Source organism: Pipistrellus hanaki (assembly GCF_964339955.1).
Source record: "Pipistrellus hanaki genome assembly, chromosome: 7".
Lineage (NCBI taxonomy): Eukaryota > Metazoa > Chordata > Mammalia > Chiroptera > Vespertilionidae > Pipistrellus > Pipistrellus hanaki.
The window spans coordinates 9,475,048-9,535,941 of NC_140509.1; the positions used below are offsets into that span (position 1 = coordinate 9,475,048).

General features: G+C 54.6%; 1 protein-coding gene across 1 annotated transcript; it reads right to left on the reverse strand.

The window, feature by feature from the left end:
• Positions 1-21,253: 21,253 nt before the first annotated feature.
• On the reverse strand, positions 21,254-56,912 carry KCNK5 (potassium two pore domain channel subfamily K member 5). Its single transcript, XM_084890088.1, has 5 exons — positions 56,357-56,912; positions 27,334-27,445; positions 25,793-25,959; positions 25,313-25,481; positions 21,254-23,866 (listed from the first exon to the last, which is right to left on the reverse strand). The coding sequence occupies exons 1-5, from the start codon at positions 56,540-56,542 to the stop codon at positions 22,935-22,937; spliced, it is 1,566 nt and encodes a 521-aa protein (XP_084746214.1). The 5' UTR covers positions 56,543-56,912; the 3' UTR covers positions 21,254-22,934.
• Positions 56,913-60,894: the final 3,982 nt, after the last annotated feature.

The following is a 60,894-nucleotide window of genomic DNA, read 5'->3' on the forward strand; positions in this document are numbered from 1 at the left end:
CTGGGGAAGAGCTAGGTTTCCACTGCTCACACTACTTGTCATAGGTACTCCTTCTGCCCTCACACTGGTGGGAGAGGCCAGTCTGCGTGGGCAGTGGGCAGTGGGAAGCTGTGTTTTCATTACCTGCTCCTAAGCCAGGACCATGGGTGGTCCCACAGCCAGGTAAACAGCTGGCAGCAGCCGTTGGAATGACTGAGGAGTCCTTTCCCACCAGATTGTCTGACCCTGAGAAGGCCAAAACCAACACCAGCAAGACTCCGGAGGCTGCATCCCGCCCACTGTCTGGGCTCCTCACCCCAGCCAGCTGCTGGCAGTGGCTCCCTCTCTGGGCCTTTGCCTTCCACTCTTATTTTCTCAGACAGAGACTGGATGTGTGGAGTGGGGGTTGCAGGAGATCATGGTTTCTCAACCTTGGCACCATTGGCATTTGGGGTCAGATCGTGCATTGTAGGATGTTTAGCAGCATCTGTGGCCTCTACCCAATAGGTATCTGTAGCTCCAACCCCTTCCCCAGTTGCCAGATGTCAATCAACCCTGGTTGAAAACCACTGGTATAGATAGAAAATGTCCTGATTTACCAAAGGAGGAATGTAGGGATGGGTAGAGAGGGAGAGAGGAGAAAAGAGCAAGAGAGAATGGAGGGTGGAGGGGGAAGCAGAGAGAAACAGATGGAAAGAGAAAAGAAGGAAGGAGAGATAGTGAGAGAAAATGAGATAAAGGAGAAAAGAAATAAAGGGAGCGAAGGAGAGAAGCAGGCTCAGAGATGGAGTGAAGGCTGTCCCTGGGCGGCTAGCAGGTCATTAGGCCCCAATGGCTGCGCTGAGTCTGGAGACACAAGGGGACGCACAGGAGCTGGCATGGGGTAGGGTGACCGTCTCAGAACTCCGGCAGGTGGTCAAAATCGAGGTCCTGGCACCCCACACCCAAGAAGCCAGGCCACAGGCCAGAGTTTGCAGGGAGCACGCCCCTCCCAGATCTCTGGCCATGAGGCTCTTCGTGAGAAGGGAATTTGAATGGGGACCTCTCCAAGCTTTCTGTAAGCCTCCATTTTCATCTCCAGAGAATGGGACATTGATGAAGATAAGGCACGGAACACTGGCCATTTTTATCTTTTTTTTTTTTTTTCTCCTAAAACCCCACTGAGATGATCTTGATAAGGCAAAGCCCATAGGAAAGACAAGGTACATTGCCGAATAGTCAGCAAAATTCTGGAAGCTGTTAAGGAGTGGATGGTTATGTAGTTTGGCAGAAGCGGCGCCTTAACTGCTTAGAGAGGGTGGGGGAGGGGTGGGAGGCTGGGCAGACAGCAATAAGACAGCTTTGAGCTGTTGGTACATTTAGAAAGGACCAGTCCCTTTGAAAAGGGGGTGCGGAGTGGGGCTGAGGAGGACTGGTTGGAGGTGGGCAAAGGCAGCAATCGCCAAGGTCCTCCCGACTTCTTACAATCCATGATTCTCTGTCATCATTGATGTTTCTATCTCTCCCTCTCCCTTCTTCCCTGAAGTTAATAAAAAATACATATTTTTAAAACAGTCCTGCCCTAGCCAGTTTGCTTTCCCCACCTTAGCAGAAAATGGACTGGCTTAGCAGCGGAGGGGTTAACACAGCTGAGACAGGGAACCAAGGGCAAGTCACCAAATGATGTTTCCCTGGGCTCTTCCACACTCGGCATCAGAACATTAAAAACAGGTTTATATCCCCCAGCAAATTCTTAGGATTCTCTCTAGGAAAACCGGCCCAAAAGAACAGTCCTACAACCCAACTGGTGTGGCTCAGTGGTTGAGCATTGACCTATGAACCAGGAGGTCACGGTTCAATTCCAAGTCAGGGCACATACCTGGGTCACAAGTTTGATCCCCAGGATGGGGCATGCAGGAGGCAGCAATCAATGATTCTCTGTCATCATAGAAGTTTCTATTTCTCCCTCTCCCTTCTTTTCTGAAGTTAATTTAAACACACATATCTTTTAAAAAAAGAACAGTCCTATCCCAGCCGGTTTGGCTCAGTGGATAGAGCGTCTGCCTGCAGATTTTAGGGTTCTGGGTTCGATTCTGGTGAAGGGCACATAACTCAGTTGCAGGATTCTCCCCAGCCTGGGCCCTGGTCGGGGCTCCTGCAGGAGACAACCAGTCGATGTGTATCTCTCACATCGATATTTCTCTCTGCCTTTACCTCTCTCTTCCACTCTCCCTAAAAAATCAATGGAAAAATATCCTCAGATTAGGATTAGAAAAAGAATGGTCCTACAAAGACTGACATTTAGGGATTTCTCAAATTAAAAACTCGACTTGCCACCAAGTCCAGTAGGCACAAGCCCTGCTCATATAACCAGAGCCTCAGTCTTAAATATGATAGACAACTGAGCATCACTGGGCATTGGAAGAGAGGCATCCCTATGAAAAAGAGAAACCAAAATGAGCAAACAAAAACATAATTCGGAGATGATGCAGTAAGCAAAATTCTTTATGTTTCTTTCAAATAATTTCTGAAAAAATATTCTCAGAAAGAAAAACAAATACCACAGCCTTTGAAATAAGAATAGGATGCTATGAAAACTAATGTTTACAGAATAAAAAAAAATAGTTCTTGAAAATTAAAAATATAATAACCTATATAGTAATCTTCCAAAAAATATTTAACTGGAATATACCCAGGATCTAATTTCCAGTCTCCAGTAAATACAGGGAATAGAATGAATTAAATGACATCATGAGGAAGCAACTAGACAAATCCAGAATGTAGAATATTCTACAAGACAACTTATCTAGACCCATAAAGTATTAATGTTGTAGGAGAAATAAAAAGATTAAAATAAAAAAATGGAAAACCAAGATGGTGCCTTAGGTAAACACTGGTACTCACCTACAACCACATCAAAATTACAACTAAAATACAGAACAACCATCATTCAGAACCACCTGAAATATGGCTAAATGGAAGTCTTACAATTACAGAAGTAAAGAAGAAAGCTCACAGATACTTGTAAGAGGGGTGGAGGCATTGAACGGGCTAGGGTGGCACTTACGTGTGCTTTTTAATCATGAGGAATATCTCCAAAGCCTCCTGTGAGACAAAGGGGGTTCCAGCCCCACGCCAATCCTGGATTCCAGAACTGTGAAGAGAAGTCCCCATAACATTGGGCTTTAAAAATCAGTTGGGAGAGCTCAGCCAATTTGGCTCAGTGGTTGAACATAGTCCTATAACATAGTTCAATTCCCAGTCAGGGCACATGCTTGGGTTGTGGGCTCCATTCCCAATATGGGGGGGGGGAGGGGTGCAGGAGGCAGCCAATCAATGATTCTCTCTCATCATTGATGTTTCTATCTCTCCCTCTCCTTTCCTCTCTGAAATCAATTTAAAAATATACATATATTTTAAAGATCATGGATAACTGCCCAGCCAGCATGAATTAATGGTTGAGCATTGAACTATGAACCTATGTTTCAATCTCTTTCTCCCTCTTCCTCTCTGAAATAGCTATTGAAAAACAAACAAACAAACAACACACACACACACACACAAACACAATAGCTGGGAGAAAAAATTTGGAATTCCAAAATGGCGGCAGAGTAAATGGAAGCTCACAAACATGTTCTCAGGACCACACTGGAATTACAACTAAAATACAAAAAAACTATCTTGAATAACCAACTAGCTGGGGATAACTCTGATAACAAAGACGAAAAGTGGAGACTGGTAGGAAGTGGGGAGACTTGAAAAGGCTAGCTGGACTCCCACAGACATCAGCTGAAGTTCTGGAGAGATATCTCAGCTGCAGGGGGTTCCCACTGAGAACCCTGGGGTCTAATTCCAAAGCTGGGCCTCTCCAGCAAAGAGCACCTGAATTGAGAAAGGTGCCCATATAACATTTGGCTGTGAAAAGCAGCAGGGTTGCCGTCTGCTAGAGAGAGATGGCTGGAAATTCAGTCCTCTTAAAGGGGCAATGCACAATATTTCATGTACAGCCACTCACCTTGGGCTCTGGCAGAGGGGGGCGGGCGGAGTGGACTGGAGCTATGGGAGCAGAAGCCAGAGTTAGGAGTTCTGGTATTAGACCATGGAAGGCAGACTTCCTGGCTTTACTGTGCTGAGTCATTCACTCACACTGTAGAGGACATTTCTCTCAAGTGAACCTTTGATATCCAAGCAGTTTTTGCTTGGGGGGTAAGGCAGTTGCCCCACTCTATTGGAAAACCAATTGCCCCACTTGATAGCCTGAGGCTAATCAAGTCCAAATACAATTAGTCTACTGGTAGAGGCAGGTCTCTGGAGGACTTGAGTCTTTGCCTGATCTAATTCAGGACCTGGGCTAGGAAAAGCAGACCTTGGAGCACATTTTGCTCCTTTCCAAAGGCACCCAGCACCAGAAGAGGGAGTTATAAGCTCTGGATTTCTGATAGCTCCAAATAGGTTACTTATGGCTAGTCAAAAACAGTGTTTGACATTGTCTAGTACTAGAGATTGGGAGGTGTGGAAGACCTACCTAATACATGAACACAAGCAGGTAGCCAAAATGGGGAGATTAAAAAAAAAAAGTCCAAAACTAAGAACAAGAGAATTCTCCAGAAGTGCTAAGTGAAATGGAGATAAGAAATTTTTCAAATGTAGAATTCAGAATAATGATGGCAAAGATGCTCAACAGCATGAGAAAATATATAGTAACAATGAAGAATTACATAGCACTAATAAAGAATAATTTATAGCAATTCAACAGTAGAGTAGAGGATTCTGAGAATGAAATCAACAATTTGAAATATGAGGAAGAAAAATCACTCAATCAAAAGAGCAAAAAGAAAAAAGAATCCAAAAATATGAAGCTTGTGTAAGGAGCCTCTGGAACAATGTCAAGTGTACCAACTTTCACATCATGGGGGTGCCAGAAGAGAGAGAGCAAGATATTTAAAAAGTATTTGAAGAAATAATGACAGAAAACTTCCCTTACCTGGTGAAAGAAATAAACTTACAAGTCCAGGAAGTTCAGAGACTCCCAAATAAGAGGAACCCAAAGAGGCCCACATCAAGACACATCATTATTAAATTGCCAAAGGTTAAAGACAAAGAGAGAATCTTAAAAGCAACAAGAGAAATGCAGTTAGTTATCTACAAGGAAGTGCCCATATAATTGTCAGTTGATTTCTCAACAGAAACTTCTCAGACCAGAAGGGAGTGGCAAGAAATATTCAAAGTGATGAATAGCAAGGTCCTATACCCAAGATTACTCTACCCAGCAAAGCTGTCATTTAGAATTGAAGGTCGGATAAAAGCTTCAGACAAGAAAAATCAAAAGGAGTTCATCACCACCAAACCAGAATTACATGAAATGTTGAAGAGTATTCTTTAAGAAGAGCAAGAAGAAGGAGAAGGATAAAGAATATAAACAGTAAAATGGCAATAAAAACACAGCTATCAACAATTGAATCTAAAAATCAAAATAGAAGAACAAAGAATCTAATGAACAAAATAAACTGATGAATAAAATAGAACTAGAGGCATAGAAACATGAAATTGATTTCAAATAGGGAGAGAGAGAGAGAGAGAGAGAGAGAGAGAGAGAGAGAGAGAGAGATCAATGATAAGATAGAATCATTGACCGCCTTCCTGCCTTCCTGATTGCCCCTAACCGTTTCTGGCTGCCAGCCTGATCACCCCCTAACCACTCCCATGCCAGCCTGATTGATGTCTAACTACTCCCCTGCCAGCCTGTTTGCCCCCGATTTCCCTCCTCTGCTGGCCTAGTCACCCCTAACTGTCCTCCCCTGCAAGGTTGATCGCCTTCAACTGCCCTCCCTTGCAGGCCTGGTCCCTCACAACTGCCCTCCCCTGCTGGCCATCTTGTGGTGGCCATCTTGTGTCCACATGGGGGCAGGATCTTTTACCACATGGGGGCAGCCATCTTGATCTTGTGTGTTGGAGTGATGGTCAATCTGCATATTACTCTTTTATTAAATAAGATAGAGGCCTGGTACATGGGTGGGAGCCAGCTGGATTGCCCTGAAGGGTGTCCTGGATCAGGGTGGGGGTTCCTTGAGGTGTGGGGCGACCTGAGCGAGGGGCCTGTGGTGGTTTTCAGGCTTGCCACGCCCCCTGGCAATCCAAGCAGAGGCCCTGGTATCTGGAATTTATTTACCTTCTACAATTGAAACTTTGTAGCCTGGAGTGGAGCCAAGCCTCCTGTTTGCTCTGAGGCAAGAAGCCATTTCTGTTTAGATTTGTTTACCTTTTTTTTTTTTTTTTTTTTTAAATATATTTTATTGATTTTGTACAGAGAGGAAGGGAGAGAGATAGAGAGCCAGAAACATCGATGAGAGAAAGTCATCGATCAGTTGCCTCTTGTACACTCCCTACTGGGGATATGCCCACAACCAAGCTACATGCCCTTGACCGGAATCGAACCCGGGACCCTTCAGTCCCCAAGCCGACGCTCTATCCATTGAGCCAAACCGGTCCCGGCTAGATTTGTTTACCTTTTATAATTGAAACTTTGTAGCTTTGAGTGGAGGCCTAGGCCAGCAAGGGCAGGCGAAAAGCTTGGCTTCTGCCATTGCCTGGGAAACCCAAGCCTCCCTCCTGCTTTCTGTGGCCCGTAGCCATCTTGGTTGGGTTTATTTGCATACTCACTCTGATTGGCTGATGGGCATGGCTGGTGGCGTGGCTGGTGGGCATGGCTTGTGGGTGTAGTGGAGTGATAGTTAATTTGCATATTGCTCTTTTATTAGGTAGGAGTGTAAATTTTTTTAGGTGTGATAATGATGGTATGATTATGTAGCAGAGTATCCTTGATTTTAGGATCTGCAGGCTATCATATTCCAAAATAAAGTCAATGTAACCTATGGATTTCTTTCAAATGATTTTGCCAAAATATACAGGCAGTTAATAGTTAGATATATAATGACATTGTTCAATCTAGTTCTGCACAATCTCATACAGTGGCTACCAGTCACTTGTGGTTACTATTAACTTTAAACCACCTGAATTGAGACATGCTATGAATATAAAATACATGCTGGATTTCAATTATAGCAAAACAAAAGAAATATAAATATCTTATTAATTTTTATTTTGATTGAATATAGAAATTATATTTTGAAATAAATAAAATGTAAAAGTTAATTTCACCTGTTTCTTTTTACCTTTTTAATATGATTGCTAGAAAGCTTAAAATTACATTGTAGATTACATTCTATTTTTAGTGAACAGCATTGACTTAGATGGGGGAAAAGGATTTTAAGTATACTATTTTATTTTCAATTTTTCTGTATATTTGCTATTCTCTTAATAAAAAACTAGGAAGAAAAATAAACAAAATAAAGATAAAGTGGAAGAATTTTTTTGAACAATCGGAAGGTTGAAAGATAGTTTGGAAAATTCTCTTAAAAGTAGCATAAGAAGTAAAAATTTTAGAAAATAAGAGAATCAATCCAAGAGGTGCAGCTCAATAAGGTAGAACACAATAAGCACAAACAGGAAGCTAAAATTCATAAGCTTCTAGATTGGAGAGCTCTGAAAATTACACTAACCAATGCACTGGGAAAGAAAGAGATTGTAAAAACTTTCCAGAGAGAGGGAAAGAAAGGAAAAAGAGAGGAGCAGGTCACCTAGAAAGGCCCCAAAATCAGAATGTCACTGAACTTTTCCATAGCCACACAGGAAGCTGAAGGCAAGGGGGAAAAAATGCTCAAAATTCTGAAGTAAAAAATTTCCAACCTAGAATTAGATACCCAGCCAAACTATCAATCAAGCTTGAAGGTATTAAAAAAAAAAAAAAAGAAAGAAAGAAAGATTTTTTAGACATACAGGGTAGGGTCTCAAAAATTTATCAGAAAGATATTGGAGGAAGTGCTCCATCAAACAAAGAAGTAAATGAAGAAACACAGAAGGCATTGGACTGAAAAAACAGGTACTCCAATGTAGGAAAAAGGCAAAGGGAATTCCCAAGATGAATGGTGAAGGGACCCTGTAGGATGCTAGCTATGAGCAGACCTAGACAGTAGCCATCCAGCCATATGCAGCAAAATCAAATTCCCTAAGGAAAGATAAATGGGACTGATAGATTATTCCTCTAGAGGAGTTTTACAATCATAGTAGAGAGTTTGAGAATTAGTGGTAAAGACATACAAAACTAAGCAAATAAAAAACATGGAAAACAAAATGTCATGCCAGAAAGAAAGTGTAATCCAAGTACATCATGTGATATTTACTCAGACATAGTTAATATAAACACCAAATTGAAATCGGACCATAAATTGAGATCTAACTATATTGAGAGGATAGAAAAAGAAGTATGTGGGTTGGGGGTGGAATGGAGCCAGTCCTCATAGTTTGTAGGAAGAAGATAAATCTATACAAACTAAACTAAGATAAAAATAATAATGGGACACAAATAGATACGTTATTTAGAGAAGTGGAGGAAAAGGTAAGAAAATAGCTGGAAAGTCTAAAAGAAGTTGCCTCTGGGGGTTGATGATGGGAAGGCTGAGCCAGACAACTGCTGTTTTCCGTTACCGTATGTGTAGTATCATTTGACTTTTAAAAAGTATTTATGTATATCTACTGCTTTGCTAAAAATAAAAGTTGAATGAAAGATAAAAAGAAAACCCAGGTCATCCAGGTCAGGGCAAGTGATTGCCCAGAACTGAGAGTCATTTCAAGTGTCACTGCCTGTCAGCTGCCTACGTAAGCTCCTCCGGACAAGGCTAGAGGGAGTTTTTTTGGAGAAAGGTTATCCTGCCTACCCCATGACTCATAGGTTCCCATTGTTCCTGCACCTCTGCCATTCTTCCACGTGGGGATGTGTGAGCTGATGTGTGGGGCGGGACAGAGGAACTTTCTTGTGTTCTTTGTTTACTGTGCGCCCCACTCCCATCCCCAGGGGTACAGGCTTCCTTGCCAGGGACCAGGTGTCAAGCATGGGGCACTGAGCGCTGAGAAGGAGACAAAAGCAATCTTAAAATACCCCTCTGGCCCTAACCGGTTTGGCTCAGTGGATAGAATGTGGCCTACTGCCTGAAGGGTCCCAGGTTTGATTCCAGTCAAGGCCATGCTCCTTGGTTGCGTGCACATCCCTAGTAGTGGGTGTGCAGGAAGCAGCTGATGGATGTTTCTCTCTCATTGATGTTTCTAACTCTCTATCCCTCTCCCTTCCTCTCTGTAACAAATCAATAAAATGTATCTTAAAAATATACCTCTCTGCCTGCCCATTGTGGAAATTCAGAATCATGTGGTTGAGCAGGACCTATGAGATCAACTTGCCAACCTCTACAGGAAGTGGACAGCGACCCTTTGCCTGAGCACTTTGCATGACAGGAAATTCAGTTCTTCAGTGCAACACTGTTGGGGGTTAGAGGCAAAGTGAGTGAGGGACACATTAAGGTCTTTGGTGGCTATAGGCTTTTGCATGGGCAGTTCCCATGGCCAAGGCCTTTTGAGTGTCAAGGAGCCCACTAGTTCTAAAAAGTGAGGGTCAATGCATGGATACAGCTTCAGGGGCACCAAAGTCTGACTCGTCCCTTGTCACTGGATCTCTCACTATGTAGTATCTGCTTTATCCTCCTACTTCTCTCCACACACCTTCTTCCTCTCCCTACCCACTGCCTCACACATGATCCCTAATGCCAGCCACCATTTCCACACCTCCCTGCCCTCCAGGCTCAGCTCCCCACAGCTTACGGCCCACTCTCTCAATAGCTTAATTTAAATGCCTTTTAGTGTGTCATCTCATTGGCCCGTAATGGTTCAGGTTTCCTCTTCTGATCCAATCAGTTTTGCCAACGTGGGTCACATGGTTCAAAGACTACTTACCCTGGAAGGCTGTTCCATCTTTAGGAAGGACTGTGGATAGAGAAAGTATCTGAAACGCCTTTACTGTACCCCCACCTTGCCCTCGGCTCCCACTCCACATTCACCCATGGGTCCTTTCAGCAGATATTCAGCAAGTGACTTTGCACAAGGCACTGCCCCTCTACAGGCCTCAGCTTCTTCCTCGGTAACATGAAAGGAGCTATGTTTTCACTAGCTTGGAGGCTCTCAACCCTAACAGAACATTAAATCATCTAGGGAGTTTCTAACTGGCATTCTCATAACTGGCCTCCCTCCCCTCTCCCACCCCTTTCTGCTGAGATTCTGATTTCATTGGTTGCTTTAGGATCTGGGTGGCACACTCTGAAGATGCCCCAGGGAGTCTAACCTGCAGCCATCATTAGATTATCACTAATATTCAATGGCGAACCTGTAGTTGCTTCATGAAACGTGCTCAATAGATTCTCCTGGAAGGAATAAGGTCCCTGCTGTGGTAACAGTTGGCTCTGAGTTGGGAGGTAGATGTAGGGGTACTTGGGAGCTCAGAAAGACCTTGGAAAGAGGGTGTACTGCCCGTTAGGAGGGATCTTTGGAGATGAGCCAAGTTGGGTTTCCTGGAATGGCTGGCTCCCATGGGGCCCGGAAGTGGGATGAGATCTTGGGGGTCTGAAGTTGGCATGGAATCCTCCATGAACCTGGCAAGTCAGTCAGCCCTCCAGAATTTCACACGGAAACAGGAACCATATTTCTCCTTTCACTAGGTGTTTGGAGGATTAAGGGAGACAAAGGACTGGAAAGCACCAGTGGATGTAAAGAACTGGCCTAATCTCAGGTAAATCCCAGGTATATCGCTGCCTAATGTCTTCCCGAGGGGGCAGTAGAGGGAGGGCCCTACATTGTCAGTCTGACAGTTGTCATGGAAAATAACCGCCATCCAGTCACAGTTCACATCCCTGGAACGTCAGTGAGTCATGGCTCAGCATTTCCTAGCATGAAAGGAATGACAATAATGTGCCCGTTACTCCTAGGAATAGCTAGTTACATGGAGTAACGCCGTGCACCTGACATGCTAACCTTTCAGGTACGTATGGCCCTCACTTTTCTTATGAAGAGACAGGGCCAGACAGGCCAAGTGACGTGCCAAGGTTTTTAGCTGTGAGAGGGCTGAACCGGAATTTGAGGCAGCCCAAGCACAGTCGTACCCTACCTGCTCACTGGGGAGTCCGGGCAGACACTCATGAACCATCTGGAGAACAAGCCAGCAGCCACTAACGGGAAGTTGCATGACAGGTAGAAAAGAGAAGAGCAGAGCAAACCTTGAGGGGAGCTGGGGGGCAAATTCCAGCAGGTCATAATTATGCAAGAAGTTCATCAGAAGGCTGATGGACAGCTTCAGCAGGGTTGAAGATCTGCATATTATTACCTGTTGCCAAACAGCTGAGGGCAATTCCTCTAACCTGATAGTCCTTTATTGTTTACCAAACCTTACCTTTGATATATATATCTGCTTGGCTAAAGGGAAGAATGTGTGAATAAAATGCTGTGGGTCCGGACATTCAGGGAGCTTAGTCACAAGAGCTAAGTTTCCGCCTGGCTTTCCCCCATGCTTTCCAAATTTATATTTATTGTCTAGTCTCTGTTCATTTATGCACAGCCCTTCTCCAGATTCCTGAACCCTTGCTGCAAAAAGACTGCGGCAGATAGGGGGGTGGAGGGTGGTGAAGGCTGTTAAGGTCTTTCTAAGTCAGTGCAGCACCTGGTCACCCAGTCGAGGGCACAAAGAAATGGCTCCTCATGAACTAATGTCTTGGGGTTGATAATTGGGAATGCTACTGTGAGGGTTCTTTCCATGGTAAGAATTAGGGGCCACATTAGCTCAAGGAAAGCAGAGTTTGTGGCCAGGATTCAGCAGGTTACCTCGAGGAAGTCCAGAGGTAACTGGTGAGACCAGCATCTCCTTGCAGAGAGCGGCCTGGAGCCAGAAAGGTGTTTATTCATCTCTTTCTCTCAGACTGCCTCTTTCTGAGCCTCTGTTTCCCTCACTCCCTCTCTCCTCCTCTCTCTCTGGCCTAACGCTGCTCATATTCACACGCGCACACACCTACCTGCCCCATCACCCAGGATCGGACTTGCATTGCGGTCAGATGGCAGTCCCAGTCTCTCCCAGCTGATTCCCGTAATACAATCTTTTCTGGCTGAATCCGGCCATGGCACCTGCTTCTTGGAGAACCTGGCCTAACACTGCAGTTCTGTGCGGGTCGTTAAGGATCCCCAGGGCCAACCCTACTCGACCTCTCCTTCCACCTCCTGCTTCGAACACACACACACACAGAGGATGAGAGTGGGAGAAAATGAACAAAGAGAAACACTTTGCCCCGAGTCCCCTTGTAATGCACTCAGCACAGAGCCTGTCACAGGGAAGCGGTCAATAAAGCTGTGTTTGCTGGAGGTCAGCATGACCAGTGGCTCTTGAGCCCAGAGCATCCAGGAGGTCTGCAGGACAATGCCTGCCCTGGGGGGTGGGGAGCACCTACTGTGGCTGACTCACTGCAGACAGCTTCGGGGAGGATGTTGGGGTGGGGCTGAGGGCCGCTGGACCTCTCCAGCATCACTTCTGGCTCGGGCCATGGGCATTTCGTGTGGAGTCGCCTCCTCCCCTGCGCCGGGAGTGGGGAAATTCTGGAAGGCCTTAGCCTCCCTTCTGTGTTGGCTCATGACAGGCATAGGAGCCTGTGTGTCAGCAGGTATTTTGCTCAGAAATTTGATCCTTAGTCTGGATTCCCAACCCAACCAGTCACCCTACTCCAGTTACCAGACTGTGTTTGCCAAGAGGTCTCCCCTTTGGTTGTAAGAACACCCAGGGGGTGGGGGCCTAGCTGAAGCCACAGTGTTTGGGCAGAGTGGGCGAGGCTTTGGGCGGTCCGAGAACTCCAGCTGAAGGTAGAAATGCCTTTCCCACGAGCCTGAGGCCCCCTCTGCCTCCACTTTGGAGAATGACCCAAGAGCTTCCATGGACCCACGTAGGCAGGTACCTGTGTAACCGGCACACTTATTCCCCTCACAGTCAGCTCCCACAGTCCTTGAATCCTCACCCCAAGTCAACACTGGTCTGAGGGGCTCAAGAGAGTTTGCAAGTAAAAACTTCATGAATTTAGTTCCCCCTGAAACCCAGACACTGTCTCCTTTCCAAGGTGGGCACTCTCACTGCCCCCACCCACTCAGGCCCACGGTCAGTGCAGTGATGTTCTGGCCCATGGTTAGCATCTGGCTCTCTGAGGAGGAGAGAAGCCTAACTTGTGGTGGCTCACCATTGCTGTGGTGTAAATGCTGCCGTCATGGCTGATGTTAAGCTACCAGCATGATGTCCCCAAATGTGAAATTAGGGGGAGAAACACAGTAGCAGCATTCCATTGTGTAATATTTCTACCGTAAGCTTAGAGTAGGTACAATGACCTCAAGATCGTGGGAAATAGTATCAGACAGAGTAATTGGGAAATGATGCGTTTTGAGTATTTTCCACCTTTGTGCTTCATGCAATTTAATTGTATGGTTACACAATTTAATTTTTAAGGCAACCGGCTTGTACAATTTCTGAAACTTTAATCGCTGGCTCTCATGAGCTGGTCCAAACGGGCTCCAAACCACGGGTGAGAACCGTCCCACCGGAGTAAACTGCTGAGGGTGGGAACCCGGAGGGTGGAGAGACAGAGGTGAAGGCCTGACCACCTGCTTGGCAATTGTTCTTCATGCTTCTTCCTCCTCTGTCACCAGCATCAGGTGTTCTGGGCACCTAAGAGGCATTCCTCAAATACAGGCCACTTGCACTGAATAGGGTGTGACGTCAGCCCCACCCAGAGCAGCTCTGCAGGCCAGGGGTCAGCTGAAGGAATGAAGGAACGAGGAGGAAGTTTACCCTAACTAGAGGTGAATACGGGGAGGGGTTGGCAGGGGATGCCAGAAACACAGAGGCACCCGAGCTCCAAGATCCCCAGCCAGGTATTCCCGGGCCTGGGTGTTGCTGGGTTTTGCTCCAGACCTATTGAATCAGAATTTCGGAGGCGGAGCCAGGGAACCCCCTGCTGTTTCCTGGGTAGTCACTCAGGGCTGGGATCCTGCGAGGGAGTGGTTGGCCTCCCTGCTCTTCCAGGTGAGGAGTGGCTGGAACAGGCCCCAGATCACCCAGAAAGCTCAGGAGGTGTCTGCACCCTTGAGCAGGAGAGCCTCACCCCGGCAGGTGAAACCCGGGTCTTTATGACTTTGATTAAATTTAGCTTGAAATCCAAGCTCTAGAAAGCATCTGTCTCTACAAATACGTAAACATGTATAACCCTCAGAGACCTAGCCTTTCCCCAGGATAATTAGCAACCCCCCAGGCAGCCAGGACCTGACTAATGTCACAAGGTCAGGATCATGGTGACCCTGTACTAGCCTGTACTATGCACACACAAGCCTGTGCTATCGAACAGAAAGAGCTTGTGCACCCACAGGCTAAAGGGGAACATCTTTTTAAATATGTTTTTATTGATTTTTATTTTTTATTTTTTAAAAATATATATATTTTATTGATTTTTTACAGAGAGGAAGGGAGAGAGATAGAGAGCTAGAAACGTCGTTGAGAGAGAAACATTGACCAGCTGCCTCTTGCACACTCCCTACCAGGAATGTGCCAGCAACCAAGGTACATGCCCTTGACCAGAATCGAACCCGGGACTTTCAGTCCGCAGACCAACTCTCTACCACTGAGCCAAACTGGTTTCAGCTTTATCGATTTTTAGATAAAGAGAGAAGGAGAGAGAAACATCAGCTGCCTCCTGCACGCCCCCCTATTGGTGATCGAGCCTGCAACCAGAGCATGTGCCCAGGCTGGGGGCAGTGAGGTTTGCCGGACCCAGGACCTCTTGGTCCATGGGATGACCCTCAATCCACTCAACTGCAGCAAAAAAGATAACATCTTGACCTAAGTTATGTTTCCGTTCTGAGCCCCAAGGTCGAATGACCACCTGACTACTTTCCCATGAGACCAGACCGAGATGTCCGAAGAGACCTCTGAGCTGTCCTCCAGACCTGAAGCAAGGATCCACACCCTCACCTCACCTCCCCCAATCAGCTCCCAGCACCACCCCAGGCCCCAAACCACAGTGCTGTGACTCTGCGCTACAGAACTGCAGCCCCTCCCCCTCAGGGAGGTCGGGCTTCTGAGTTAGCTTCCCCTTCTCCTGGGTGGCGCCATTGCTAATGACTAGCCAGTGTTTCTCCACTGCAGGTCTCCTGTGCATTGCAGCTGCACCAGCTCTTTCTGTCCCATAGCACAGGCTCGTATGGTAGCTCACAGAACAAGCTGATACAGGCTCCGGGTTCTCACTGTGTGTCTTTGGGCAAGTTACATGGCCCCACTGCGCCTCAGCTTCCCAATGGAGATCATGACCTTGCCCTCAGTGTGGGGGCATTAAATGAGATCATGGGTATAGTGTGTCCTGGTCAGTGGCAAGTGTGGCTACTCAGGCACGTAGCCAGATGGCAGCATGCCCCAGACCTCTGGCACTGTTTCAACAGCAGAGGACTCAAAACCCCAGAGTCGAAGGGATTTTGAAGGTGGAAAACTTGGGTCTTTGGAAGGAGTTAGAAGACCTGATGGCATTTGGTCTCAATTCTGTCTCTTCAGAGAGGTTCTTTTTTTTTTTTTTTTTTTTTTTTTTTTTTTTTTTTAATATATTTTATTGATTTTTTGCGGAGAGGGAGAGTTAGAAACATCGATGAGAGAGAAACATCGATCAGCTGCCTCCTGCACACCCCATACTGGGGATGTGCCCACAACCAAGGTACATGCCCTTGATCAGAGTCAAACCTGGAACCCTTGAGTCCACAGGCCAATGCTCTATCTACTGAGCCAAACTGGCTAGGGCTCTTCAGAGAGTTTTAGTGTCAGGGCAGCGAATGCTGTTTGCACCCGTGTCCGCTCCTTTGATCCTCTTCGGCCGTCAGTGTGGCCACGTGGACAGTCCCATGCGTGTAGGCGTGCTGCCGGCTGCTGCTGGGGTCCCTCGGTGCCTCTCTGCCAGTCCACCTCAGAGCTTCCTCCAAAGCCCGGCAGAAGGTCGCTGGGGTCGGAGCGAGCCCAGCCAGTGCTCCATCCTCTCTCGCTGTTTAACAAAACCGCACGGAATGGAGAGGCTTAGAAGGACAGAGAGCCTGACTGCAGTGTGGGAGTGGCTGGGCCCGCTCATTGTGGCCAGGGCTGGGCCCTGCATCCCGGATGGCGCCCTGGCTGCACATCCTCTCTCCTGTGAAGGCAGGTTTGCTTCTTCCCAGCAAGGGTTTCCTACATGTGGCTGACTGCTCCGATATCAGGAAAGCAGAAGCCGCCGAGCCTTCGTGACGCACGCTTCAGGGAGCGCAGAGGTCACTGGCACATTACTCTGTTGCCCCAGACAGTCCCAGGGCCTGCCACACACAGCGGAACACACTCCATCGCTAGCTGAGGGACTGTCAGGTCACTCTGTCGACCAGAATGTGGGATGGGAAACACTGTCATGGTCATTGACGCCACAGTCTGTCACAGGCAGCCCCAGGGAGGGGCGGGGGGAGGAGGGGATTGTGCCCCTGGGGCCGTCCCTAACCAGTGAGGTGGGAACTGGTGGGTAAACGCAGGATCCTGTCCCTCAGAGGGACAGTCTGTCCTATAGCAACAGTTACTTTAGGGGACCACCAGCAAGACTGGGCCAGATGCCCACAGTGGACTAGCTCAGCCATGCCCCTTAACTGCCTGCTGCTCTTTGCCATCTTTCTCACTCTCTCCCCTTCTGTTACTTCCTCCAAACACCCCCGGTTCTGGTCTCAGGCCTTCCTCTCCTGAGAAACCAACCAAGACACCCAATTTCTTTGACAAAAGCTCCTTGCCCGGCTAGCATGGCTCAGTGGTAGAGCGTCAACCCATGAACCAAGAGATCACGGTTCAATGCCTGGTCAGGGCACCTGACTGCGTGGATTGTGGGGCTCAATCCCCCATGTGGGGCGTGCAGGAGGCAGCTGATCAATGATTCTCTCTCATTGTTGATGTTTCTATCTCTCTCTCCCTCCCTTTGTCTCTGAAATATTAAATATATATTTAAAATATGTTTTAATATTTAGTATTTTAAATATTAATTTTTAACATTTATATATGTTCTTTTTAAAGAAAAAGAACTGGGGGGTGAGGGCATTTGAGAGTAGGGTTGCGAGGGGGGGGGAGGGCAATGGTAGGATATGTACACATATAATACCTTAATAAAAAAAGAAAAGAAAAAAAAAAGAAAGAAAAAGAATAAAGCCCCTTAACAGGCTGTAAAATATTGCCCTGGCTCCCTGGGCTGTGCAGTAATCGTAGTGGATGTGAAAGGGCTTTGTAAGCTGGCCCCTGGGAGCTGCGGTGAGTGGCCACTTTGAGCACAGGTACCCGGAAGGAAGCATGGAGACCAGGGACCACTGTGTGTGTGGCGGGGAATCCCCCTCACCCCCAGAGGACGGGGGCCACGGGCTGGTGAGAGGTGAGGACAGAGCTGGTGAGAGGTGGGGACACACGGGCTGGTGAGAGGTGGGGACACACGGAAGGGGTGTGTCAGAGGTACTTTCTAGAGAGTGGAGAAGTGAGGTGTGCTGTGTCCCTGTCCTGCCCACCATGTTCAGGTGACTTAGCAAAACCAGGTGACTCATCAGGCACCACAGCAGGCGACAAGGCCCCTTGAGATCTTCCACCGGTTCTGCGGGAACTTGCCCTCGTGGAACGAGCCCTGTGGAGTGGGCCCCGCCCCGGGAAGAGGGGGACTGAGTTGCCAACGAGAGCTCAGGCCTCAGGTTCATTCACCTTCATTGGGCAAACATGGGACAGCTGAGCCTCCCTCCATGCCAGGCCCGGAGGTGAGGATCCAAAGGTGAGCCGGCCGAGTCCCTTTCTCTCTGGGCCCCCAAGAGGGTGGGCTGTGAGGCCTGGAGCCCGTAGCAGGAAGTGGCAGAGCGTCAGGCTCCCGGTGGGAGGTGCCCTGGGCTGGGGGAGGGACATGGCCTCTGGGATTTGGAATGGAGGCAGGTAACTGTGGAACTCTTCCCAGAGGAGCTGATGTCCACCTTGAACCCCAGCAGGTCTTAGGACTTAGCTAGGAGAAGGAGGGCATATCCCTGGCAGAGGAAACTGCGTGGCCTTGGGGAGGCCTGGCTTACGTAAGAAACACATCTTGGCCAGAAAGAGGTGGAGGAGGGCGAAAGATGAGGCTGGAGAGAGAGGTGGGTCGGGAAGAGCAATGGGAACTCCTGGGGAGTCTGAAGCAGGAGAGAAAGGGGTGAGGTTTGAGTTTGGGATACATGCCCGATTGCAGTGATGGCCCCATGGAAGGGAGCCCAGCTAACGGGGCTCATTCATTCATTCATTCATTCATTCTTTCTTTCAGCAAACACCTGTGGCCCCCCTGCCGGATACTAGGCCCTGTGTTGTGTGGGGATCTAGGGGAGGCCCACAGTGGCCTGGATGGTGGCCGTGATAGAGAGAAGGGACAGGGAGTGGAGGAGGCACTCTCACTGTTACACAAACACATCTTGGCAATTCGCAAACTGGCATCCGGTTCCTGGACCAGTTGTGTATGAATTTGCAGACTGGGGACCTATGATTTCATAGGTGGAACGCTGACTGGCAGGGCTGAGCCCACACGTCAGGGGCCCACAGCGGCAGCGGCAAAGCTCTGCCTCTTTCTCCTGCCCCCTCACTGCCCCTGGCTCCGGGATGCTTCCTCCCGTCGGGCTGAGGATGGCCAGCACTGGCCCTCAGCAGTCAGACACCCCGGTTTCTCTCCATCAGTCCTGGCAGGGAGCGAGGGGACTCCTCTAGGACCGCAGGGAAGGCGGAGGCCCAGCTGGGACACAGCTTGTGCGTCTGTTTCTGTGCTCTGCACAGCTACACCCCCCCCCCCCCCCCCCCCCCAGCCTGCAGACTCGGAGGGAGAGAACTGTCTCCTCCATCAGACTGTGGTTTTCTGAGGGTGTCTGCCCCCTCAGATTAGGGATTTCTGGGAGGCATGAGGAATGATAATGCAAGTCAGGAAAGCTGTTTTGCTGCTGCTTAATAGTTTGAATTTGCAATAATCCTATATAATAAAAGGCCAGGGATCATAAGCATAAGGACCAGAACGACTGCTCTACCAGTTGCCAGGAGGTGCATTGACCAACTCTCGGCCCCTCCCCTCCCCCACCTCCTCATTCCCCCCATCTCCCCACCCCCGCCCACAGGCAAACTGGGAACCATGGGGAAGTGGGTGGGTGGCGATGGGTGGGACTGGGGACTGGCAAATAGGTGGAACAGCTGACCTCTTGGTCCCTCCCCCCCCATCCCCGCCTGGCCCTCAGGCTTCGATGGATCAGCGATGATGAACGGGGGAATTGGGGCAGGTGGCAGGAGGACCAAGCTGGCTGTCAGGCTGTAGGGATCCCCAGCTCATCCACCGCTGCTCGGGGGCTCAGGGTGGCGGGAAAGCAGGCGCTGGCTACTTCACTTCCATGCAGGTGTGCCAGGCCGACCCCTGATGGAACGCGCTGCCCGCTCTGGGCTGCTTATGCAGGCGCCACCACCTCTGCTGGGGCTTGCAGCGCTGACGGAAGCTGCGAGGTGCGCCTTCAGCCTACCTACCCTGGCATCAGAGGCAGCTTTCAGCCTGGGGACTGGCAAACGGGCAGAAGATGGCCCTGATCACAGACTAGGCCTAGCGACTGACCCGAACGATTATGTAAGATGGGCAATAATAATAATACCTGTTGGGAGCATTAAAATACAGATAGAAGAGATAAGATGGAAAGACCCTTGAGAAACAAGGACAGGATATAAATACCGAGCACAAACCGTGGGAAATGGCCAGAAGTGAGAGCAAAGAGAACCAGACCAGAAGCCCAGGAATGCAGGGTTTTTGTCCATTTTACACCTTTGTTTCCCAAGTGCCCAGAACAGCCTGGTACGTAGTAGGTGCTCAGTGAATGTTAGTTGAAGACATGAATGGGGTGATGGCTGTGGGGAGCAGGGTGTCAGCTCACTACGAGGGCAGGGAGGCTGCTGGGATGTAGCAAGGAGGGCCAGGGGCCAGGAGGCTGCGGGGAGCTGGCCCGCTGGAGTGGGGGTGTCTGCCTCAGAGCCCCATGGACCTCTGGGGTTGAACAATGTACCCCATGAGCCTGCAGGTCTCTTTCCCTGATCCCACTGACCTGGACTATGAATCTGGAGGCAGCAGAGGGAGTCCCCTGCCAGGGTCTTCCCCTTGACTCCCAAACCACCTTCCATCCCTGACAGCTCTGGGACATGACCAGGACCCCTGCAGGGCACCCTCCTATGCTCTTGACCCCTCAGGAACTTGGGTGCCTCCCAGGCCACACCCTGTGCTCCAGTTGCTGTAGCTCCCTATTTCAGACCTTTTGCTCGGAAGGCTCCCATCTAATCTTAGCCACAGTGGCAAGACCACACCTCCACCCCAACCCCCCTTTGTGGCTTATCACCCGGGAGCACAATTCTGTGAAGCTGTGCCCCAGCAGTCACTTCCTTAACTCCGGCGGGGCCGAGTAACCTGAGCCACAGGGAAGTACAGACAGAGCCGTGTTTGTCAAAGGGCTTGGTGAAATGGTCAAGTGCAGAAGAAAGGTAGTGCCGAGTGCAGCGGAGATATAAAGAAGTGTGTGTGTGTGTGTGTGTGTGTGTGTGAGAGAGAGAGAGAGAGAGAGAGAGAGAGAGAGAGAGAGAGAGAGGGAGGGAGGGAAAGAGAGGGAGGGAGAGAGAGGGAGGGAGGGAATTTGGGCAGAGGGAAGGATGGTATCAAGTAGTTAAGAAGTGGTCGGTATTTTCAACAATGATCCTTTGAAAACACATCTACAACCTCATGAAAAACGCGGTTCACTCCTGAAATCACAAAACTTTTCATTTTTTCCAACAGACTCAGCGTTGTAGCCGTGCCGTGGCGTTGGGAAGAAAGCCCCGGAATGGTCGGGGACGGTGCCGACCTCAGTGGCCCGAGCCGGCTGCCGGGGTTTGAACCCAGGCCCCCCGCTTTTCCAGGTCTTGCACAAGCACCTCTCGGGGCCTGCTTCCTTGCCTGTCAAATGGGGATGCGACACCCACCTCTCGAGCTGTGCAAGATCAAACGAGTCCACACACATACGACTTAGAGCCTGTAGGACAGTGCTGGGCCGACTGTCTCATCACCCCGGCTCCCTGCTGTGATTAGAACCCTGTCCCCACTCAGACATGCAGCTGTCACCTCCTCCAAGGTGTGCTCTGCCTGCCTCATCTTAGGGAGCCCGTCCTTCCGCATTGCCTATCCTTCACTTTTTCTCCCCCCCAGACCACCCCAAGTTTCCTCATGATCCTGCGGCTGTCCTCAGCCCTTCCCCCCATCTTCCCAGACCGCCCCCACCTCTCCTGCCCCTCCCCCACCACAGCACAAACCAGGCTGGACCCTCCATCTCATGTTTTATTGCAAAAATGGTAAAATAAATTACATCTGACATCATTGCCGGTATGTACATACAGTGTGTGTGATTCCAGGTCAGCCAGTGACACCCCAGCAAGGTGGGGTGGGAACGAAGACATATTAAAACATTTCACAGAAAAACAGGGCGCTCCTTCTCACCCCGCTGTCCAGCCAGCACATCCCTCAGCTACGGGATGAGAGGGGGCGTGGACACACGTGCCCATCGCTGCCTTCACATGTTGGGTTCTGGCCATGTGTGGTCCCACAGGATTGGAGAAGGGGCTGAGAGGCAGAGAGGGTGTTGGGGTCAAGGGTGACCACTCACTTCCTGCCAGGCATCCATCGGCTGGGACGAGTGCCCTTCCCCACCTCTGCTCACCTGCTGCTCTGTGCCCGCTCCCCCGCTCTGTGTGGAGACTCGTGACCTTGGCTGAGGCCACCAAGGAAGGCCCAACTGAGTTAGGGGCTTGGAGGGTGGACACTGAGCATCCCAATCCTTGGGACCCCGCTCTTTCTCCTTCTCTCTCCTTTGGCTCAAATGTCAAGGACAGATGCCAGGTATATAAAAACAGCAGTGTATTTAAAAAACAGCAAACCATGCAGGGCGGTGGGCTGGCCCCAGTGTCCGTCAAGGAGAACCTAGGAACCCTGCCAGCCCCACCAGAAGCAGTCTGCGTGGTTTCACATTATCTTTAGCTCCCCCATCACAGCCTTTACACACACACATGCACGCACGCACACATACACACATGCACGCACGCATGCTGGAGGGAGGAGCTTGATTCACATATTTGGCCATTCCCACTGGTGAGCCAAGAGCAACCTGGGGAGCAGCGAGGTCCTTGTTCTGGGCACAGGGAGACGGGAGGGGCGCAGAGCTGAGCTGGCTCCTGCAGTTCCCTGGTCACCAGCTCCAGGAGCCCAGCCTGCCCCTTCCCTTCTTCCCACCACTTCCTGGAGGCAGAAAGCCCGCATCTACTGTCCGAGACAGGGACTGCTCTCCGAGCTGGGCACAGCCCCCGGCGAATCATCCAGATCTAGGACCTCAGCCCGCGTGGGACTGGCTCCCACATCAGGAGTGTGGATCTCTTCGCTCCCTCCCCGAGGTGGTCTCTGCCCCACAGTTTGCAGAGGGGCCAGACAGGCAGACGGGGAGGGGGAGGCCCTCAATTCTTGCCCCAGGCAGGGCCCTGCTCCTACAGAGGCCTGAGGAGCCCAGCCCCACCCCTTAGCTATGCCTCCTGCACAGGCAGGGCCCTCCCTTTCCCCGAAATGCCAGACCAGTGCTCAGCACACAGGAGCTCAAGTGGCCTTGGCCTGCCCTAAGAGAACCGTGTGACACTCTCAACCGCTTGATGGGTGAAGACCCACGCAGAGCAGGCCTCCGGGGGGTCGGTCCTGCCAGCCCACACGTGCCCGAGAGCCATCGCACGAACGAACCAGGTGTGCCCAGGACAGACGCCTCCCACCGCCAGGGTGCCGCCCGGCCGCATGGAGGCCCTGTCCTGGGCGCCCCGAGTGGCAGGCAGCAGCTAGCTGCAGGGGAAGGAAGGCGAGCAAGGCCCCTGGCCCCCCACTCCCGGCCCCAGGGGTCCCGGGCCCCGCAGGGAAGGCCCGGGATGAAGGTAACGGAAGCCGTCAGAGGTGGAGTGGGGGGCCGGCCCCCCCTCACGTGTCCCTGGGGCAGTCGGCCTTGTTGAACTCGTTCATAAGCTGTTCGTAAGGCACGGAGAACTCGGACTCGGTGCTGGTGAAGGTGGACTCGTCCGAGGAGGGGAACTCGCCCAAGGTCAGGGGCGCCTGGGCCTCCGCCTCTTCCGGGGGCCGCTCCTCGCCGGCCAGGTTGTCCTCCAGCGAGGACTTGGACGTCTCCTCTTCCAGGAGGCTGGTCTCCTCGTTGGCGAAGGTGATGTTGGGGTTCTGGAAGATGAGCGGGTGGTAGTCCTGGGCGTCCCACAGCTCGCCCTCCTCGCTGATGCGGTCCAGCTGGTTGATGAAGACCTCGGAGGCGGAGGTGGGGGAGCCGCCTTCGGGGGGCCCGGCCCCGGCCTCCTCACTGGGGGACCGCGACACGTGCCCTTTGCTCCTCAGCGTCTGAGACACCTCCTCCAAGCTGGGCACCCGGTTCTTGGAGTAGAACACCAGGGGGGCCAGGGAGGCGGGGACGCCCGGCAGCCCATCCCCCTGAGGCCCTGGTCCCGGTCCCAGTCCCGGTCCAGGTCCTGGTCCCGGTCCCGGTCCAGGTCCAGTCCCGGGCCCCGTCCCCGGGCTTCTCTCCCCGCCCCCACTCGTCTTCATGGCCTTCTTCCCGATCTGCTTGATGAGGTCGTTGTAGGTCTCCTCCTTCTTGGACAGGAAGCTGAAGATGTTGACGTCCTTGGCGGCGGGGCCGGCGGCCATCTGCAGCGCCTTCTTGGAGTGCGGGGAGCTCTCAAAGGACTCCTTCCGCCGCCGCCGCCGCTTCTTGATGGCCTTGTGCACCTCCACGAACATGCTCACCTTCCAGTTGACGAAGAGGGACAGCCAGGCCAGCCCCAGGTAGATCCACAGCTCCACGAAGTAGCGGTACAGGGCGTGGTAGTTGGCGCTGGGGTTCACACCTGAGGGCAGAGTGGGGAACCCGGAGGGTCAGGAGAGGGTCCGTGGGGCCTGGGGACCCTCCATGGCCCCGGCCTCTGAGGACACCGGAGAGAGGAAGAGGGCCCGTGCTAGACGCTGGCCTGCCCCGGGCACTCATAGACCTTTCTCTCAGCCTCCCACCTGCCTGAGCCTCAGTTTCCTTCATTGCCAGCCGTCAGTGGGCAAGGGCAGGCGGCTCGAGGGAGAGGGCCCGGGGGAACCTGGTGCTGGAGCCAGCACAGGGCGGGGGCAGTCCAGAATGTTTGCCTTTCGGTTAGTCACCCCTACACTAAGGTGACCAGACGTCCCGATTTTTAACAATTTGTCCCTCAGGGGACAAATTTTTAAAATCGGGACTTTTTTAAAACGCCGCGGGATGCGGGACAAATTGTTAAAAATCGGGACTGTCCCACCAAAAGCGGGACGTCTGGTCATCTTACCCGACACCTACCTGCTTTGAGCACTTTTTTGGTTTATTTGCTACAGTCGGTTAAAACCAGGATGGGGACTAAGCGAGGCAGCTCTGACTAGTTTAATGGAGACGAGGCTGATGGCTGGGCCGAGGGCTCACCACCTGGGCCCCAGCGGCTGCACATGGCAGGACTGCGCCTTTGTCTAAATGTACCTCCCGAAAAAGCAGGCCCAGCTCTGTGGAGTGTCCGGGCCTCTCTTTCTCGCTCCTCCCCCACTCAGCCACCCCCTGCCGGCATTCTGAGTCTCGGCTTACAATGGGGCAGAGGGGTGCTGACCTGCCCCTGCCCCTGCAGCAGGCAGAGGCTGAGGTCAGCCGGGCAGGGCAGCATGCACTGGGGGAGCAAACGTGGTGTCAAGAAGATTAAGAACCAGGACGCTGTGCAGGCCGCAGGCACAAGTGCTAGCGTGACCGAGCGGCCAAACAAAGGGGCCAAAGAACCTTATCTCCCGCCCCGATTAGGCAGGTAGGAAGGGGCGGGAGGGGTGCCCGGGCCCCAGCAGCTGGGGAGAAAGCCTCTCTTGTGTCTGAGCTGTCCGTGGCGACAGCAAGTTTCGGGCCTCTGAGCCAAGCCCCTGGGACCGCCCCCTCAGCTCCGATGACGGATGGCAGCTGTGACCGCGAGGGGCCCTGGGCAGCAGGCACAGACCCTGCAGGTGGAAGGCCCTGTGCTTGGGAGATGGACACGCACATGCCTTTCCCAGCGCCCACTCTGCCAGGAAGCGGTCAGATGCTAAACGCGGAGCGCGGAGAGGAGGGAGCCAGGGAAAGGGAAGAGGCATCCCCTGCGGTGACTCCGAGCCTTGCTTGCCTCTTGCTGCTGGCAGGTAGGGTGGACCCCCGTGGGTGGGGGAAGCGGCCCGGACACAAAGCCCCATGAAGGTCAGCTGCATGGAGACTGGAGAAGCAGAGAGAGAAGCAGAGAGGGAGGGAGGGAGGCAGAGGCAGCACTCACCAGCCACGAAGTCGCCGAAGCCGATGGTGGAGATGGTGATGAAGGAGTAGTAGAGGCCCTGGATGTAGTTCCACTCCTCGGTCACCATGAACACGAAGGGCGGGATCACCAGGTGGACCAGCACGCCCCACACAATGAAGATGGCCGTGCACGTGATCTGCGCCTTCCGCTGGTGGGGGGGTGGGGAGACCAAGTCAGACAACCATGTCGATGGGGGGGGGGGGGGGTCCCAGCAGGAACACTCAGAGGACCGGGGAGGCGGCCACAGGGGAGGTCGGTGGGGCAGCACACCTGGGAGGAGGCTCACCGCCTGGGGGTGGAGGGGAGGGGCAACGTTCCAGCCCGACCCAGGAGGGCAGGGGCTCCGAAACTGCCCCCGTGCCACCTAACACCTCTGTCCTATTCTTGGATCCTTGCCACCCTCCCATCTCCTGCCAGGGTCGCCCCCTCCCTGCCCGGCGCCTGGGGTTGGGGACATACCAGGCTCATGCCTCTCTTGGTGAGGAACTGGCCCAGCCGCTTGGCGCGGCCCCCGAAGAACTTGCCCAGGGCGTTGATCCACGTCAGGCACAGCGGCACCCCGAAGAGGCCGTAGAAGACGCAGAAGAGACGCCCCGCGGGGGTCTTGGGGGCCACGTTGCCGTAACCTGAGGAAGAAGAGAAGTGAAGCTAAGAACAGAGCCATCGCGGGGGCAATGGGCCCAGGCTTGGAATGGCCCTGCCTCCCTCTCCCCCCCCTCCCCCACCTTCTCTCCCCCCTTCCCTCTCTCCCTCATTCACTCACACACATCATCAGGGAGACTTGTTCTCTAAGATCACTTGCTCTGGATCTAACATCAATACTTGGGAAATGGCATTTCCCTTGATCACACTACGACCATGACCGTTTACAGCACCACGAGGGGGTGGGCTGTGCCTCTGCCATCAGACGGAGTCTCCACCATCAGCGAGCCTTCTCCCGGTCTGAATGACAGTCTTGTGCAAACCAGAAAAAGACACCCTCTCTGGTAGCGACCCCGGAGGCACGGCGGCAGATGGTCTCCAAAGACAGACATTCTTCATTCCTGCCCTTTACGCAACCTGCTGCTCACGTCCAGGTGGCGTCTGACCCCCTCCCTCTGAGTCTGGCTCCGGTGACCTGCCTGACTAGCGACATCGGTAGGTCTAAGGCAGCGTTTTTCAACCGTTGTTGCCTGGTGTGCCGTAGGTGCAGACAAGACAAGAATTTTATAATTTTTCACTATTTTGTTTACTTAATATTTCATAATAAAGTAATTATAAAATACTTTCTTTGTGTTTATTTGATTCCTATTCAAGAGAATTACTTTATATATAGTCAATATAGGCACAGAGTTAAATTTTTTAACATTTTCTAATGGTGGTGTGCCTCGTGATTTTTTTCATGAAACAAGTGTGCCTTTGCCCAAAAAAGGTTGAAAAACACTGGTCTAAGGAGCTTGCCGCTTCTCCCCTTGGTCCCTTGAAATGCTCGCGTTAGTATGCTCCCTCCTGGAACCCACACTGAGGTGACCACACCATTGCACCTTCATCCCCGGTGGGGCCCCTCAGCAACGGCCAGCAACCTCTACCGAGCAGTGACGGGAGACACGGCGAATGTCCGCCGGCCAGGTCTGCAGACAACTCCGGCGCCAGCCACCGCCTGTGAGGCCTCAAGCAAGAGCCGGCCGGTGGAAACCAGTCGGCCCACAGAACGGCAGGAGATAAGATGCTCTGTGTTTAATTACTAACAGACCCTGGCTTGGCGCAAGCAAGCACCGGCTGGGCGTGTCCAGTGGGCGACCTGCTCGGCCTCCTTCATGGCTCTGAGGCCATCCGTGTCTCTCTGCTCCAAGAGCCCAGGCCAGGACACCGCACACAGTCTCCCGGGTATGGCCAGTCACCAAGGACTCACTACCCTCCACCGCAGGGCTGCGAACGGCCCGACTTTACCTCGACCAGAACCGTGCTCCTGTGAGGCTCCGCGGAGCTGGGCATCACGCCGAGGGTCCCGGGACACTTACCGATGGTAGTGATGACAGTGGCTGCAAAAATCATCGCATTGGGCCAGTTCCAGTTGTTGAAGGTCTGGTTCCCTGTGATGGCCACTCCCTCACCGGCAGCATCGGATACAACCTACAGAGAGAGACAACAGAGGTCAAAGGAGGCAGATGAACGAGCGCCTTTCAAGTGGCAGCACTCTCTTCAGTTCCTCATAAGCATTCATTCGTCATCACCATAACAAGTGGACTTACTTTCTCCATTTTATGGAAGATGAAACATCATATAGAGGATCAGAGAGATTAAGTGGGTCACACAGATGTCAAGTACCGTTGCTCCTCAACTTAAGATGGGGTTATGTCCCAATTAAGGCCTGATGATGCATTTAATGCACCTAACCTACCAAACATCACACCTTAGCCTAGACCAGTGGTGGGCAAACTCATTAGTCCACAGAGCCAAACATCAACAGTACAACGACTGAAATTTCTTTGGAGAGCCAAATTTTTTAAACTTAAACTTTTTCTCACGGCACTTCTTCAAAATAGACTCGCCCAGGCCGTGGTATTTTGTGGAAGAGGGGCCAAAGACCTGTATGTGGCTCTCGAGCCGCAGTTTGCAGACCACGGGCCTAGAACACAGAATCCGGAAAACACTGGCAACAAGGTGCAGTGTGGAGAGCTGGTTGTTGATTTGCAGGACTGACTAGGAGCCCGGGCTCGCTGCCGCTGCCCAGCGCCACGAGAGCATCCTACCAAATATCACTGGCCCGGAAAAAGCTCAAAATTCAAAATTCGAAGTACAGTTTCTATGGAATGCATATTACTTTCACACCATCATAAAGTCAAAAAACCGTTAAGTCCAGTCCCCGTCAGAAGAGGAACATTTGTATAAACCTCGGCAGTCCGGCTCCCAAGTCCATCCCCTCACCTAGCCAGCGCTGCTCAAACTAACACATACCAGTCACCCAGACAGCTTGTCTAATCTGGGCGGCTGGGCCCCACCGGAGTCTCTGATCCAGTCCGTCTGGGAAAAGGTTCAAAAATGTGCCTTTCTGACAAGTTCCCAGGTGGTGCTGACACTGCTGGTCCAGGGATCACACTCCGACAGACCATCCTGCCTCTTACAGAGGACACAGGAGGACCCTTCCGCCACCCAGCTCTCCACAGAGACGCCCCACTGCAGGGCTGGCCTGGGAGGGGCACTTAGACACCAGTCACCCCCACTGTCAGGACACCTGCGAAGGTCAAACGCAGGGTCCTCCTGGGTCTGTCCTCCAAGGCCACTTGCTCCCTGTGCTGGGACCCTATCCTCTCCCCCCACCCCCTTCTCTGGACTCCTTCATCTCAGCCCTGGGCTGAGCAGCTTCAGGGCCTGGGTCAGGACAGATCAGAGGGTGTACACGCGTCAGGGTGACTCAAAATCGTGCTGGAAGTCCCCACCGAGCTCCCCGAAACTGGGCAGTTGGGGAAAGGCCACCAGGGGAGTGGCCCAGGAGAGGGCTTATCTGTTCTGGGAAACCAATAGCTGCCAAACCTGTTTCCACCAGCCCAGCGGTCAGCAAGTGGTGGTCTGCGAGGTCCAAAAAGTTGGCAACAGCTGCTCTAGCCCATCCTTCCATTCTGCCTCCACTCACCCAACCTACCAATGGCAGGGACTGGACCCCAGAAGGAGTTCCCAGGGCCAGGACCTGCTCCAAATCTGGGTTAGTTCTGCCCCCTAGGAGGGCCCCAGGATGCCCCATCCAGTCTAGATACCGCGAACTCAGCCACATTCCCTATAAAAATAAAGTCTAGGATGAGGGAAGGCAGAGTGAGGGGTAGAAGCAGGAGAGAGGCAGGGAACCCATAGCTTGAAACCACCTGCAGCTGTGCCGTCTAGGGGGAAGGGAGCGGGCAGGTCGTTCTGAAGGAAGTGCAGGCTGCAGTAGCAGCAGCAGCCTGTAGAAACGGACCTGCAGACGCAATAAAGAATTTTCCATGATGACGGGCTCATCTGACAGGCCATACACCACACGCTCGCTGCCCTGGCCCTCCCGGCGGCTCCAGTGCCCCTCTCTCCAGCGGCCATGTGCAGAGGCTGCCCTCAGCCCTGTCCTCAGAGCGCTGGCCAGGCCACGGGCAGGTGAAGGCACTGGGACACTGTGATAGGAACAGGCCGACAGGAGAGCTAACACAAACATGAAGGCTCATGCACAAGGGTTCCTGGAAGTGAGATGTGCCCCAACGTTAAGCAGATGGAAGAGAAAGCAGAGCCACTCAGCCCTCCGTCTCAGAGCGGGGAGGGTGGAGCACAGCCAGTTGCCAGGGATGCGAAGAGCACACGAGGACACCTTTAGGCGGGAGCTGTACCACTGGCCAGGGAGCGGCGTGCCTGCCGCGCCACGGCTGCTCATCCCCACGGAATCTCGGGGACGGAGAGATCTCAGGAGACCGGCCACCTCTGCTCTCACACAAGCAAGCAGGATGGGTTCTGGAAGCGCCAACCCGAACTCCTGCCGACAGCAGAATGCTCAGCATCCAGAGAGGAAGGGGTGGCAGCACTGGGCGCCGGCCCAGGGTCACCAGGAACCAGCCATGCTCGGCCAAGTGCATCTCCTTCCCCAAAGGGCTGCGGGGCGGTGACGGAGGGCGGAACGCAGGGAATCCAGATTTAGCGAGGTAGCTGGCCACGGGGTGTAAAACATCCATGCGGACAAGACAGAGGAACGCCGGGTAGAGCTGGGATTAATTTGGGTCCACCGAAAGATGGATAAACAACCTCAAGAAGTATTGATCCTTTATCAACCAGGCCAGAGGCCGGGGGCCTCGTCAATCTTTTCACGAACAGCACACTAGAGACAGAGACGTGGCTCACCAGTCGAATCGTCAAAGGATGCGGAACTGAGGACAAGGCTGGGCTGGGAAAGAGGCTAACACCCTCACAAGGATAGCTTGGCACTCAAAATCCCACCCCCCACCCCTCCCCGAAAAACTGGGCCAAAACAAGTAAGACGTGACTGTCTTTCAATTTCTCATATCTCACCCTTTGGGCTAGGAAAGACGAGTGTGGGACTGGAGGGAGAAGTCCTTGGGTTTCTGCTGAGCACAAACCAGCCAACGGAGGGTGGCCGCCAGAAGGAAGAGCCAGTGCAGCCCAGGCCGCGGGCACGCTGCCCGCTCAGGGCTGGGAGGAAACGGCCGCTGCTGGCGCGGGGTCAGGCCACACAGGGGCACTCTGTTCCACTCTGGATGTGTTCGCGATGCCAGCCAACACGTTGGCCAACGAGCCAAGGTCCCCGAGGGAACAGGGTGGCTTTTCAGCCATCTCAGCATGGACTGCCCTTGGCCGGTGTCCATTTCTGATAATGGAAAGTGTTTAGACCAACGGTGAGGGATGTTGGAGGCGGGGCAGGAACAAGGGTTCTCAAGGGGGGGTGGGGTGGGGTGGGGGGTGACACACTCCGCTGGCCTGTAGAAACGCTGCCTGATTGTGGGGAGCATTGTGTCCGGCACGAGTGGTGGTGGTGGTGGGGCTGCTGCTGGCACTGAGCGGGGACGTGAGAGGACACCCCCACCTTATGCCCCCCCCTCCTCATGCCGACACAGCCCACTGAGAAACAATGGCTTGCCAAAGGTGATCTGTGACTCAAGAATAGTAAGCGCTAAGGAGACATCAACCATAAGGGCTGGCAAAACAAGGAACCGAAGAGGGCATTGTGGTTGGCAGCTCTGAGGCGGAAATGCGGGCTTCCTGCCTTCACCCTGTCGGAGGGGAGGGTGCCCTCTGGGGCACAGCTGCAGCCCCGGCCTGGGTTATCAGAGAGCCACAGCCACGTGGTCACCCAGAGAGGGGCAGGCAGGGGCCATTCTAAGGTCTCCCCAGGGCTGAAAGCACCACGGACCCTCAGGATAATCCAGTGGCAGTGCTCATGCCTCCTGAGTGAGGCGGGGAAACTGAGGCTGAGAGGTAAAGTGGCAGAAACCGGGTAGGTTCTGGACAGGGTTGCTAATGGGCACATTTCCTGCCTCCCTCCCTTCACCGCTGTCTGCCCCGGGCTCCCCAGTTCCCCGTGCCTCCTCTCTGCCCACCGTCCCCAGCAGTTGGCCTGAGCATCGGCTGGGCTCCATCTCAGCGCTGTGGGGGGAGCAGAAAGCTGGTGCTGCTGTGTGACACCCCTCGCCAGGGCTTATGTATGTCTGACCCAACGGGCATGGCTTGACGGGCGAGGAGAGCGGGGCTCGGGGAGCAGAGGTCCCAGTGTGAACTCGGGGTGTCTGTTCCCTGCGGCTGTGGTTGGGATGCCGCCGTGTGGGTTATGGTCAGGGTCTCCCAGAACGAGGGGCTGACCCAGGCTGAGGTCATCCCTGGGTTAGGGGAGGGGCGTGGGCAGCCAAGCCAACATCCAGTGAGACATCCGATTACACTCAGTGTCCTATGGCCCGGGGTTAGGGAAACAGCCCTCTCCGGAGGAGGTGGCCCCTGCTCCCTCGCAGTGTTCTTTAACTTGGCTCCCAAATGCACACAAGACAGTGTTTTCATTTTCCACAGAGCCCTGGAGCGAGGCGAGGGAGACCCCGCACACTGCCCGGGCCCCGCTCTTGTTTGGGGCCGGAGCCGAGCTCTCTACCGCCTCTGTTGCCCTCATTGTGCACAGCAGTGATTTACTGAGGGCTGACTGTGCAGGGGCGTCATGCTGTGCCCTCCACGAGCCTTCAACTCGTTTAAATGGGGACAGAATCCCGCTGGGAAGAAACCATCGTTTTTTCCACTTTACAATGGAGGATCCAAGGCGTAGAGGCTAAGTAAGCAGCCTAAGGTCAGGATGCTCAAAGCGACCAAGTCAGGAGAGAACCCTGCCTGTCTGGGTCCGAGATGCTGTCACCCTACCATTTCCCACCCGGGCCCCCTTCCGGAGGCCACGGTGGTGGCAGGGGCACACTTCTACCCTTTGCACCAGCTGAGAAAACAGTCCTGAAACCAGTCCGTCCACTCCTGCGGGCCCAGCTCTCCCAGCCAGACCTCCAGGAAGCCAGCTTCATGCCTCTGCCTCTGGCTTCATTCAGGCAGCCAGCTCCCTCACCCACCCGCCCGCCCGGGCTCTCCTCTCCATGAAAGCTGGGTTCCCGGGCAGCTGCTCATCCCCAGGGACCGGGGTTTCCCATGCAGAAGCCCTACCAGGGCTCCTCTTCCTGGAGATTCGTCCTGACAAGCGGGCAGTTCTGGGGAAGGCACATCCAGGGGTTGGGAAATAACACCCACCCTCCGACAGGGCGGCTGGCGCTGAGGCCGGGCCTTCCTGCCTGGCATTGGGCAGGTGGGGGAACATGAAGCAAGGGTGGCAGCCTGCCTGGGGGTGGCGGCTCTCTGACACCCACAGGGCTACTCCAGCTCCCGGCCAGCAGGAATTACGTCATGGACAGCATGCATTACGTCATGGCCAGCAGGCATTGCATCACGTGGGGATCAGACTCCTTCCTGCTATGCAGGCGGCCTTTCGGATCCCCCTGGATGCTAGCTTCCCCAGGCTACACCAGCCAGCCTTCCTTCGCCAGCCGGTTGAGTCATCCTTAATCCATTCCATCCAGGCTCACGTGGTCCCTCTGGCTCCAAGGTGCGATGGCGCTAGCTGCCACCTGCACGGTGCCTGGTGGTCCATAAAGAACCTTTCCTGGTTCCTCTCCCTGATTCCTCTCAGCCAGCTTGTGAGGTGGGTGCGCATGCCTTATTAATCCTTCTATCGTAGATCATTAACAGTTAATATCTGAATACTAGCTGGTAAGGGCTCACTTATTCTACGACACCAATGGAAGCCCTTTAACTCGGCCCACAGAAATCTTTACCCCCTGTAAGGCAGGTACCATCACAGCATCTTCCTTATCCAAAGGGAAGGCTTTCCGAGACCCCTGGTTGGATGCCAGAAACCATGGAGAGCACCAAACCCTACGAACACTGTGCTTTTCCTACACAGGCACCTTTGGCTCAAAGGAAGCACTTTGCGGCCTCTCTCTGCAGAGCGGACAGGCCAGCATCACTAGGCTTGTGCGTTGGGGTGATTGATCATTAAGTAAAAGCATGTCGCAGGAAAGATAGTGGATCTGATAACAGATGTTTACTAAGTGACTAACGGGTGGGTTTCGTCCAGCGAGGGGATGATTCATGTGGGGGGGAGGGGGGAAGGAGAAGATCGAGATTTCTATCATCTTACTCAGAATGCCACGCCACTTAAAACTAATGAACCGTTTATTTCTGAAACTTTCCATGTAACATTATTGGACCCCCAGTTCACTGCGGGTAAAACTCCAGAAAGCAAAGCCACAGATAAGAGGGGGGCGACTGTACCCCTATATCCAGCGACGAGGAAACTGAGGCAGCTATTCAGGGGTGGGGCCGGGGAGTGAACCCAGGCAGTCCGTGACCCCTGTGCTTTCTCTGGCTGGGGGTGGGGCGGGGGAGGGGGCATTCAGCTAGAAGGTCTCTGTAACACAACTTCCCGGCGATGGCAAGGGAAACGGTCACAGGAACGGAGAGTCCCCTGGGAGGTAAGCTCTGCGAGGGCAGAACTGTTACCTGCTTTCCCGCTGCTATATCCCCAGAGCCTAGAACACTGCCCGGCATACAGTAGGTGCTCAATAAGTGTGTTACATGAGTGAGTGCATTAAGCTGAGTGAGTGAGGGCGCGTCCTCAGGCCTGAACTCGCCCGACCTCTCCCGTCCTTCCTTCAGCGTCCCAGCGCCATGCTGCGTTGGGCTTTCACTAATGTGATCAGCGACAAGGTGGAAGCCTTTATCCAGCAAGAGGATGGAAGAGAGTCCGACCCCGGCAGAAGTGGGGGCAGCAGGGTCAGGGGGTGGATGCAGCAGCTGGGGTGGGGGGAAGTGGGGGGCTGGAGCTGGTCAACAGGCTGAAGGCCGGTGGGCAGGAGGCGGAAAGTCCTGGGGGCCAGGGGTTGGGGTAGAGGGAGGTAAGGAAGTCAGAAGAGAGCTCCCTCATCCAAGAGGGCAGAGCGAGGGCCCTAGGCTGGGAGAGTCCCTGGGGTGACCCGAGGGACTGTCCTTCCTGCAGGAGGGGGACCTGTGCCCTCTGGAAGCTCTCTGAGCGCAGAAAAAGGAACATGAAAGGGATGTCCCAGCTCTTACTGTAAAGGCAGACCTGCGTCCTCTCCCAGGCAGAGCTCGTGGAGGCGTGGGCTGGCCTGCGTGTGAATCGACGTGGGGGTAGAGGGTTCTCTCCGTGCTAGCACCACGACAGCCTATCAGCCTCAGTTTCTCCATCTGCCCAAACTCCCACCTCCTCTGCACTGAGAAGCACCTAAGACGCCGTCGGCCCTGAGGGAGTGTATCTGCCCTCGGAGTCATGACCGCGAGTCTGTCAGGAAGCCAGACCCGGAGACCAGGGTGCAGACGGCTCGTCCCCAAGGATAAGTCAAAGGGTTTACTTCCCTGCACTGGAGGGCTGGCCCAGGTGGGCCCAGGGCACGGTCCCCAAGCCTCCTGGCACCTGCCCCCTCTTCCCAACCCTCCCTGTCGGGCAGTGAAAACTGTCCTTTCCCAGGCTGACCTGCTTCCTCAGGGCACAGGGTGGTTTCTCTAGCATCGAGGAGGACCCCAGGCCACTGGTCCAAAAAGCCGGGGTCCTGGGGGTGTGGGGGGGGGGGGAGGGGAGGGAGACAGAAGGGGCAGAGGAAACAGAGGCCCCCGGTGGTGTCCTCCTCACCCCTTAGGAAGCCCCGCTCCTCTGGTCTCTGCCACCCAGAGCCATCCTGGCCAGGTTCCCGCACAGCCAAGCAGGACGGGCCGCTGCACAGAGCAGTGCCATGCACCGGTGCCTCCCCCGCGGTGCTCGCCACGTGAGGCCGAGGCTGGGGCCACGTGAGGCCGAGGCTGGGGCCGCAGACACTTCTCTGAACTCTTGTCTCAACTTCCTGACCAGCTGCCTCCGCTTCACAGGGCGGCTGGTGCCACCCACTCCCAGTCTCTGTGCAGGGCCTCCCTGTGTGTCCATGTCTGTCTGTCTGTCCGTCCATCTGGTCTCTAACAAAGAACCCCCACCCCAGGGCAGGGGGCCAGGAGGAGGGCCCCTGTGAGTGGGTTCGGGGAGGTCTGAGCAGGACACTCGGAGCACTTTCCAGGCAAGTACGAGCAGTCTGCGCTGGTTTGATACAGTGGTTTTCAAATTCTTTTACACCGGGAGCGCTCGAAAGATAAAGGGTGGAGGGGCAGAACCCCATTTCCTATGGACTGGGACTCCCCAGCACAGCACCTGCAGCTTTGAAGGGGGAGCTGCCGAGGGGCTGTGGGTACAGTCGGTATTCCCATCGAGTCACCCTCCACCTGCTGGGGAGGCTGGCAGATCAAAGTGCCCTGCAGAGAGGAGGCACCTGCTAACTCTCACCAGGACAGATTAGAGCGTTTAACCCCATTAGCTGGGCCCTCAGTTCTCTTCCCTCCCTCCCTCTCCGTCTCTCCCGCTTTCCCTTAGTGAACCGGGGTGAGGGAGGGGTGCTGGGACTGTTTTCGGATGCGGAAACAGGCCTGGCACCACATGGCCATAAGGTCATGGCTCCAAGTTCAGGCTGATAATGTGGCTGACCTGGGCCTGGGCCCTAACAGGGTCAACAGGCGATTCTGGGGTGCAGCCGCTGCCTTTGTGGGGTGGGGTGAGGGGCCACAGGTGTGGGCGCTGGGTTCAGCCCTCCTTCTCCCGGGGGAGGGAGGATTTGAGGCCAGGGAAAGCATCCGTGGCATTCACCGCCCTCCGCCTCGGCCCAGGTGACCGGGTGCGGCTCAGAGCAGGCCGGTTTATGAGCAGGGTACTGGCGAGGGCCCAATGGTGCCACCCTGATACCTGCGCCAGCAGTGAGCCCGGCTCATCCGGGCCCGTCTCTCCCCGGGAAGGACTGGAATCTGGGTGGGGGGCGGGTGCAGGTGCAAGGGAACAGGGCACCATGTCTCCATAATAATAACTGAGAAAAGACCTCAGTTATTGCCACGGGGACTTGGTTAAATCTTCAGATTTGCTTTGATTCCTACCTGGATATTTGTTCTGTTTTTAGAAGACAGGAGGGAAAATGAATTGTTGTCCCCAACCCCAGAAACCCAGGCACCTCACTGGGCAAGGGGGAACGTAAGAGGCACACCCCGGGGGACAGTCACCCCTACTGCTTCTTAACCCGAAGGCACCTCGAGGCCACGGCGGGGGGGAGGAGGGGGGGAGAGCCTGGGAAACACGCATGCCGGGATACAATACTGGCACAGCCCCACTTTACACCCGCTGCCCTAGACCCAAACCATCACCTTTGTCGTTAGGGAGAGGCCCAAGTCCAGCCTGCCCTGGACCTGCACGCAGGCCACGGCCGCCTGGCCGCCCTCCCGTCCCCCTCTGGGCTTCCCCTCCGGGGCCATCTCTCAGCAGCCTCTGCACAGCCCAGAGGCCCTGGCAGGTCTCACACTCCCAGGGACCAGCAGAAACCCCAGGCTTCCGACTTTCTCAGGCCCAGGAGCCCTGTCCTCACGCAGGAGGGACAATGAAAACAAAGGAGGTGACCCTGCCCCCATTGTTCTCACGCCGGGACGGTAACCCCCTGGCAGCTGGGCGCCCCTCCCGTGAGCGAGCGTGGAGCCCAGGCAGAGCTTCTCAGGCCTGGCTGACCTGGGAGGCTGCAGGCCTGGCTAAAGCAAACAGCGAGGGGGCGGGGGGAGGACGGACTCAGATGGGAGCCAGGCAGGCTTCTCAGCACCTGGAGGCTCGGCTGCTGAGTGAGACTGGGCCTCTCCCACAACTCCGCTGCCTGCCTGAGTTGGCCCTGGGAGCAGGAAGGAGCCCCTCCGGCCCAAACACACACCAGGTGACCCTCTCAAATCCACCCCGTGTCATCTTTAAAGCAGCGGTCGCCAACCAGTGATCCGTGAGGTCTGAAAGGTTGGCGATCGCTGTGGCTCAGGGCAGGCGGCATGTCCAGAGACTTAAGTGACAAGAGGGACATCCTTCTTTCACCTGCAGCTCCTCTACCCCGGATTCACAGACACTACCCTGCTCTGGAGGGGCTGTGGCCTGGCCCCAGGGCATGTGATGTCCCCTCCCGGTCCGGTCCGGTCCAGGATGCTGCAACCTGGGGCCTGGGTTCACGACCTGGCCCCTCCCCTGAGCCCAGAATCCAGGTCCTGGAAGTGCCGGCATCTTTCTGTTATTATTGGTGCCCAGGTGTCTCCCCACTAGAGGGCCAACACCCTGAGGACGGAAACCTCAGCCGGGATCCCCAAACCCAGCTGTGGGCTGAAGAGCCGCCCCTCCGTCCCCATAGGTGTATGTGTCACTAGGGAGCGAGCGGTCCCTGTGTAGGATTTGGCTCCTGACTGGTTGGGTGGCCCCATTTGACTCCTCTGTTCCAGACTGAAGTGAGCATCCCTCCTCCCCTCCAAACCCCACGTTCGCCAGGCACCTTTCATGCCTGCAAACTCCTCTGGCCCTAAGCACCTGAGACTTAAGAGTCTGCCAGGAAGGCAGACAGAATGGATGTTACTGACCAGAGAGGGCTGGTGGCCTGGTAGAGGGCACACAGCAAGCTGATGACAAAGCACAGAGAAGAGCCAGCCCAAAGCCCCCTTTCTACCAAATAACCAGACCACCCAGCCCCACTCCCAGGACCAGGCTGAGAAGTGCCAGCCGAGTGGCGTGGAGCAGGTAGACAGGTGACAGGTGCTGCAGAGCTGTCCCAGGGCTAAGCAGTCACACCCACGATCTAATCTCAATGTGAGGATGAGCGCAGGCTGGCGCTCCCCGCCCTGCGCTCTCAGAGATGCCTTAGATTTGCCCCGACCTTGCAGGGCAGAAGGAGCAACCAGGGGAAGTCACCAGCCACTCGAAGTTTCTAAAAACAGCCCCGGAGCAGCCACAAAGGAGGTCACGGGGACTGCTGACTTGCCATCTTGCCATCTGGGCTGGTGACCTGAGCCCTGTGCCAGCTTGTTCCTGCTCCCCGGAGCCTAGGTCTGCACACTGGCCTGACCCCCAACAGGAGCTGGGGTGGCCAATCCACCTCAAAGCGCATGATTGCAAGTTGGGGACCCTCCTGCCAGCAGCACAGGGCGGAAGGGGACAGAAAGGCTGAGGCTTCGGAGCAGACACCCGGTTCACACCTGGCCACAGCGGCCATCGGTGGGTTACCTGGGGCACATCTTCTCGCTGCTCTGAGCTTCACTTTCTGTATCTGGAAAGTGGGGATACCAAGACCTCATCAGGTTGGGGTGTAGATTACACGCAAGGCTCAGTGCTGGGCAGAATAGTGATGTGGGAAGGATGGGGGCGGGCAGACCAGCTCAGTTCTGAGGGTCTGTGCCCGCTGGACAGGAGACCTCCAGAGCTGTGGGCCAGCAGTGCCCTCCTTCCTGGCCACCACCACCCGGAAGGCCAGGGACAGTACCCATCGCCACATGACACTCTAGTGGGCACTGCTATCTGGCCTGTATCTCCCACAGATTGACAGTGAGCGCTGAAGGCGGACTTCCCTCCTCCCTAGCGTGGCTCTAGTGCGTGCTCGGTATTTGCCAAATAAACGGGTCTCCAAGAAGAGTGCCTTCCACAGTCACACTTCCGGGGCACAAAGGTGGGTGCGGCGTGGTGTTGAGCTCGAGATAAGGCGGGCGGTCTTGGCAGGCGCGGCGGCCCAGGCTGACAGTTCTGTGCTTGCTTCTCTGCGCCGGTGCCTTCACCCTGCCTCACACCCCCCGCCCCCCCCCCCCCCCGGCACCTGTCCACCAGGCCAACGCCACCGGCCACCCAGCCCTGTGACCCCAGCCCTGCTGAGTCAGCCACACGCTCGCAGACTTTGGAACCAACCGTCAGAGGAAGGAGGCGGGCAGGGAGGAGGGCTGGGGGCCCGGGAGGGAGGTCAGGGACACAGGTCTTCCCAAGCATGCCCCTGCCTTCCTGCTCCCCGGCAGGCAGTGGGAGAAGGATGCCCTGCTCCCCGGAGCTCTGCCAGCCCAGCTCCTGGGGCCCCAGCGGGAGGTCTGAGAACAAGACTCCCCCCAACACCCCAACTCTCGCCTCCCTGGGAGGAAACCGGCCCGACCCCTGCCACTCCCGTTCCCTCCCTGTAACACCCATATCCCCGAGAGAAAGGTTGGGCTGACACCACAAAGGACCTCAAACCACAGGCAAACTCTCCCTGCCCTGCCCCGGCCCCTGCCCCTGCTGCCTTTCCCCTCCCTTCCCTGTGGCTGGCGGCTCCAGGTACTGAGTACATGGCCCATCCTTGAAGGCGGGAGTTCTGTTAATTGGGAATTATTAAACCTACCCACTTGTTACCACTTGTTTAGGATGACCCGATGGTCACACTGTAAACCTCTTCACTAATTAAAAAGATAAAAAGCCCAGTGGGTACTGGGCAGTGGTGTTATCCTGCAGCCGGGGAAGCCGAATCTCTCTGCTCTGATGAAGTAGCCCCCCTGGGTTTATTACAAACCACGCTGTCCCACCCCAAGCTGGCCCCTGGCCTCCATGCCTGACTCCACCCCCACCCCTCTCCACAAAGCCCCCCACCCACAGGGTCCTCCTGGGGGCCAGCCACCAGTCCCCAAAGCGTCCCTGGTTGTCTGACTCCCACCTACGTCCCTCAGCTGCAGTCTGTCCCCTTGGTTCCGTCTGCAGCTGGAGGCGGACGGCAGCTGGCCTCCATCCTCCCTGGAATCAAACGTTCGAGAAGCTACTGGCAAACTGGCGCGGGCATTTGGGGATGGTGGTGGTACTCTTGGTGGGCCGGGGAGCCTCCTGCCTCAGTAGCCCCCGGATTCCAGCTCAGATCCCACTGAGTCACGATTAGAGATGGGAGTCAAGACCACGATGCCCCACGACCGAAACCATGGGGCCAGACGCAGACTCCCCAGACCCCGGCCGCCAGACACAGACCTCACACGGTGGCAGCTGCACCGGGGGCTCAGCCACCAAGGCCCCGTTTGGATGGAGATCACAGGGACGAGGCACAAAGGGGACCCCCAAACAGCGTGGGAAAGAAGGGGCCTGATAGGCGCAGCCAGTGTGCTGCGAGACGGCCCCCCGCCCGCCTCCCACGCCCGCCGGCGGGGCCTGGACGTGCCCGGGGTGCAGAAACAGAGCCGTTTTGTGCTGGAGGCGTGGAAAAGTACAGCGGGCCTCCCGGCACAGGGGCGCTGGGCTGCAGCGAGGGGTGTGTGTGGCGAGGGGTGTGTGTGGGTCCGAAAAACTTCCTGTCCCCGAACCTGGGGCCCAGGACCAGGGACAGGCCAGGGTGACAGGAAATGGAAACTCTCTCGATGGTGCACCAGGAGAGCCTTACTCTGAGACAGCCACACTGCGAAGGGCCGGAGGCAGAGGCAGAGGCCAGACCGCGCTGTCCACACATTCTCCCTCCTGCACAAAGGCTGGATTCCCGGGCAGGAGCCTGAGGCCCGCTCCTCCTGGGGCTGCCCCTGCTCCCTGGGGAACCGTTTCCTAAGAAACTGAGTGGCAGGCTCATCCAGAAGGACCCTTTGTCTTCTAGGCTGCGGAGCATGTCTGTGGGCTGCTGAGGGCTAAACCAGGGACCTAGCCTTGGGGGTCCAGGACACAGCCTGCCTTTCCCCCAGGTGCCACCCCCAGAAAAGAAGGCAACAAGGGTTCCGGTGCCAAAGTGCCTGCCTTCTGTAAAGGCCCCAGCCCAGGTACAGACGAGCCACCCAACCTAATTTAACGCGGAGAGAGAGGGAACCGGCGCGGTGGGCACCCTTTCCTGGCACCATGCAGCTCGGACCCGTGTGGGCTGGTTGGCGAAGTGTTCGCTGAGCACCACGTGTCCTGACACTGAAGGCAAAACAAGGGAATGTAAGACAGAAGCCCGCCCGGAGCGCCTCCTAGTCCAGCAAGACGCAGGCGGTGGACAGGAGTACCCTGACGGCAGAGGACGTGTGAGAGAGCAGCAGGCACGCCGGCGGTGAGGCCAGGACTGTCCCGAGGACTCACTCTGTGCCGCTTTCAAACCCAAGCAAAGGGGCACAGAGCAGTTTCCGCAAATGGGGAAACTGAGGCTCAAAAACCATGAATGAACTAGACTGGAGCCATCTCCCAGGCAGACGCTCTATCTACCCACTCTCTATCCTCATCCTCACATCTCCCACCATCCTGGCCAGGCCCCCGACGCGGGCCCTGGCGGTACCCCAGGAAAGCCCTGTCATTTCATCAGCCACCCCCTTCTCCCGTTCTTTCCAGATTTGTGGCAGGAAGATAACATTCACAGTTCTCATCCCAAAGGGAAGACGCGCCCAGGCGGCCAGCAGTCACCTGACCCGTGACCCTGGGCCCTCGGAAAAGGCTTCCCTCCCAGGACCGGGGCCTAGTGCCCACGTCACTGCAGGCTGGTGGCTGAGAGGCAATTAGAAGGAACAGGGACTGAGTGTCAAGCTGGAGACCGTGAAAAGGGATTTGCTCTCTACAGCCTGGTCTCACCTCCAACGGAGCCAAAGATGGCCAGTGACGCTGGGTTTGGGACACCAGGAATGACCCTCCTACGGAACACACTCCCGTCTGAGTCTGATGGGACAGACGGGGCCTCTGAAAACTCGGCTTTCCGTGAAGCTCACCTGGGAGAGACTGCACGTTCCGATGGGTGAGGCAGGGGGAGGCCCCCGTGGGGTCTCAGCACCCCCTCCCCACTCCCGGCTGCTGGCCAGGTCTCCCTCTCCCACCCCAGAGAAGCCGGTGTGCCATTAGGGACCTCAACAAATTCCCGCCAACGCTCCGGCGCTTTCCATCGGAGCGCGGCCGGCCGTGTGCCCTGCACCGGAGCAGTCCCTGTGGCTGCTGAGCCTTGAAATGTGGCCGGTGTGACTCAAGATCTAAACTTTAATTGTGTGGATTTTTAATTTAAAATTAAATAGCCATAACAGTCATCGCATGTAATAGTAAAGTTAACGAGTGACGAGTGGGTGGTCCCTACCCCCTTCTCCCCTCGGTGGGGTTGCCTCCCCTGGCCCTCAGGTTTGTCCTCACTGCGGCCCAAGTCTACCTCCAGCTCCGGCTCGGACCCGGGCCATCCCAAATCTTGCCTGTGCTTGTGTTTTTTGTTAATCCGGAAAGCAGGGAATGATTTTCTCCCTGCTACCTGCCTACCCCTGCCACGGGGCTTGGCAGAGCTTGGTGCACACAGAGGCCAGGATAATACTGTTCATAGGCCTCTGGAGGAACCTCTCCATGCAGGGGCCAGTGCCCCCAACACTGGGGACAGTGGCTGGGGGCCCCCCCGGTTCTTCCAGGCCTCTGCTGATGACCCCCACATTGACTGTCAACTTGTGGGCCCAATCTCACACCTCCTGACCTACAGACCAAAGGCCCACAGATCTCCCCAGCCTGAGAAGCTTCCCCTCACGGAGCTCAACAGCATGCTGCTCAGAAAGTCACTGTTCTGGCAGCTAATCTAATCTAATAAAAGAGAAACATGCAAACTGACCGTACCCCCGATACACCCTCAAGCCGCGCCCACCAGGCAATCAGGAGCAAGTACACAATTAACCCAATCAAAATGGTGGTAGCCACAGAGCTGGAGCAAGCAGGAGGCTCGGGTTGCCTCCGAAGATGGAAGAAGCTACTGGCCTGGCCTGGTCTCCACTCAAGGCTACAAAGTTTCAATTATAGAAGATAAATAAATCCCAACAAAAATGGCTGCAGCCTCGGAGCAAGCAGGAGGCTTGGCTCCACTCAAGACTACAAAGTTTCGATTATAGAAGATAAATAAACCCCAGATACCAGGGCCTCGTTCTGGGTTGCTGGGGGGCATGGCCATCCCACGCCGCAAGGGAACCCCACCCTGATCCAGGACATTCTTCAGGGCAAACCAGCCAGTCCCCACCGTGCACCATAAAAGAGTAATATGCAAATTGACAGTTACTTCAACACTCAAGATGGCTGCCCCATGTAGACACAAGATGGCTGCCACAAGATGGTCAGCATGGGAAGGCAGTTGGGAGAGACCAGGCCTGCAGGACAGGGCAGTTGGGTTGGGGGGGAGAACAGACCAGCAGGGGAGAGCAGAGCAGTTAGGGGCAATGAGGCTGGCAGGGGTGGGCAGTCGGGGGTGTCTGGGCCTGCAGGGAAAGGCAGTTAGGGGTGACCAGCCTGGCAGGGGAGGGCAGTTAGGGCAATTGGGCTGGCAGGAGAGTGGTTAGGGGGTGATCTGGCTGGCAGGCAGAAGCAGTTAGGAGCAATTGGTAAGGCAGGCAGGCAAGCAGTTGGGACCCAGCAATCCTGGATTGTGAGAGGGATCCCAGAGTAGAGAGGGTACAGGCTGGTCTGAGGGACACCTGCCCCCCCCCCCCCCCCCCCCCGCACGAATTTTGTGTAAGGGCCTCTAGTTTAAAAATAACAATAATAGACTGTGTAATGGTTACAGAGTGACACCAGTTCTCAAGGTGTGTTCTGCTAAAAACCTGTTTAACCCTGGCTGGGTAGCTCAGTTGGTTAGAGCATCACTCAATTTGCCAAGGTTTCAGGCTCGATTCCCAGTCAGGGCACATACAAGAATCACCCAATGAGTGCATAAATAAGTGGAACAAGTCACTCTCTCTCTTTCTCGCTTCCCCACCCCTCTCTCTTCTCTTCCTCTCTCAAAAATCAACTTAAAACAAAACCACACCAAAAAAATTTTAACTGTGCTTTGTGTACCTCATACTTTTAAAAATAGCCAGTGTGGAAGGAGCTGACGACATAAGTATGAACTTGCCCTTTAAGAAAATTCGATTTGTTTTAAAAGCAATACAACAGCATGACAGCACATTGGGGAGGCCGAGAAAGAAAAGCATCGATAACCCCGCCTGCAGCTCGGCTTGTTTCCCCATGGGCTCTGACTCCGTGTGAGGAGAACCGCACTCGACTCTGAGCTGCCCGCTGCCCTCACACCGGGCCTGTTTCTGTGTAATGTCCAGCCTGGCCCATGGCTGAGACAGGCCCACCGAGAAACACCGAACAGGACCAGGAAGCTGCACCCACCCCAGGCCTGGGCAGCTCGGGCACCACGAGGCCCCGTGACAGGCTGTCCGAGGGTCTCCCACGCCACAGGCCAGAGCACAGCAAGTCAGTGGCTCGATAAGCAAGGATGAAACTGCGCAGGGGAGTGGGAGAGGTGTGGAGGCGGGAGGGCACGGGTGGGAAACTGGCTTTGGGAAGGGGCGAGTTGAAGAGACACACACAGCCCCAGCACAGGTGGGAGGAGACGGGGAATTCTGAAACTCGGGGGTGAGCCCAAACAGAGATCTGTGAGCAGAGTTTCCAGCTCACTTGGCGAATGCGGGAGCCTTCTGGAGCAGGAACCAAGAGTGCTCCTGGAACTCCAAAGGTGCCCTGCCCGGCGCCCCTCCCTGCCCCATGGACTCTGCCCTGGGTCTAGAGTCTGGACAGAGGCACACCAGGGAGATCACTTCGCAGGCAACCTATGGACCTTTCCCAAAGGAGAACGGAGCGTCCGGGGAGAGGGCACTGCACTCACAGGTGGCAGCGGGTCAGCCCCAGGGTGCCTGCTGGGTGAGGGCTGGACCTGGCCCTGCAGGTGCCCCCCTGGAAAGAGAAGTGCAGGAGTTGAGGCTCTGAATGTTCACTGCTAACCACCCCCTTCCACGGTGCCAGGTTTGGAATCCCATGGGGCACAAGTCACAGGCCTTGTGGGCTGCGGTGGGGGGTGCATCCAAGGCAAAAGCCCAGTGCAGCTGGGAGAGGTGCCAGGAGAATGCCAGGGCTCAAAGGAAGGCAACCCCCAGGCCCAGGGGTCCGGGGAATCTTCCCTGACAGCAACTTCCCACCTGGGCGCACCCGAGACCCCCTACCACACATCACACCCAATTAACAATCCTTAGCCTACAGTGCTTGGCCCCACCCCAATATCTAATAGCTAATCCTTCTCCTACTCCCCAAGACCCTTAGAACAGCATCGGGCATACAGCTGGTGCTCAGGAAGTGTCTCATTGGCCGCAGTGAGCAAGTCCTGGGCTCCGAGAGGGGCCGTGACCTGGCCTAGCCCACCGCAAGGCGGCCGAGCCAGGGATCTCTGGCCTCTGCCCCTGTGGGGGAAGGGAGGTGGGGTGTTGAAGAGCTGATAATGAGGACACCCTCCCTTTTCCTGCTCCCCGGGGGTTGCTGACACGACAGTACAGGTACGGCGCAGCCTGCCCCACTTAGCCCACGCAGCACTGTCCCCGGGCGGGAGGCGGCCCTGACACCCGCCGCTCCGCGCCGAGGGGGGCCCGGACGCCGGGCGGGGACGGGCGTCCTTCCAAAGCCAACATTGTCAGGATGCATTCCACGACCCGGGCGGCGGGGGTTTTATTTGAACAGGAGCGATGGGAGAGGCAGGAGCTGCTGCTCTCTCTCCCCCAGAGGGTCTGGGAACAGGTGCCTCCCTGCGTCCAGGGCACGGGAGGAACAAGAAAGTCACACTGGACACAAAGGGTGGCCGAGCCAACACAAACATTCCGCCCTCCGGGGCCCCGCCCGCCCGGGGTCCTCAGGGGCTGCAGCATCAGCAGCCGGGATGGAGGCCAGGCAGGGCTGTTCCCACCCGAGGTGCAGACAGGGTCCTGCTGGGGGTGAGCCCCGCAGAAGTCAAAGGTGAGGGCGTGTCACAAGCGTGGGCTAGGCCGCTAGGGGAGGTGACAGATGATGTGGAACGCAGACAGGAGTCCCACAGCCAAGAGGTAACTGTGCCTCCCCTTCCAGCCCCTTGGTTTTCCTTGAGGACTTGGGGTCTCTGGGTCCCCTGACCCACAATCCTGCAGGCAAGGGTCAAGGGCCTCCTAGGTCTGCTAGGATGAAGGGGTGGGGTTGGGGGGTGTGCGGAGGGCCAGCAGAATTGACAGCCCCAACTCTGAGCTGGGGCACCCACTTACATAACCCAGGCCTTCCTGCTTTAGAAGTTTCCACACTGAAATTGGCAAACACGCACCTCTACATGGTCACTGGGGTCAGAGCCTGCAAAGCCGAATGCAGAGCGCTGTGGGGTGCTGGGAGCTAACGGGCCCGGGCACAAAACAGCCCCAAGCATGGCTGGCACGTACTTAGGACACGCGGAGTCTAAAATGAGGCAACGCGGCAGAGCTGTGGGCTCGGGAAGCCTGGCTTCAAGCCAGGCACGAGCTGTGGTTCCCCACGGCACCTGTCTCTCCATGGCCGGGGAGCTGATGGGACAGGGCAGTGGCTAGCGCAGCCTTTCCACCACTAAGTTCCAGCTAACGTTCCTCCTGCGTGTGCCTGCTGTCATCCCTCCCTTTGTCCCCCAACTCTCCCAAGTCACATATGGCATCATGGACACAGAGCTCTCTGCCCACATCAGATGGCCTCCTTTCTATAGAGGCTGCTGGGATCAAGGGAAGGGTGAGAAAAAGGCGGGAGAGACCACAGGAGCAGTGGAATCGGATCGCCTGGGCCACTGCAAGAACGCGGGCCCTCAGTCCCAGGGAGAAGCCACCCACAGGGGCTTCCGGATCTGACACCCAGGAGCCCCGACTGCAATCCCCGACGATGCTGTGGCAGTGACCGGGGATCCATGAGGTGTGGCGATCACCTTTTACCTACCCGTGTGGCCACTGCTTACAAGCAGCTCGCACTAATTGCCCACTTAGCGCCGATGACTCTTTTATTGTGCCTCTGGTGAGGAAGGAGGCCTTGACAAAGTTATGCAACCTCACAAGGCCTGGGCCTTGGCTCCAGGGCTGCAGAGGGAGACCAGTTAGATAACCTCGAAGCTCCCTCCCGCCTCACATTCGGATTCGCTGCCAGGAGAGGTGCCCAGAGCCTGACCGTCCTCCTCCATCTGCCATGCCAGCCACCAAGCACCTGAGAAACCAAGCCAACAACAGCTTCTTGGGTGCAGAGCTGGGGGGAAGTGGGGGAAGGGCCCTGTGACGGGAAACTCCCTCCCCCTGGGGAGGCACCGTATCATTTCTGCCCCGGGCTCCGGATGGCGCCAAAAAAACGGGCCCCTTCCTGAGTCCACGGTTCACAGCTTCAAATTCTGCCTCTTACCGGGGGGGTGCGGAAGCTGGCAACCCAGATGACAGGAAGGGGTGTGCTGGGCAGGTTAAGACATCAGGCAGGCCGGTTGGTGTATGTTGAGTAAGCGCTCTGCACCCCCAAACCACCATGGTTTTGACTTAAGGGCCATTTGAAAGGGAGTCAGAGGAAGGGTGACAAATAGCTCTGTGAAGAAAGGCGCTGGCCTTGGGCACACGGAGCAAACTGCCCCGGAGCGCGGTGTGAGACAGTCTGTCCCCAGCTCCCCACCTTGGTTTTTCCATCTGGCAAAGGGGATGGCACGTCCCTGCCGGACCCCAGAGGCAGGCGCACAGCCACAGGAAGATACCTCGGAAGACGGGTCCGCAGAGCCCACAGTAAGGTGGGGAGCCTGTGTCTGTGCAGGCGACTCCTGATCCCTCCCCGGGGCCAGCCGTGGAGGGGTGCCCTGTGGGGTGAGGGGGCCATGAGGCAGAAAGGCCCACTGCAGGCTCCAGCCACGCCAAAGGAGGTATCAGCTAGGGACACTCCCTCCTCCACGCACACAGCCCAGCCTCCCTCCGGCTCCTCCGCAGAAGGCTCTGAAGTTTCCAGAAGGAAGGAGCAGGGCAGGGGGCCATTGTCCTGCCCACAGCAACCACCTGCCTCTTGGAAGACCTTCCCCAAAGGCAGGGGCGAAACTTCCTCTGCAGCAGGTCTGGGCACACAGTACGCAGGTGTGACCCACGCGTGACGCACATGTCTGCTGAGCGGAAGACTGGATGTGTGCCTTGGAGGCAGAAAGCATGGCTCCCCTCCAGCACCCAGCCCTTGAGGACAGACAGACCTGCAGAACATACTCCCTCATCCCGGGGAGCGGAGATTAGGGAAAGTTCACGAAGCAGGGGATAGTGGGCGCAAGCAGGGGAATCCTGGGGAGACACAGACCTGGAGAGAGAGCAGCTTGTTCCGTGAGACCCGTCAAATAGGGACAGATCAGACGATAAGCCGGTGTGAGAGGTTAACTGGGAACGGTGACAGGAACGGTGACAGAGTGAGTGAGCTCTGCATGCACGGCCTGCTATCTTCATGCCCAAGGGTGTTCCAACGGCAATGTGTTCAAGGTGACCGGAGAGCCGGGCCTTCCCACCCAGAAAGCGTGGGCCCCCTCACGTAGCCTCAAAGGGGGGGTACGCTTGGATAATGACCCGGCCCACTCCTCTCCAGGGTTCAGAGCCTGGGAGACCAGGGCCAGAGTCCGGGCTGGCTCCGTTTACCCAGGTAACGGCCTCATCTTGCCAGAGGCTGGGCCCTCCTGACTGGACGTCCAACCCGATGGTCCACCTATGGCTCTCGGTGTCCCCCTCAGAGCCAAGCACAACCCTGGGGCCCCAGGCCCAACAGACATGTTCTGAGCAAGTCAGCGGTAGACGAAAATCCACACACGTACTGAGCATATCTGTGGGCTGGGCCTGGGATCAGAGGGCTCAGGGTGAGGAGCTGTGGCCCCAACCTGTCCCCTTAGCCCCTATGGTCCCGCTGGGGCTAAGGGGACAGGCACTCTGAGCCGTCCTGAATGGCTGGGTGAATTCACTGGGAGAACGTGGAGTCCAGAGAGGTGCATCTGACCAGGGCCACACAGCACAAACCAGGAGCGAGAAGAAAAACGATTCCCCAAACAGTGGTTCCGATACAGGTCTCAGCCCCAAGTACCATCCACCCAGACCATTCTCCCTCAGTCGTTGGGGCACCCCCTCCCCCCCATAAAAAGGGCTGGGGAAGCAGCTGCAGCAAGATTACAGTGGGTCACGGGAGGTGACAACAGCCACAAATACACAATCTTCCCTAGATATTTAGGCAGGAAACCAAAATGTTTAGATAGAGGATAGGAAAAATTGAACATACATCTCAAAGCCAATCCAAGAGCCCTCGCTACCAAGGGCCCCATGAGGGGAGATCGGTGGCACCTGCCCCCAAGGAGGGTAAAACTTTGACCCCAGGTCCCACGTGACCACCCTCCAGGGAGGTCACCCATAAGGCCATCTGGACCCAGGCATCGTCCAGGAGGGAAAAGGTTTAGCCAAGGCCCCGGACAAGCCAGGGCGGAGCTGAGAAGCCTCTTGGCCCCAGAGCAGGGAGCAGGCCTGAAGGACAGGAAGGGGTGACCATGACCTCTTCTGAGGGGAGGGTTATGGGTGAATGTGCAGAAAATGGAAAATGGAGAGATCCGCATTTTCTCATCTGTGCCTCCATCTGCAGCTCGGCTCAGTGGTGGGGCCAGAAGCATGTAAGGAAGGGGACCCCGCAGGGAGCCCAGGCCCAGGAACAGCGGCTGAAACGCGGCCAGGAACCTGCCGCCTGCGCCCAGCACTCTGTCCTGGTGTCCCCACGGATTCTGCAGGCACGGGGAGCTCCCGCACTGTCATCCCTTTTCAAAGACCAGGAGGCACACAGCTGAGTAAGCCTCCTGCAAGTCGTCCCAGGGCTCCGAGGGCACCACACAAGCCTGGCATTTCCCACCTTCACTGTGGCCTCACTGTGGGCTCTGGGTTCAAGTCCCGGTGCTCCCACTTCTTAGCTGTATGGACTCAGGCAGTCATGGACCCTAGATGGTCCAGACCAGCCAGTAAGAGACCTACTGCGGAGGACTGCAGTTCACACAGCCTGTGGCCAGGCACGTGCTCGGAACTGTTAGCTGGTATCGCCACCGCCCACCCCCACTCCGTCACTCCAACCTCCTGCCTCTACCTCCACTTGTGGTCAGGCCCTGAGGCCCTGCTGTCAGCAGGCCCGGAGCATCTCAGCCTGTAGCTGGCTGTGTGACGGGGCCAATGCCCTGGCTTCCAGTTTCCTGGCAGAGCAATGCCACCGGACCCACAGCGAGACCCAGCCCGGCGCCTCGCACACAGCGGGGACTGAGCAGAATGCTCACAGTGGCTGCTCCTCACGCGGCTCATGTCCCCCTTCTCTATGCTCCAGGGCAGAAAGGGACTCCGTGGTGCACACTTGAAACCTCCGGGACACCTACCAATGTGTCCTTCCGGTAACGGCTCCTTCCCTTCCTTTCTCTAGATGGGGGGTGGGGGGTGGCTGAGGGGGGGCTTCCTGGGGGCACAGGTTATGTTTCTTTCAGGGCCAGGTCCCCTGTAGGCCAAGGGGCTCTACAGGCCCCAGGAAGCAGAAACCCAATCCTCCGAGGCCCTCTGACCCGCCTCGGTCTCTCCAGACTCAACCATCTGCAACCCATCACTCAGCACCAGGACCGCATTTCCCTCCTTTCACCACCGCGGCCCTGCCCCCCCACCCCCCACCCCCAGCCACACTGAGCTCCCGCCATAGCCCCGGCTGGTTCCTGAGGCCTCAGCACACACAGAAGTGACAGCTGGCAGTGAGGGACTGACTCCTCCGTCGTCCCTAACGCTGCCCAGGCCTCTGAAGTTTGGGGAGTGGATTAACTGCCTTGCTTTTACATAAAAGTGCCGCTTAGGCCGAGTCTGGGGAGGTCATCAAATGCGGTGTCTTTGGCAGGGAGGGGGACTCAGACCCGGACCTCCCACGGGGCTCAGGGGAGGAAGACGGTGGCACCCTAACTGAACGCTGGGGTGTGAGGGGGCACCGCGGGCTCTTGGGGGAAGGGCTCTAGGCTCTGGTAGAAAAACCACACTCGGTCACATCACGGAGAAAGCAGGCAAGCGTCCTGATCGCAACACTCACAGGGCGAAGGATCAGCCCACAGAAATACCGTTAGCTCACAGCAGAATATTCCACTTCTTTTAGGTTACAAATGGCTGTGAAGAACTTTCTGAAATGCTGTTCACTCCCTGCCTTAACAATTGCAAAAACTTGGTGAGTTCAAATTCCTAGGCTAACCCAGGGGGAGAGCTTCCTTCTCGGACCCTCACCTCTGCCCTGCGGCTGCAGGCCACGGCCGCGGTCCTGGGCTGATCCACGCGGATGCTCACCGAGGCTCTCCTCCACCTTCTCCCCTCCCCAGAGGAACCCCGGGAGGGGCCGAACCCACTCCAAGTGTTTCCCTCTAGTCACCTACCGCCCTGGCCTCTGTACCTCCCAGTTCTGGCCGGTCGGCTCCTGTAGAACCACTCAGACCTAAGAGCCCACTGGCACAAAGACCTTCTTGGGAGTACCGCTCTCCGGAGCATGGCTTGTGCTTTCCTCATATCCTCCCCCCACCCCCCAAACACACACAGAGTTCAGAGGCTGAGCCCAATCAGACAGCAAACAGCCAAGTTCAAGATGAAAGCCCAGGGCCTGAGGTCAGAGCCAGCTAAGCACAGCATTCAAAACTGGAAGATTCCGTTTCTTTTAAACGACAGACTGTAAATATGGCACAACCCCAGGAAAATACTTAGAAGCCACAGTCATCACCTCCCTCGGACCCTCCAATAGGAAGTCCCCACCCCCACAACATTTCAACACTTGCTAATTTCTACCCTCAATTGAGTCTCTATTACCGTGCCATCTTTAATCGTCCTTAGGGCTCTAGTAAAATTCTCAAAACGATTCAATAAAAATTCACTTTACTGTTAAAACTCTAACCAAAGCAGTTAACTAAGGTGGATTTATCAATTTGAGGGGGAAGAAATTTTTTTTTTTTTTGTGGCTGCCTGGTCTTTGAGCAAAAACATTAACAAGAAAACGAGCCTTTTAGAATGGGACCCTTTTCTTCCAATCCCTCTCCCAAACCCAACTTCCCTTTTCATTCCGCAGTCCCAGAAGGTCAGAGTTCAAGTGTGAGCCAATGACGTGGAGGCCTCCGCGATCCTGGACAATCAAAAGATCCATTGTGCTCCCTGCACTTACAAAGGCATTTACGTGGACCAGTGCACTTTTACAATTTCCAACCAGGCTTGACACAAAAGAGGTTTTCATGTTAACCCTCAGTTCTCCAAAAGATCCCATGAATGTGCCCCATTCTGTGCACTCTGGTGGGATGTAATTTTACCGCGCAGCTATGTTTGTTCACATTTTAGGAGGAGGGTTGGTGTTAATAACAGGATAGCAGAACCTCTACATTGGAATGGGCCTCCCCCCTGTAGAGTAGGAAGGTCCGGAAAATAAAAGGAGAGAGGTCCGGGACACATGGAAAAACCTCCCAATAGAATAATGCAGTTTGCAGCTTAGCAGCAAGGAGGCGAGCGAAACCCAAGAGGCTTCTGGGAACTGGGCATCTATGTGAGCAATCTAGGAAAACCCAGAGGTAGGGCAGGGCCTGGGTGATCCCGACTATACCCAGGAAACAGGAATCTCAAGAGCCACAGCCCAAAGCAACACCCCACCCTCTTTCCCCTTCTGAGTCGCCCTAATTCTAAGATCCCACTCTGGCTTGAGGTCACCTCCTCCGGGAGCCCTCCCTGACCCCGCAGGCTGGACGAGGGGCCTTTTTTAAGAGTCCCCCCTGAACATCTCCGGTTTATTCATTCTTATCTCCAGCTTGAGCCGTGATTTCATTCACCTTTGGACTCCTGGCACCTTACTCACTGCATGGTACACAGCGGGTGCTCCATAAATGCCCGCTGACTAATTCCCATGCACTTTGGAATACAACACCCTTTCTGAGTTTGCACTATAGGATCCTGGGCAAGTTATATAACTTTTTTTTTTTAGCCTCATTGTCCTCACCTATAAAAGGGGGGTGGGTCACCCCGATCAGATTAAAATAAGACTGTACATGAAGTGCTCCCCAAGGCCCTGGCGGTTGGTGAGCTCTGATATCCTTCCTGTTTGTGTTCACTGCACACCGGAGGCGAGGGCTGAGAGGGAGGTTCCTTCTCGCCCCTTACCCGGATCCTCAGTGGTTTCGTGGGAGTGGGGTGCGGGGGACTGGGGACCGGCGCTCCCTTCAGTAACGGAGGAGGGGGCAGCTGGACAGGCAGGCAGCGCTCGGAGAAGCCCGCGGGCAGGTGCCTGTTCCTGGGGGAACAGAAAATAGAATTTCCCAGCACACCAGCGTCCAGCTGAACCAATTTACTAAACTCACTTACAGACCAACCACTTGACGGCGTCACATGCCCAAGATGGGGGGCAGGGGGGCACCAGGAGGCAAGACAGCTGGTCCCCACCCAAGGCTGTGCCTTCTTGCTGTGCCACCAAAGCCACTTGAACTTCCCTGAGCGTCGGTGTCCTTATCGAAATTGGAAAGGCCGCTGTAAGGAGCACCTGCCCTGGTACAGGGGAGGACTTGGCAAGTGGCCTTGGTCCTGGTCGGTGCTCCATACGCGCAAGTGATGGGAGGTGGGCTCGCTCTCCTAAGTTACATCTGCACACACCTGGCCGAATGCTTCTGCTTGGCTTGACCCTTACCGGACCTCACGTTGCAGACGAGGAACTTAAACGGCTTGATGGGTAAAATGGCCAAGCCAGATGGCAAAACCAGACTGTGCCCCTCTCATCAAGTGCTGCTGCTGCTCCCCACAATGCGCACCAGGGGCTCGGTCTGTGCCAATTCCCCTCATGGGAACTCCTGCAATTTAGGGAAAGGCTGGGGACAGGGTTCGCCCCATGCCTGGTGCAGCCAGCGGCACAGCAGAGCGTCAAGATGGCTCAGAAGCAGGAAGGAGGGCGGCCACGTGGCGTGAGGCTGGTGGGGTGCGGAGCGTCTGAAAGCCAGCCGCCGTCTCTGTTCAACCGCAGCCTGGACAGGGAGGAAGCACCTGACAACGCAGGGGCCATTTCCAAAGACCCAAAGAGAGGTGTGTGTAAACTCCCTTTCTCACGCGTTTGAAAGCACGGCTTCCAGTGTGAGAAAAACCCCACCCCACACCGCACTACCCCCACCCCCTTCCCTCCACCCCTCCCGGGAGCCGGCCCCCACCCCAGGAATTCCCAGCCGGGGCTTCCTCAGAATGACAAAGGTGATTCAGAGCCTCAGGTGGAAAATGCCCCAACAGCCCCACTGGAAAGATTCTGCGTTTTCATTTTTCCTTAAACCAATTTCCTGAGGCCAAGGGCAAGGCCCCAAGTCACATCAGAGAGCGAGCCTGGCAGACTTTCTGGAGACTGAAAAAGTAATGCTAACAAAATGCTTCCACTGGTTTTCATTTCTTGGATTTTTCCTACGAAGGGAGGAGACTCGCCCAGTTGGAGATAGTTTGAGAGTTTTTTGGCTGCAGACAGGGACAGGGCTATCCGTAATCATCTCCAAATCGCACTGGCCGGACGCCCAAATCCTTTTTCTAACAGTTACCTGCCTTCTTGGAGGCGGCGGGGGAGGGGGTGAACAGCACCTCCGATGAAGAAACACGCTGTTTGCTCAAACACCTTAAGAAAGCCGTCTTACACTCCAAAGCGCCTACCACCAGCTGCACCCGGCTGCCTCACCCCGACCCCCCTCTTTCCCCTTCGCCTCGTGTTTTGAAGTTTATTTTCCCACATTCAGCCTTGAATTCTTTCCTTCCTGCAGTGGTTGGTGGAGGAGCAGCGAAGGAGGAAACTTCGAGGGCAGCTCGATTCTTTATTATCATCCTCGCCTGCCTTCTTCCCCTCTAAACAAAGCCCTGGAAGAAGCTAAACAACAGAAGGATTGTTTCCTCAGGGGAAATTATAAAGTGACCCCTTCACAACCCATGCCCCCAGGCCAAACACCCAGCCAAAGGAACCCAGATCTCCCCCTCGGACCGGGACTCCCACTAGTGTGTGCTACCTCCCAAAGCTCACCTTCCTTCTCCAACCTCACTGCCCACCGGCCCCCACCCCAGGAAATCCCCCCCCCCCGAAAACGAACACCCAACCTGCTAACCTAAGCCTCCCCCTTCCAGTGGTCCCCGGAGCACATGTCTGCTGGTCTGGCCGGCTGGAACGGCTATTGATTTGGGGACAAACAGGGAGCCACAAGCAGATGGCTTCATGCTTCCCAATGCTTTCAACCGTCCAACCGTTTAGGGCAGGAACGACGGGTGAAAAACGGGTTTGTGCCCATTTTACATACAAGGAAACCGAGGCCGGAAGCACGAGACAACCAGACAGGCACCAAGCATTGGGGGGCTGCTGTAGATGAAATTCTGCTCTCCTCATCAAACCTCCTTTCTGGTATCTTCCACCCCGGGAGAAAGGTAACATCTTGGACCCACTATTCCTACTCCAGGGCTCCTCCTCAGGTCCGGGCCATCCACTGCAGGATGCCACCAGGGCAGGCCCAGGCGGGACAGGTGAGGCTGAGAGAATTCGGGAAACTGAGCAGAGGGCCTGAGTCCTGGCCAAGGGTCGGTTTAGCCCAGCAAGGTCAATGCCCTCATGTCATGGGGCATGTGAACCAGGAGACACTCCCAATGCCAACAGGGGCGAGCAGCTCTCCCCATCACCTCCCATTCGCACAGCCTCTCCTCCCGGCCCCTCCACCCCACTCGGACTCCCGGCTTTGGTTCTTTTGTGCAGCCCACAACTTTCACCAAGTTTAACCACGAGCCCTTGGCGTTAGCCTTCCCGACAGGCGAGCCGGCGCGATAAGCTCTCCCGGAAGCCGAGCGCGTCTGCAGCATTCCAGCCGCCGGCCGTCCCCGCGGCTCCGCGGGGTAGAGCCCTAACCCCACTCCTCGCCCCAGGGGGAAGGGGGTCTTCTCGGGCTGGACCTGGGGACCCCTCCAGCAACTTCTCGAGGCTCCCATTCCCAAAAAAAAAAAAAAAAAAAAAAAAAAAAAAAAAAAAAGTCGTGCGGGAGCGGCGCTGGCCCCGGAGCGGGGAGGAGGTGCAGACAGACGCTGGGCGGGTGACAACCAACCGGCTGGGCTCCCCAACTCCGGGAGCGTCTCCTCCACGGAAAGATAAACGCTTCTCTCCGTCTCACAGCCTCCCTCCCAGGAGGGGGGGACCCGCGCACCCCCAGCGCGAGCCCGGTGCACCCGGAGGTCAACCCTAAACCCTCCTCCGGACACACTGGGTTCCCAGGGGGCTTCCTGTGTCGGCGGGTGAACGAAAGACTCCCGGCAACAGAATCCACGATGAGGCGCCCCTTCCTGTCACCCCCAGGACAACCCACGGGGACCGGGGATCCCCCAGAGCCTCGCTCCCGGAGCCCGGGCCGGCGTCAGGTGCGTGCACCGGGGGCAGAGCGGCGCCCGCCTCACCTGCAGGATCTCGTCCAGGCCCTCCTGGCTCAGACACGGGAACTTGGTGAGCAGATGCAGCTTCTCCGTGTAGTACTTCTTCTTCGCCTCCTTCCAGTGCGGCTCCTCCAGCACCTCGAAGATCGCCGCCCCGATGGCCAGGTAGAAGATGATGGCCGAGGTGAGCAGAGGGCCCCGGTCCACCATGGCTCCCGAGCGGCCACCTCCGGGCGAGCGCGTCCCCTAAGCCCCAGCGGCTCCCGGTCCCCCCGCCCTCCGGCCTCTGGAAACAGCTGTTTGAATTTGGAGCTCCGCATGCGCAGTGCCCCGAACCCCCAGCGCGGCGCCCGGCACAAAGTAGCTTCTCCAAGTTGGCCCCCTGCGCGCGCGGGACACGGTGCGGGGGCCGTGCCCACGCGGGCCGGGATGGGCGCACACCAAGGGGGGCCCGAGGGAGCGCCCCGGATCGCGGCGGGGAGAGGAGCTGGGGGGGAACTCGGGGCCCCGACTTGGGGAGACACGTGGGCTGCCCTCCGCGCGCTACAGCCGTGTGCGCTGCGCCCGCCTCCGCGCGCCGCTTTAATCAGCGCCCGGCGCTCCCCTCCCGCCCGCGCCAGGCCCCCGGGGGCGGGGTTACTGGGGGCCACGCCCCGTCCCCGCCCACGCCCCGCCCCGTAGCCACGGGAGCCACAGGAGGTGCGCTTCTTGGCTCACTGCGATCCCGGGTGCCCAGTGCCCCAGTGCCGGAGCGATAGGGGTGTCTGGGACTCGCATGTGTTCCTAGCACTGGTGTGTGTTAAAATGAGTGTGGACCTCATGGCTGGGGTCAGGAAGTGGTGACTCCTGTCATTTTCACTGACATGCAGTGTGTGCCCCACCTTGCTATTAATTATAAGCCTGGGAAAAGGGGGTCAGAAAGGGACCGGAGAAACTGCCAAGAATCAGGATATCAGGAACCAACCCAGCCGCAAAGGCGTGGCTTCTTCATTTGGCCCCATTCTCAGGTGCCCTGTTGTGAGACCCTTGGGGGAGGGGTTTCCTTAGGTGGGGGGAGGAGCAGTCTGGACAGCGCTGTGCAAGACCCCCTCCCTTAGCCCTACCCCAGCTACACACACTATAACTCTAGGGGAAATAACTTCGATACAGGCCTACTTAGAGTTGCTCACACCACCCTCCACACACACACACAACACACACACACACACACACACACACACTCTCATACCTGCCCTCCTTATCCTCCTTGTTGGCCCTATTTTCCTCCTAGCACTACATTTTTTTCCCAATATCCTATATATCTCTACTACACTATACAACATTAAGATGACAGCTTGTGGGTGGGGAGTCTGGATTGTTCAATGACATGTTCCCCCAGGACTGTTACATAATAGACACTCATTAAACATTTGTGCAATGAAGAAGTGAATGACGGTCACAAACATATTTGTCAAAAACACACACCCAATGGAAGCCATAGACAGAGCAATTATGCAAGAAAAAGAAATAAAAGGCATCCAAATTGGAAAACAAACAGTAAAACTGTCACTGTTTGTAGATCACATCATATCATGTGTAGAAAATCCCACTAAAGACCACCAAAAAACTGTTAGAGCTAAGCAACAGATTCAGTAAAGTTATAGGATATAAAATCAATACACAAAATTAAATTGCACTTCAATATACTACTAATGGGATATCAGGAAGAGGAATTAAGAAGACAATATCACTTATAATTGCATAAAAAAGAATAAAACACCTAGGAATTAATTTAACCAAAGATGTGAAAGGCAATAAGATATTAATTAAAATAAATAGAGGAGAGGGAGCGGGGAGGACAGGAACGGGCTGGAAGAGGTTAGCGGGGGATAGAGGAGGACCTATGTAATACTTTCAACAGTAAGTTAACCAATCAATCAATCAATCAATAAAAGATACAAATAAATGGAAAGGTATTCTGTGCTCATGGATTGTGTGGACGAAAGGGGCCACATGCTGACCTGACAGCTCCGGGAAGGCCTGCACGGCAATCTTGGAGACTCAAAGACCTAAAGTAACCACACCACAAGGATGGTATGAAATTCAACTTTAATTAAAAGCAGTTATGGTGGGTAGTCACCACCTAGGCTGGTATTTTCCCTGACAAGGTCAACTTTTACTTTAACTGTGGTTATTGTCTTTTTGCATCTATGATAACCTATCATTGAAATGTCTGGGTGACTTGTAACTTCCCTTTTTTTCCAGACCCCTCAAGGCACAACCAATTGTCTGGGCGCCAGGATAGATGCCACAAATTCTTTCATTGTTATTGTTATCTTTTAATTGTAGACTATTAACTATCCTCTACCCATCTAAGTAAGTGTCTAATCCCAGAGGTTCCCCCCACCTTTACTTTCTTCCACTTCCCTATTTGATTACTATCACCCATGGATTTTATGTGACCCACCTAAATCTCCTCCTTTGATTGCAATGTATAAAAATATTGAAAAGCCAAAACTGGTTTGGCTTAGTGGATAGAGCAGAGTGTTGGCCTGCGGACTGAAAGGTCCCAGGTTCTATTCCTGGGACTTACCTTGGTTTCAGGCAATATCCCCAGTAGGGGGTCTGCAAGAGGCAGCTGATTGATGATTCTCTCTCATCAGTGTTTCTAACTCTCTATCCCTCTTCCTCTCTGTAAAAAATCAATAAAGTAAACAAAACAACAAATATCGAAAAGCTGTCATTCTCTAGAGCACATGTGTCAAACACAAGGCCCGCGGGCCAAATCCAGCCCGCCAGGCCTTGCAATGTGGCCCGCACCGCGCTGTCATCACTGCACTCCGCTGTCAGTTTATGACATTGTCAGTTTATGACTGTTCAGTAAACCATTCGGCCCGAGATTTAGGCTGGATTTTAGATTTTGGCCCCTTCTCTGATTGAGTTCGACACCCCTACTCTAGAGCATTATCCCAATCCCTTGAGATTCTGCTTCTTAGCGATTGTTGACAGTTTGGCTCAAATAAACTCACAAAAATTCTTTACAGGTCTGGATATGTTAACGAGTGGAAGAATATTGTTAAAATGTCCATCCTACCAAAGCAATCTACAGATTCAGTGCAATCCCTATCACTATTCCAATGGCATTTTCCAAAGAAATATAACAACCATCTGAAATTTATATGGACCTACAAAAGACCCAGAATAGCCAAAGCAATCTTGAGGGGAAAAAGAACAAAGCTGGAGTCATCATACTCCTGATTATAAACTATATTAAATAGTTATAATAATCAAAATAGTAGAGATTGGCATAAACACCTCGATGGAACCAAAGAGAGCCTAGAAAGAAATTTACAGCATAGGAACCAGGAATATATGGTGGGGAAAGGACAGTTTGTTAAGTAAATATATGGTGGGGAAAGACATTGGGAAACCTGGACATGCAAAATAATAAAACTAGACTATCTTATGCCATACACAAAAATTAAACCAAAATGGATTAAAGACTTAGATGTAAGACCTAAAACCATAAAACTCCTACAAGAAACATAGCCAGTAAGTTCCTTGACATCAGTCTTAGTGTCTAGACAGTAGTTTTTTTGGAGCTGACTCCAAAAGTCAAGGCAACAAAAGCAAAAATAAAAAGTGGGACCAGATCAAACTATAAAGCTCTGCACGGTAAAGAAAACCATCAACTGAAAGAAAAGGCAACCCAGGGGATGGGAGGAAGTATTTGCAAATCACATATCTGATAAGGAATTAATATCCAAAATATACAAAGAACTCATGCAACTTAATAACAAAACAAAACAATTTAATTAAAAAATGGGCCCTAGCTGGTTTGGCTCAGTGGATGGAGCATTGGCCTGCAGACCAAAGATCCTGGGTTCGATTCCAGTTAAGGGCATGTGCCTTCGTTACAGGCTCCTCCTGGGCCCAGGCTCTGGTCAGGACATGTGCAAGAGACAACCAATGGATGTGTTTCTCGCACATCGATATTTCTCTATGTCTTCCCCTCTCCCTCCCACTCTATAAAAATCAATGGAAAAATATCCTCAGATGAGGATTAAAAAAAAAAAAAAAAAATGGGCAGGATCCTGCCAGTATGGCTCAGTGTCGACCTCGGAACTAAGAGGTCACAGTTCCATTTCCAGTCCGGGTACATGCCTGAGTTGTGGGCTGGATCCTCAGTAGGGGGCATGCAGGAGACAGCTAATCAATGATTCTCATTGTTGTTCTGTCTCTCTTCCTCTCCCTTCCTCTATGAAACTATATATATATATAGTTTCTTGTGTTTGGTAGAATCTAAATAGATATTTTCCCAAAGAAGACATATAGATGGCCAACAGGTACATGAAAAGAAGCTTAACATCACTAATTATAAGCGAAATGTAAATTAGAACCACAATGAGTTATCACCTCACATCTGTCAGATGACTATTTTTTTAAAAAAATATATATATATTTTATTTATTTTTTTTACAGAAAGGAAGAGAGAGGAATAAAGAGATCGATGACAGAGAATCATCAATCAGCTGCCTCTTGCACACCTCCTACTGGGGATGTGCCCGCAACCAAGGTATGTG

Bases quoted from the DNA above. Each gene is read 5' to 3' on its own strand.
- KCNK5 (XM_084890088.1), bottom strand. From the start codon at position 56,542: ATGGTGGACCGGGGCCCTCTGCTCACCTCGGCCATCATCTTCTACCTG. The intron at 25,960-27,333 runs GTAAGTGTCCCG...CTTCTTCCTCAG, and splicing joins CACTGTCATCACTACCATCG to GTTACGGCAACGTGGCCCCC. The intron at 23,867-25,312 runs GTGAGTGCTGCC...CTCTGCCCTCAG, and splicing joins CTTCGGCGACTTCGTGGCTG to GTGTGAACCCCAGCGCCAAC.